General features: G+C 45.8%; 1 protein-coding gene across 1 annotated transcript; it reads left to right on the plus strand.

Annotated features, from left to right (window-relative positions):
• The first annotated feature begins 2,475 nt into the window (after positions 1-2,475).
• Positions 2,476-56,331, plus strand: GALNT15 (polypeptide N-acetylgalactosaminyltransferase 15). Its single transcript, XM_011933705.1, has 10 exons — positions 2,476-3,897; positions 22,245-22,411; positions 27,390-27,594; positions 35,421-35,588; positions 38,051-38,168; positions 39,509-39,703; positions 45,993-46,124; positions 46,514-46,618; positions 49,252-49,395; positions 53,956-56,331. Exons 1-10 carry the CDS (start codon positions 3,353-3,355, stop codon positions 54,100-54,102), a joined length of 1,926 nt encoding a protein of 641 aa, XP_011789095.1. The 5' UTR covers positions 2,476-3,352; the 3' UTR covers positions 54,103-56,331.
• The last annotated feature ends 15,758 nt before the right edge of the window (positions 56,332-72,089 follow it).

Genomic DNA, 72,089 nt, shown 5'->3' on the forward strand with positions numbered 1-72,089 from the left:
ACATGACGTTCTCTGTGTATGCCTGCCTCTGCCCAATTGTCCCCTTTTTGTAAGAACACCAGTCATATTAGACTAGGGTCCACCCTAACAACCTCCTTGTAACTTGATAATCTACAAAGATCCTATTTCCTGTTAAGGCCCCCTTCACAGGTTCCCCAGCAGAGGCAGGGCTTCAATTGTAATTTTGAAGGACACGATTCAACCCATGATGGGAGCAAGGGTGAGGAAGAGAGGAGGAGGGAGCAAGGTCTGGGCCTCATGTGCCAGGTGACAGGGAGGGATGGGAGGAACTGGCAGCAAAGCTGGCAGGGACAGCAGCAAAGTCCTGGGGAGTGGAACAGTGTGCTTTGCGTGCTCTGGAGAAACAGCCGTGAACAATCAGACAAAAGCCCTGCCCTTGTGGAGCTTACATTTTATGGGAGTGGGTGGAGAAACGGACAATAAACACCTTAGTATTTTAATTTGCCAGGTGTTGAGAAGAGCCACAGAGATTCTCAAGGAAAGCCCCGTGTGGAGGAAGGGCTTTCAATGTAGAATGGTGGGTCCAGGAAGGCTTCATTAAATAGATGACATTGGAGTGAACACAAAAATGAAGAAATGAGCCATATGGATGACTGTCTGGGGAAAGAGTGCTCAAGTGGCGGGCTGGCCAGGGTGACAGCTCTGGGGTGGGCTGTTCTTGGCAAGTTCAAGCACAATGTTGCTGGAGATGAGTGGAAGATGGTGACTGTGCACACTCAGTTTTCTGAAGGCCTCCGGGATTTGAAACCTTCTAATCCTTCATCCTCATTAACCTCAAAATGTCCCCAGAAATTCAGAACTACATCTCCCAGGGTGTCTGCCTCTTGAATTTGGAAATGACACAGTATCCCCACCTGGCAATACACCCTGATTTGAGATTTGGAAGACACAATTCAATCCAGAAATTGCTAAGTACTGTCCACTGGGGCATTACAATGGGATCCCAGAACAACCATATGTAACCCACTATTTCACCTCTGACTTCATGAAAACACATGTGTACACACGCTTGTGCATGTGTGTGTGCACAGACACACCACACACACTGGAAGAAACAACTGAGTCAAAAGGTAAGACTTTTTTTTATGAGATTTTCAAGCTGACATTCTAAGATCAAAGACAAAAACAATGAGAAGTTCATTGCAGGACTTCCCCAATGGCAGTTTTTCCCCCTCCACTCTTGGTTGCAGACAGCATGGCTGCTTTACAGTCATCAAAAGAAACACAGCTCATGGTGATGGCCAGCTATCCTTCAATGTGTTCAAGACAGAAGCCCGAAAACTGAGCATGCTGGATTCTCTTCTCCCTTCTACCTACCTCACTCCCTCAGTGATCTCAGGTCTCACAGCTTCAAACACTATCTGAGTGCTGCTGGAGTCCAGCTTTGTATGTGCAGGCCAGACCTCCCCCTGACCTTCAGCTATCCCACATCCTGCTGCCTCCACTTCACCTCCTCTTAGCTGTCTAAAGGACACCTCAAATGTCACATGTTCCAAACCAAGCCACTGGCATTCATCTCCTTCCACCTTCTCTCCTTCCCCATCTTGGTTAATGGCATCTCTATTCTTCCAACTACTCAGACCAAAAATTTGAACTCATCCTTGACTCTTCTCTTCCTCTCACATTAGTCATTAATTCATCAGCAAATCCTATATGTTTTTCCTTAAAGTATATCCACAAGCTGACCCCTGTCACCACTGATACCACTTAGTGCAAGCCAAGAACCTCTTGGTTGGTCTCCCTGCTCCTGCTCTTTGCCCCCCACTGATTAGTCTCAACCCAGCAGCCAGAATGATCCAGTTAAAAGCCAAGTCAGATTGTGTCTCTCCTCTAAGGGCTCCTCTGTCACTCAGAGGAAAAGCCAAAGTTCCTTCAATGCAACCAGGGGGTGTCTTGCATGGTCCTCCTGCCCCCCGCCCCCTTGCCTCTCTTATTCCACTTCCCATCAGGCTCCACCTTGCTCTCTTTGCTTCAGCCATGCTGATCTTTTGCTGTTCCTCAGACATGCCGGCATACTCTTGCCCTAGAACCTTCACATTTATCATTCTGTCTGCCTCGAACGCTCAACCTCAGATAGCTGTGCAGCCCTCTTCTTTACACAAATGATAACTCTTCCATGAAGCCTTTCTCCACCACTCAATGTCCATTTCCAAGCCCAGCCCATGCTCCCCAGCCCCATGCCTGCTCTGCTTTTTTGCCTTCATCCTCATCACCATCTGACCCAGTGGATAGTTTTAATTGTATCTCTCACTAGAATGCAAGCTCCATGAGACACACATTTTTGTCTGTGTTACTCATTGCTCTACTTCCAGTTCCCAGAACAGTTTTGGCACATAGCGTGTGTTCGTTAATTACGTGTTGGTTAAATGAAGGAAGCTTTATGATGGAAGGAGCAATTCACTCCTCTTCCAGTGTCCCCCTCAGTGCCCGGGGCAGAACAGGCCTTCAGCTGCTCTTGCGGGAGCAGGAGGGACTTGCAAAATCATCTCCCTTAGCTCCCTCATTTTCAGGAGGACAAGGACAGTGGTCCCCAGGAAGGGAAGGAGAGTCCAACGTAGTTTGGCTGATCCCCTGTGGGAGGCTGAGGTACAGACAGACAGCTGCAGCTCCTTGTATCTGTGCCACACACACAGCCTTTCTGAATCAGAGGGTATTATTCTTTCCTTCTGAACTCTTGGGATATTCCTGTTTTGATTTGGCTGTAGCAGTGACGACGCCGAGTTGTGCAAAGCCTGGGAACAGTGAGGGCATTAGGACCAGGAGTGAGGCGCACGCTTGGCTCTGGGTTGTGTCTGGCAGAGGGATCTCGGCTGAGTGGAGCTATGTGTGAAAGGAAACCAGGCACTGCCTGCCGGCTTTACATCTGTTGATCTGACCTGACTGGAAGCGTCCAAAGAGGGACGGCTGTCAGCCCTGCTTGACTGAGAACCCACCAGCTCATCCCAGACACCTCATAGCAACCTATTTATGCAAAGGGGGAAAGAAACACCTGAGCAGAATGGAATCATTATTTTTTTTCCAAGGAGAAAACCGGGGTAAAGGGAGGAAAGCAATTCAATTTGAAGTCCCTGTGAATGGGCTTTCAGAAGGCAATTAAGGAAATCCACTCAGAGAGGACTTGGGGTGAAACTTGGGTCCTGTGGTTTTCTGATTGTAAGTGGAAGCAGGTCTTACACATGCTGTTGGGAAATGTCAGGAGCAGGTTAAGTGACTGGCAGAAAAACTTCCAGGTGGAACGAGCAACCCAGGTTCTGCTGCAAGCTTGAAGGAGCCTGGAGTGGGAGAAAGCGAACTTGAACATGACCTGTTGCATTTGGCAAGTTCCAGCAACATGCTCCTAAGGAAGCGATACAGGCACAGACCACGCAGACTCCAATTCCTCCTGCTGCTCCTCATGCTGGGATGCGTCCTGATGATGGTGGCGATGTTGCACCCTCCCCCGCACACCCTGCACCAGACTGTCACAGTCCAAGCCAGCAAGCACAGCCCTGAAGCCAGGTACCGCCTGGACTTTGGGGAATCCCAGGATTGGGTACTGGAGGCTGAGGATGAGGGCGAAGAGTACAGCCCTCTGGAGGGCCTGCCACCCTTTATCTCACTGCGGGAGGATCAGCTGCTGGTGGCCGTGGCCTTACCCCGGGCCAGAAGGAACCAGAGCCAGGGCAGGAGAGGTGGTAGCTACCGCCTCATCAAGCAGCCGAGCAGGAGGCAGGGTGAGGAAGCCCCAAAGAGGGACTGGGGGGCCAAGGAGGAGGACGGGGAGGTGTCTGAAGAAGAGGAGCTGACCCTGTTCAGCCTGGACCCACATGGCCTCCAGGAGGCACTCAGTGCCCGCATCCCCCTCCAGAGGGCTCTGCCTGAGGTGCGGCACCCGCTGTAAGTAAGGCCCTTGTTTTCCCTTCCCTGATCCCAGGGCATGATCAGGTGGTAGCAAACTCGGGGACGCAAACTTTCCGTACCTTGCCTCTCCTGTCCTTAGAGCAAGTGCTTTTCAAGATGCAGTACCTGGGCCAGCAGCGTCAGCATTCCCCGGGCACTGGTGGGTTCTCAGAAATGCAGATTCTCAGACCCCATCCCAGACCTGCCAAACAAGAAACCCTGGGTGGGGTCCAGTGATCTCTATGAACAAGCCCTTCAGGTGAGAACCATGGTCCTAGAAAGCAGAAAGTGAGGACTCTTGCTTGTTCATTCTCTTCTCCGTCCTGGGTTCTAGTTCTTCTGTCTTTAGGTCAAATGGCTTGGTTTCTACAACACAGAAGGGAGGTTAGAGCAGATATTCCCCAGTTCTAACCCCCTGACTCCACTCCATTTTGATTTTAGGGCTATTGTTAGTGTTTGCTTTTAGTTTGGATCAAAATAACAATTGCAGTTTACATTTAGGGGGCTCTTCCCATGTGTCTGGATTTACTTTACAAGCTTTTAATGTATTAACTCATAAAGTCCTGGAAAGTCCTCGCAGCTCTGCAAGATGGGTGCTAGTAATATCATCATGCTTATTCTATAGGTATGAAAACAAGGCAAAGTGGCTTTCGCAGTCACGCTGCTAGTAGGTAACAAAGTCGGGATTTGAATGCAGGCATGCGAGCTCCAGTCCGCCTGACCCACCGCTCCATGCCACCCTCCTTGGGTCACTAGACTAAGGAAACAAGTCCAGTGCCTGAGAGCCAGAATACTGTGCTGACTGCAATTTACCCTGCCAGGGCGGCCCCGGCCCCAGGAGGTGAGCTGAGAAGTGTAGGTGATGTGCAGAGCTGTGCCCAGGGAGATGCTAGCCCATCCTCCACACCTCCTGCTCCCTTACTGTCACCATGGCTGGCCACTGAGGAGGGAACCTTGGTTACCAGCACCCAGGGAGCAAGGCAGCTGCTTAGTTTTAGTTTGGTGATTTAGGTCCCTTTTCCTACGGGCCATTGCTCCTCCCAGAGCCTGGAGAGTTTCCTGGAAAGCAAACATTTGTGCAGAGCAGCAGTTGGAGGTAGGGCCACACATTCCTCGGATCCCTGATCTAGTTCCCCTCAGCCTGGATGCTCAGTCACTCGCACTCAAGGGTGTGCAATTGCAGAGACAGCAGCGGGAGTGAACATCTCCTTAAATTGTGTGCCCTAGGTGCCTCACTCACCTCACCCTACTTCCATTTCAACCCCGCGACACTGTTTTTAAGCCTTACCTTTAAAAGCTGTTTTCAGGAAATTCCTACCCCATTCTAGTTTTGTGCCCTCCCTGCACCCTGGAGTTACTACAACTAAATCCAAATGATCATTGATGTATTTATCATTCAAATGCCTGCTTTCCCTGCCATGCTGTGAGCCCCTTAGAAAGTAAGGACTGAATTTGTATTGTACATCTCAAAGCCCAACATGCAGTAAAGAAGTGATTGCTGAATGAACAAATACATAGTTTTCAAATTTGTTGACACTATTTTTCATTGGCCTGGAGCAAGAATGAGCATCCTCTTTTTGCCAATGAGAAATACTGCCTGAAACAAGAGGATCCATGACTACCAAAGTGATACGTGTGTGTGACTCGTGTGTTTGCATAGTGCAAATGTGTGGTGAATATGCGTATTTGTAGGTCATGGTATATGTGTGTTCGTGCATGTGTGTTGTATATATTCTCTGTGTTGTGTGTGCACTGCATGATGTGTATTAAATGGATGTCGTGCATGTATGTGTGGTACATGCATGTACTGCATTGTGTGGTGCCTATACACTTGGTGCATGTGACTTTGTGTATGTGGTATGATATGCACAGGTATGCATTGTGCATTGTATTGTCTTGTGTGCATGTGTGTTAATGTGCATGTATTATGTGCATGGTTCATATATGTATATTGTATTGGGGTGATGTCACATGCATTGTTCATCTGGGTGTGTGTTGCGGTTTGCTATTTGTTTTGCATATGTTTATGTGGTGCATGTGTGCACAGGTATTGTGTCGTGACTGTTTCTTGTGTATAATGTGCCTCTGTGGTGCATTGTGTTATAAATGCATTGTGTGAATGCTATATGCATACATGTACAAGTGTGTTGTGTTTATTATGCATGTGGTATAAAGTGCATGGATATGTTGCATGTGGCACAAGTGCAGGTCCATTTTGTGGTGTGTGTGCTGTGCACGTAATTTGTATGTGCTGTGTGTGTAGTGTGCATGGGTGTAATTCGTGTGTATTGTGTATCTTGTGCCTGTGCTGTGATGTGCAGTACTGTGCATGTACTGTGCCTGTGTGTGGTGTAGTGTTTGTTTCACATGTTTTTGTGGTACGTGTGTGTATGTATTCTTTGTGTGTTATAAATGTGTGTGGTGTGAGTGATACGCGTGTATGTGTGCAAGCATGTTGTGTGTGTTATGCATGTAGTGTGATGTTCATGAGTGTGTGATGTGCACTGTGAGGTGCGTGGTGCAAGTCTGGGTACATTTTGTGCTGTGTGTGTTTGATGTGCACTTGTGTGTTTATGTGTGTGTGCAACACTTCAGTGGTTGCTTCTTCCAGCCAGAGTAACCAACTCGTCTTCACTTGCCGCCTGAGACTTCCCAGATTTTAGCACTGAAAGTCCCAGGCGGTCGGGAGGAAACTCCTCAACCCCTGCGAAGGGAGATGATTGGATTCTCCAATCCCCAGCTTGCCAGGGTTCTCACGGAACGGCCGCCAGCTCTGTGCGGAGGTGCTCAGCGCCCTCTGCTGGCCCCGACTGGGGCGTGCGGCCTGCGCAGCCCAGGCCTTGGCCGCAGACTCCCCTCTCCAGTCTGCGGTTCAAGCTCTGGCGCCTTCCCTTCCCTGGATTCCTCGCCTGCGTACACAAGACAGTTCCTGCAAAGCAAGGCAAACGATCTCCACCCTCCCCCCAGGGTGACAGGACTCTTCTCCTACCCGTTTAAATCTGGGCCACACTACAACACATAAGAGAAACAGCCATATGTTAAGCGCCTGCTGTATGCGGGCCCTGCACGCTGCTTTCCCACCAGGACCAGACAAGCCCCTCTGGCTCAGTTCCTACACCCGAAGGCCCAAACTAGCTCTGCCTGTTGTCCTTTCCCCCCTGCCCAGGCCACAGGCCTTTTTCTGAGTACCTCTAGGGTCACTTCTGGAGGTCAGTTTGAATAGGTGGCATTTAAGGATAATCACCAATGACGCAAGAGCAAAAAAGAAAAATATCAGTGGAAAAGAGGTCAAAAGACAGTCTCTGAAAAGAGAGGCAAAATTATAGCGAGCCTTTACTGAGCACTTACTATGTGCTAGAGGCTCTGCTAAGTGGTTTTTGTTTTCAACTCTTTGTAGAAAACCTATAAGGTAGGTTTCATTTCATGGATGAGGAAACTGAGGCACAGAAAGATGGAGGGACTGGTGCCAGGTTATCTGACCGGGTGAGTCTGACACCAAAGTCACCCTCTTAACCACCACGCTACACTTTGCAAGTCTGCCACTCTCCAGATCAGAGATTGGGCAAGTTACATGGGCTGGAAGTGTTTCAAATTTGTTCTTACAATGGGGAGAACTCACACGGCTCCATGGGGAGACGCTTGGGGAAATGCTTATCACAGCATCCTTGGTGGTGTGGAGGAGCTAGAAGCCACCTGGTTGTCACGTCACAGGGCAAGAGAAGTTGGGTGCACCCTATGAGATACTCAGCCTGAGTTAGAAGCAGCAGACTCTGGGTACATTCAACAATGAAGGGAGACCTTAAAAATCCCCTGCTGAGTGAAAAAGTAAGGCACAGAAGGCGGGCTACAGCACTCTATCATTAGGGGAAATGTAAATCCATGCACACTAACCAATCCATTCTTTACAGGAACAGATCAAACTCAAATGAAATGGTTGTGCTGTGGGAAAGGGAGGGCCCTCAGGGCAGAGGTGGGGATAAAACTGAATGAATACTCAGGCAAAATAGAGAGGAGCCCATGATATAACCACAAACAGAAACGGGATTAACTCAGCCCTTGAAAGCTGCTGTCAAAGAAGGGGCGGGAGGAAAAAGCCCTGCCCATTTAGCCTCCTGTAGCATGGATGGCTTTCAAAGTTCTTCCAGGCCCCAGCTCTCCTTTGATCATCCTGGCACCCAGTGCAGGGGCAATGGATTCCTAGGATCAAAGAGGCTGCTGAGTGAGCCAGTGCTTTATAATCTACATCTAGGGACGAACTTGAGCGTGCATCAGAACACCTAGAAGGCTTGTTAAAATACAGATTCCTGGCTTCCATTCCTGTAGTTTCTAATCCAGTGGGTGTGAGATTTAACATTTGCATTTCTGCAAACTCCTGGTACTGCTGCTGCTGCTGCTGCTGATCCAGAGACACTTTGAGAACCTCTGCTCTAAGGCACACTCTTTATGCCAAACAGACTGGCCACGGCAGTGCTCCTCAGACTTTAAGGTGCGTGTGAATCATCTAGGCATCCTGTTAAAATGCAGTCAAATTCAGCAGGTCAGGAGGGCAGCCTCAGATGCTCCATTTCCATCAAAGGCACTCCAAGGTGGCACCAGCACTGCTGGCCCGCAGAGCACATTTTTCAACAGCAAGGAGTTACACCACGACTTCCCAAACGTATGTGCACACCCAACCCCCTCACTTGTTAAAGACGTAATTGCTTGTTAAAGACACAGGGATGTTCAGACCCCCTCACTGGCCATGCTCCAGAGTTCTGAGTTGGAGCCCAGTAATCTGAATTTTTTTAAGCTGATGCTAGACAGTCTGGGGAACTAGAGGTGAAGAAAGCGAGTGGAGAGCTGGTAGAGTTTGGGAAGTTTCCACGTAGGAAGCAATGCTAGAGTCAGACAATAGAGAAGAGAGCAGAGAGGAACAGGCTCCCTCATGGCCCCAGGGGTTTGTCTCAAACAGAAATGTCAGCTCAGTGGTAGCTGGCTGTGTGCTATCTGCTTTTAACTTGCCTTTATGGTTCAGCCTGTGTTTCCCTGGTTTATGTACCCATAGCTGTGATTAAACAGTTGTGGACCTGGGGTTGAATCCTGGTACCACCTGTACTGTGTGACCTTGTACAAGTCACTCAACCTCTCTGAGCCTCAGTTCCTCAACTGTAAAATGGGATAATAATAACACCCTTGCCTAAGGTTGTAGAGAAAATGAGATACAACGTGTGATGATTTTCCTTGTGTATTAAGTCCAAACAGAAGTTGCCTTTATCATATTCTTGAGTAAATGGCACAGGAGTAAGTTGGAGAGATGGAGAAAAATGGAGCTGTCGATATCACATTGCTGTCCTTTCTCTGACTGAAAAGTTATTTTCTGGCCCTGGAGGCTGCTAAATCATCATAAATGTGCAAGTACAGAGGAATTATCCGGAAAGTCTTAAAAACTATTCATACTCATGCTCCACTTCCAAGGATTTCTATTTAGTTGGTCTGGGGTGAGGCCTGGGCATCAAGAGCTTAAAACTCCCCAGGTGGTTCTATCATGCAGCCGGGCTGAGAACCAGGGCTGCAAGGCCCTAGGTGGTCAATGGCTCTTCATAGCCAGTGGGGAGAGCTGAGAGAGGTATCTTCTCCTTTGTTCCCCACTTCCTGCCCCAGAGGCCGTAATGGGCATGGGGTCAGAGGGAAGGGCAGGAGCGGGAGAATCGCCTTGGCTGCAGCTTTGTTGTCAAGTAGAAGATGGTGTTGCAATCCACGCAGGGTCCACTCAGTTCCCTGCAAAGCCTCTGTCCTGCCAGGCCGTGATTCACCCCAGGATAACTCCCCACACCCCTTGTTGGCTCTGATAGCCTGACCTGCAAAAGAGGAAGGAGGCAGCTGACAGGGCATCAATAAATCCGAGAGGGTAGACATGCCCTTTGGGATGAGGGACAAGAACAGGAACAGGCTGGGCTTGAGACCTGGGGCTGGAGCTCAGCTCAATTCCCCCCACAAGAGAGGGAAGACAACCCAGTGTGGGCAGTGTGAGTGGTGCCTATGGGGCCTGCCTGTAAGTCATGAAGGGATGCCACAAACACCAAGCTTCCAGCCCTCCAGTCCACGGTGGCCGCAGCAGAGGCAGTACCTCCTCTAGACCTCCATTCTGGATCCATTACCCCTCAGTGGGGTTGCAGTGTAGACAATGCTGAGTACATATCACCCTTTTTTGGGTCAAATGCACTCACCGTAGCAAGTGTGGTAGGGTCTTGCTCTGCACTTTAGCACAAACCCAGCTGGCCTTGGGGGTTAGATTAGACGTGGCTAATCTGTACCTTGTCCTGGGGTGGGGGAAATTGATATTATTTACTCCAGTGCCACTCATAGTGTGGTCCTCAGACCTGCAGCCTCAGAAATGCAGACCCCTCAGACCCCACTTAAACCTACTAGATGAAATCTCTATTCTAACAGGATCCCTAGGTGATTTCCATTCGTGTTAAAGTTTGAGCGCCATTATGAGGCCAGTGGTTCACGGCCCCACTCACATTAGAACCAATGAATCGTCATGCCAAGTCTCCAACCCAGACCAAGTAAATGTGATTTATAGGAATTCACTCTCTAAGTGATTCTAATGTGTAGCCAGGCTAAGGACCACTGCTTAGGGCTCTTTAGGTGACTAAGAACAGAGATGCTTTAGTCACTTAAGGTGATGGAGTTACTGCAAGTGTACATAGGAAGTAAGTAAGAAACAGGGAACTGTCCAGACAAGGCTGAAGGAGGTGAACAGGAGGGAGACCCACGGTGCATAGTTCCTTTGGGGACTTGGTCTTCCTGACATCCTGCAGCAGCAGGGGACCCAGCACCTGGCCAAGTAGTCTGTATATCTGTCAGCTCACCTCCTATTGTCTTGTCACTAACAACCCCTGCCTTCTACTCTAGCTGTGGTCCAGGAACCAACAGCATCAGCATTACCTGGGAGCTCACCAGAAATGCAGAATCTCAGGCCCCACCCTAGACCTACTTGACCTAAGTCTGCATTTAATGAGGTCCTGGGTGGTTCAAGGGCATATGGACACCGGAGAGGCACTGAGCTACCTCTTGGCTTCTACCACCCCATCTTTGGATGACTGTCTGCTCTATGACCTGCTATCAATTGCTCACTTTTTGCATGTCTAAAGCTCATACTTCTCGAGATGGAGGATCTGGCAGGTTTCTCTGGCCACTAGCCCGGGGAGGCTGTCCCTGTATAGGTGGAACTGTGGCTCCAGGATGCTTCATAGGCCTCTGGTCAGTGTTCACACCAGTGACTCCCAGTCTGTGCCTTTCTCTGGTTCAGAGGTAGGGGCCAGGATCAGAGCAAGCCAAGGGTCCCCTGAATCCCCCGGAAGTAAGCTGTGGGACTTTGGAGAACCCGCCCAAAGAGAAGGGGATGGCATGTACCTTGTGACCATGGAGAATGACAGGCTGGCAGCATCAGCCTCCACTGCAGACTCCGGCCCTTTCCTCCCATCTCTCTTGTCTGCAAGCTTTTTCATCCATTCCTCCAACGGCTCAGCTCCAGACTGTGTCCCAGCCCAGCAGCCTCAGGCCTGGCCTAGACGTTGGTGTGGTGTTCCCAAGATAAGTGCCACCAATTACAGGCAAGCTGGGGTTTTCTTGTAATGTAGGAACTTGGCTCTGTGGGATTACTCCCCTGTTAATCTTGACAACCAGCTTGCACACTTCCTGAGAACAAGATCAGTGTCTTCCTTCCTTCAGTGAACAAATATTTATTTAACAACTATCAGAAGTAAGAAGGTAAGCAATATCCAGCCCCAACCCCAAGAAGCTTGGGGTGCAATGGGGGATGCAGACAAGCAAACAGGCTGATACATCAGTGGGATCAGGACTGAGATAGAGAAGCCTACCCGAGTGGGAGCCTCCACTGATTTGATAGGAACTGGGAGTCAGTATCCCCAAAACAGCTTTAGGAAACCTGGCAGAAATCTTTCTACTCTGGCCAGGCAAGGGGAGGGAGGGAAGAGCGTCAGTACTACAGCCAGGCCATCTGGTGCAATGCTGTGACTCATTCTCTTCAGAGCCATCATCCAAATCCATTTTTCCAAGTTCACAGGGGATCCTGGGGCTGCATGAAAAGAGGGTGTGCATCTGTGTGTAAACACAAGACACCAGACTCCTCTGATCTTGGAGTGTGAAAATAAAAAGCTAGCCTGCAGAACAGCTCTGCTAGGCTAAGATTATCCCTTTTAATCCAGGACACACCCCTGGGCTGGAGAAAGGTATCAACATCCCTGTGTTGGCTAATTAGGGATTAAACCCGGGTTGATTTGATTCCAAAGCCCTTGGTCGTTCCTGTCCCACTGCTCCCACTCAGAGGATGAACAAAGGAGATCAGGGGTGGGGTTTTGGACACTTGAGTGACACATACAAACCGAGATAGTAAAATATTCACCGGATATTTCCTTGAAGCACAGAGAAATTAGCCTCATTATTTAACAATAAAAACAAACATTTCTTCCTGGATCCTCTGCATAAGTCCCTAGTCGCTTGGGGCCTTGCTTTACGATGTTCAAGAGCCTTTGCCCTGCCCTGCCTCATTGGTTAGCTCAGCAATGCTATGAATGTCTTTCCTTCAGTTTCTGGAACATACCAGACCTTCCCACCTCTGGGCCTTATCAGAGGCTGTGACACCTGCCAGGCATGCCATTCCTCACCTGTACTCTCTCTCTGGGCTCGGTCCTACCCACCCTTCAGGTCTCAACTTTGATTTCATGTCCCTACCTCCAGAACGTCTCACTACAGCTGTTGAATAATGATTTGGTTATGTTTAACAGAATACAAACTCCATGCTATTAGGGGCTATCTTAGTTTAGATTTCCCCCAGAGAAGATCCTGAAAGAAGGCTTTATTTTGCAGGTTATCCCAGGAAGCACGGGTAGGGGCCCAGGAAAGTGAAGCAGAGACTAGAAGGCAGCCCCTGAGAGAGGCATGTGTTCAAGGCAGCTACCTCTGTGGGCAGCTGGAGCTCAACCCTTGGAGACAATGTGGAACATGCGCGCATCTCAGCGCTTCCCACCCTCTGCCCTTAGGGGTGAGGGTGCTGGGTGTTTAATAAACCAACTCTTTTCAATCACTGGCTGAGCACAGCTCACTGGAGTGGGGTAGGGGTTAATTTTCCAGCTCTTCAGGGATGCTCTGACTGGGGAAATCACACTGGTCAGTCAGAGAAAGCCCTAGGGCCATTAGAAGTTGAGCCATCCTGTATTATAATGAGATGGCCCAAGAGGATATGGGCAGGGGCACCATGGATTGTGCTTCAGGCATCATATCTATTTCAGTCATCTTTCCGTCCTAACACACAATAGGCTGTCAATAAATATCCGTTAAATGACTTGATAGAGAGATGGAAGGTGAAGATTAAAGAGAAAATCACAATGAAAATAGGTGGGCCTGTCTAGAGCCTCCTCAATGAATAAACATCCTATTTCCTTACTCTGAGCTTCTTGGCAGCCACACTGAAAAATAAAAAAAAGACGATATTCTTATGTGTATTCTTCATGAGGAGGAAGCACACCAGTTGCTCAGATGAAGGAAAGTATTTTGTGGCACTTATATCTGCAAGGACTTTTCTTCCAAAGCATCAGAGTGGGGATAAGAAGTGACAGGGGGACAACGTCCTCAATAGGTTCCCTCAGTAATGGAGAGCTGGTTTCCTAAAAGTGATTCTGGCATTGTCCCCTGATGAAAGCTGGGAGCGCGATGACAAGCATGACTCCCTGTAAGCACATTTGTAAGGCAGCCAAGACAGGGGGGTCAAGTAAGTTGCCTTTCGAAGACATGAAGGAATCAGCATAGACAGTGCAGAATGTGTGGAGGAACTAATGGATCGCATGTTTTTCAAATAACCTTCCATCATTGTCCCTTTATGACTCTGAATCAGAACATTCTGCTAGCGCTATATAGTCCAAGATGGTGATAGATAGATAGAAAGATGATAGATAGATAGATAGATAGATAGATAGATAGATAGATAGATAGCAGCATACTATCAGTTCTTTGCTGTGTAACTTTAAACAAGTCATTTAAGCTCTCTGGGCTGTAGCTTCCTCATCTTAAAAATGGGAAAGTGTGTCCATGATCTAGTGCTGTATTATGCACCTTATCAAAACTTAGTAGATTTTAAAAAAGAGATATTTTTAAAACTTTGGTGCTTCAAAGGATGTCATCAAGAAAGTGAAAAAGACCATCCAAGAGTAGAAGAAAATGTTTGTAAGTCCTATATTAGATAAGAGATTTGTATCCAAAATACAAAAAGAACGCTTACAACCCAACAATTAAACAACAAAACACTCCATTTTAAAACAGGCAAAGGATTTGAATAGACATTTCTTCAGAGAAGACTTAAAAATGGTCAATAGCACATGAAAAGATGCTCAAATCATTCGTCAGTAGGAAAATACAAATCAAAACCACAATGAGATGTCATTTTACTCCCACTAGGATGGCTGAAGTAAAAGACAGTGCAAGTGCTGACAAGGATGTGGGGAAATTGGAACACTCACACATTGCTGGTGGGACTATAAAATGGTGCAACTGCTTTAGAAAACAGTTTGGCAGTTCCCCAAAATGTTAAACATGGAGCTATCATATGACCAGTTATACCAGTCCTAGGTATATACTCAAGAAAATTAAAAACATGTTCACTCAAAAACTTATACATGAATATTCATAGTAGCATTAGTCATAATATAAGTCAAAATAGGAGCAACCCAAATGTCCATCAACTGATGAATGGACAAACAAAATATGGTATATTCAAACAAGGAAATATTGGGCAGTAAAAAGAAATGAAATACTGATATAGACCACAACATGATGAAGCTTGAAAACATTATGCTAAGTGAAAGAAATCAGTCACAAAAGGCCACATGTTATGTCATTTCATTCATATGAAGTGTTCAAAGTAGGCAAGTCTATAAAGACAGAAAGTAGGTTAGTGGTTGCCACGTGCTGCGGTAGTTGTGGTAGCAGTGGAAACTGACGGCCAGTGGGTAGTAGGTTTTTAGGGGTGGGGTGTTGCAAATGTTCTCGAATTAGATAGTGGTGATGGCTGCCCACCTTTATACTTGAATCCATGGAATTGTACACTTTATAAGGGTGGACATTATCGTATGTGAATTATATCTCAATAAAAATATTATTAAAACATTAGTGATTTCAGGCCGGGCGTGGTGGCTCACTCCTGTAATCCCAGCACTTTGGGAGGCCAAGGCGGGTGGATCACAATGTCACGAGTTCAAGACCAGCCTGACCAACATGGTGAAACCCCGTCTCTACAAAAAATACAAAAATTAGCCAGGCATGGTGGTGCACGTCTGTAATCCCGGCTACTCAGGAGGCTGAGGTGGGAGAATCGCTTGAACCTGAGAGGTGGAGGTTGCAGTGAGCTGAGATAATGCCACTGCACTCCAGCCTGGGCAGAACAAGACTCCGTCTCAAAAAAAAAAAAATTAGTGATTTCAAACAATAACCATTTCTATGTTATGGTTCTGTAATTTGGATCGGACTCAGCTAGGCAGTTCTTCTGCTGATCCCTCCTGGGTTCACCCGTGTACCGTCAGAGGGCTGCTGATTGCATTAAATACTAAGATGGCCTCGCTCTCAGACCTGGCAGCTGATGCTGGTCCTCAGCTGGGGCACTTTAGTTTTTCTTCAAGCAGCCTGTAATCCTCTATTAGGCTACATCGGTTTCATTACGTGGCATCTCATGACAGCAAGTGGAACGCCTTGAGGCTTCATCTTAGGAGTTCTCGAATGTCACTTCTAGTACATTCTATTGGTCTAAGGAAGGCACAAGGCCAGCCAGACTTAGGGGCTGAAGAAATAGATTCCATTTCTTGATGCAAAGAGTGGCTGACTCACATTATAAAGAAACACGGTGAACAGGTATGTTGTGACCATCTTTGCACACATGAAAATTCCTATTTCAAAGGGCATTTGGGAGGATTAAATGCAATGATTCATGTAATAATTCATGCTGCTAAAGCACAGCACCTGGTACATAGGAATCCTCATGAAGTGGTGGCTATGATAAATATTAATAAGACGCTCACATCACAGGTGCTACCCTGTTCCTCCGTTCTCCCTCAGTGAAAACAAATCGTAGACTCAAAGGTGGAAGGATCTTTGGATATTACACAGTGAACCCCTCAGTGTCAGACGTGGGAACTAGGTTTCAGAGGAGAGAAGTGACAGACTTGTCCCAGGCCCCTTATCTTCCTTCCCTTAAGGGGGATTCCGAGGTCTGAGCATGACCGAAGGTCTTCATCCAGGGCACATGGCACATCTCCTAGCACATCTAGCTTCATGCTCTTCCCCCCAGACCATTATCCTGGCTCAGGCTGTACACACTTGCAAGGGGGCGTCTCAGAGGAAAAGAATCACAAAAGGCGAAGTGTTGCCTGTGGGTGAAGGAAGAGGAGTCTTGCCCAGTGGTGGAAGGGAGAAGTTACAGGAACTCACTTGGCACAAAATGGCAGCTATAGGTCGTGTCCCATCACAGACATGTTTGGCCACACAGTTTTATTTTAAAATGTTGGATTAGTGGCCAACATTAAAAAATTAAGAGATTTCCCAGAAACAATTCAGGTTTCTGGCTTTTTCTGAAAATCAGGAAGATGTGGCAAAACTGTACCAAATTTCCTCCCAGTAACATCAGCTGTTCCTTTTAGGTGGGCCGTGTGGTCTCTGGCCCACTGCAGCACCCACAGGGCCAGAGTCACATCTCCCTGGTTGGCATTTGAGTTTATGCTCCCTTCAAACCTGAACAAAGGGCTTGGAGCACTAGGAGGGGATGGTGTAGATGCAGTTCAGGACCTTTCAAATATCTCTGTTAGCCAGCTTCCTAGGTTTCCAGTGGCTTCTCTGAATCGCCGCTCAAACCCTCTTCCTAGTTCTGGCTACCCACCCCTCATTCCTTACTGACTGACACTCTGTAAGGTTGGGCGGGAGCCGGGGAGGAAGAGTGGATAGATTGCAAAGCAGATGACAAGTCCTTAGCACCATTTCCCTCTCTGTCCTCACTTCCACCTCTCTCCTTGTGTCCTCTCTCTCCAAGGTCCTCATGGTGACATGAGGAGCCCAGGGTTCCCAAACATGGCTGAGTAGGGCCATACCATCTGGACCATTTCTTATTGTCTCCTCGGCATCTCCCAACACTTTACACACTCACATCAGCTAAGGAGTTGGATGCTTTCTATTACAAGCTTTATCCTCTTGAAGGGAAGTCATCCTGCATTTTAACAAAAAAAAAAAGGAGCCACCAAAGCCACTGGATGAGCAAGGAGATTGGAGAGCTTTGCTCCTGGTGGCAGCCTGAATCATAGGAAATATTTTGCTGTTAGGCCAGTGTTCTAGGGAGATTAGGTCCAGCAGGGAATCTAGCTGAACTCCAATCACCCACCTGGCCTCCTTTGCCTGTAATCCATGAGGTGAACAGCACCGCCATGTTGCATAACTTCAAGAGACACCAGTGCATGGTGATCTCTAGGCATGGCACACACTGGTGTTGGGCAATGCACCAGCCCCAGTGGTTGAGATGAGGAGTAAATGAGATAATGGATAGGAATATCCTACAAATATCAGTGATGGTTATTCCCAGAACACCAGCCCAGTTCCTCTGCTGTGTTGAAGGACATCCTCAGAGACATGTTCAGACAATACCAGAAGCCAGTCAGCACATTCCTACCTGAGAAATAGTAACAGCTTCAAGTTATTGAAAGCCTGCTGTGGACAAAGCACACAACATCTTACACAGCCCTTTAAAGTAACCCTACTTGTTGTCCTCATTTTATTGAGATGAAGAAATTGAAGCTAGAGAGATATCCAGGCACATGAGAGGTTTGCAAGAATCAATAATAGCTAGCATTTTTTGGGCTCTTACTATGAATAAGTACTTCAAATGTATTAGCTCATTTGATCCTTCCAACAACCCCATTTTACAGATAGATGAGCAACATGAGTTTAAATAAATTGTATGTTCAAAATGGATTAATGGAGTCAAAAGGATTGTGAGAAATGAGAATTAATGACTGAAGTATAATTGAGTCTGTTGATCTGGAGACTGCTGAAAGCAAGGATAGTTCTCAGAGAGCTTATGGTACTTGCCCAGGTCACATAAGGACAGACTGGGATGTGAATCCAATGCCAAAACTTGGCCTTTTATCCACTTGATATAACATCAGCTGAACTAACACATTTTTGAGCAAGTTTATCAAGCTAAATGGAGTTGCAGTTTGGCTGCTCTCAGGGACTCTATTTGCTTGTCATACCCTCCTACTTGGTTCTGTGCTGCCACCTGGAACTACGGTCACAGAGAGGACTCATCTCATTTGCCCATCGCTGCATGACTGTGCTGCCCACAGGCTGATGAAGCCCATCCTGGGATGAGGACCATGGACAGCCTTAAACTACATGTACATGTAGTTGGTATCCCTCCCTTCCACTGGTGTCTGGGAGCTACACAGTCTGCACAATCCTCAGGCTCCCCCTCCAGCCCACTGGAAACAAAATAATCCCTGGCTCCTCTTAAAAGCATCTAACAGGCCCCGAGACACAAGACTTTGTCAAATTTGGGGTTATAATATTTAGTTCCACACTCCAAGCCATGTTGTGGGTGCTGGGCCTTCTCACAAACCTCAGACTGGGTCCACTCAGAGCCCGCGCTTGTCCTCTCCTGAAACACCAGATTATTTCTATGGTGATTTTTAGCTCTGGTCTCCAGGCAGTTCTGCAGTTGCAGAACAAACCACAGCTGTCGGTTTATGTCTTGAAGGCTGTGTGAGCTTCTTTCCCTGAGAGAGGGGAAGGATTCTTTCTGAGCTGATGCCAGAAGACAGACCTCCACAGCTTGCAGGGGGCATCCCCCATAGCCTTGTAATGGCTTTCAAGAACCCATTTGGCCTTTAACATCTCTTAGCAGCCTGTTAAGTTTATCCCACTCATACTCCTTGCGCATCCATCAGTTCACCATCTTCTCGCTCTCTCAGAAGTTATATATGTTCATAAAACCCAGAAATTCCTGGAGCAAGGGGAGTCTATGAAATTCTCTTTTAAATGCTTGCTCTCCTGAGTTTTCTACCTCCTTCTTCCTCCTCCTGCAGGAATGAGCCCCCAAAGAATCAAGAACACACACTTTCAAGGCTGGACGAGCCTGAGAGGCTCTTGTAGTAATGGGACATCTGTTAATAATGGCAGCAAACACATGGTGCTCACTCTGTGCCACCCACTGTTCTTGCTGTTTTATAAAGATCATTTCATCTCCACAGCAGCAAACCCCAAAAAGTGGGCCCTACTGCTACCATTCTGAGGAAACCAAGGTACTCAGAAGCTAAGCAACTTTCCCAGGGTCATCTACGCAGCTAGGAAGTCATGGAGCCTCAGTGTCCACAGCCTGAGTTACCAGGAGAGACTGCCACCCTGCAGAGAATGTTCTGTGAGATCAAAGAGAGGAACTTGAGTGCCCTAGTCACCATCTAACTAGCAGAGATGGAAGTTCTCACATCTCCTTACTTTGAGTAATATGCAAGGAGTGTGATCTTAAAGAGCTAGAGGTTAAATACCAATTTCTTTCATTGAAGGAGACCCTGCTCCATGCCAGGCACTGTGCTAAGCCCTTTATCAAACTTATTTCTCCCAAAAGCTCTGAAGTGGAAACTGTTGGGAAACCCAAACTCAAACCCAAACTTGTTCAGTAGATGTCTCATACTATACTGTAGAATAGTTGTTTAAAGATAGCTATAATTTGCAAAGATGATCATAAATATAACATTCATACTAATTACATTTGTGTCTTTTTGGAAGATGGCTATAAAACAGTCACTGTCTATTGGGTGCCTATTATTATTCTTTGATTCTCTCAATGGGCCTAAAGGGTAATTATGGTTACCCTTACCTTCCAAATGAGGAAACTGATACCTATAAATATTGAGTGAATTACCCAAGGAAACTTAGGAAGCGACAGAGTGAACATTCAAATCTAAATATGTCTGATTCCGAAGTCTAAGTTCTTTTGACCATCTTACTGCAAGGATGCACACACACACACGCGCATGTGCCCATGTGTGTGCATATCACACACTTGTGTTGTATCCAATTCTCATAGTCTATGAACTGAGACAGAGAAAAGAGCCAGGCATGGCTGGCTGGCATAGCTGTGCTCTGTTCTTGGAGCAGACAGGACTGATTTTGGTAAACTATTAAACTACCCCCACAGGAATTCCAAACCCAGGCCTCTCTGTCCCCAGACTCCTTTCCTATCTCAGTTGGCAAATAGCCAGTCTCCCGGCCATAAACCCAAGCAATAGTTTGGGTTGTTTTGGTTCCATTTTGGACATGTTATTTGAACAGCCCTGAATTCAAACTATAAAAGTTCATATAAAGTTCATTATTTTATTTGTTTTAAGGATGGTTCTTAGAATGCTGCCATGCATTTAGGGACTTCTTTCTAAAGTTCATAGGAATTTCTCTTTCAAATAAGTGTTAGATGGGTGTTAAATCTTCTCTTCAAAATTTAATTTAACAGTATTGAATCATGTCGGATTCCTGGTTTTGCTCACTGTGGATGTTTATGTAAGATATTTTCACGATGGGGAGCTGGGTAAAGGGAACACAGGGACTCTCTGTACTATTTTGGCAATTTCTTGTCAGTCTTAAACTACTTCAAAATAAAAAGTGGTAAAGTGGTAATTGAAAGAAAAAAATTACTAGAAAGGGTTTTGCTTTCCCCACCTTGTATGTAACTTCTCTAATGGTGATAATTCTGTTGCGGAATAAACATTTTACTTTGGCTACCAGGAATCTCAGAGTCAAATTTAAATTCATTCTAGAAATACCTAGGCCCTTATAACCTATATATTTATGTTCTTTCTCCAAATGCCGACTTTCTACATTTACTTATATTCCTCAGCTCCTGACTTTTCCTCCTTATTTTTATTTTACCATCATTTTAAGTATTTGCATTGTGTGTATTTTTTTGTGAGGGGCTTCAAATCATTTATGGAAATAAATAGCTTATAAATTTATAAACCAACAAAATAGCTAATTTATGAGATGTTTATGTGTTTTTAAAAATTATTTAGGAATTCTGTTTACCATTACCTAGACTCAATTCTCCCTCTCTACACAGGATTTTGCCCTGAGAGTCACACACAAGTTTCCTGTACATTGAGAGTTTTCTGCCCTTCTTAGGCTGGTACCAGGCTAGCCAGCAGCGTGAGTTGACACCTCTTGGAAGGTGTTTCCCTCAGACAGGGCCAGCCTCAGCCTGGTTGTCATTCTGCCTGCAGTTCCACCTCACAGATGCCGTTAGGTGTCCGAAGTTTGGGGTCCTTGAGATGGCTCCTATTGACATGTCCCTCTGAAGAGGAACATGGTTTGAGCAGCAGCTGCAACCCAGAAAGAGGTGCTTCAGAAACTTAAGAAAGTGCCTTTTGGGCGGGGCACAGTGGCTCACGCCTGTAATCCCAGCACTTTGGGAGACCAAGGCCGGTGGATCGCGAGGTCAGCAGATTGAGATGATCCTGACTAACATGGTGAAACCCAGTCTCTACTGAAAATACAAAAAATTAGCTGGGTGTGGTGGCGGGCGCCTGTAGTCCCAGCTACTCGGGAGGCTCGGGAGTTACTCGGGGATGGCCTGAACCCGGGAGGCGGAGCTTGCAGTGAGCCGAGATCCTGCCACTGCACTCCAGCCTGGGCGACAGAGCGAGACTCCGTCTCAAAAAAGAAGAAAAAAAAAGCCTTTTGTAAGCAAACCACTATGGCACATGTATTTGCCTATGTAACAAACCGGCAAGTCCTGCACATCTATACTGGAACTTAAAGTTAAATTTTTAAAAATAGTAAGTGCTAACATTTAAAAATTGTGTGCCAGGTGCTGTGCTAGATTGTAGGAACATAAAAATAAAGAAAGTGGTGTCCCTGCCCTTGAATGGATGACAGTTAGAGATTACTGGACACTTAACTATGTGCATCATCCTATCTAAGCCTCGCCACAGCTCTGTGAGGTTGATAATATTGTCATTCATTCCCATTTTACAGATGAGGACAGTCATCTGCTGAGAACCATGGCAATGCTTCTCAATTGCAGTGAGAGGGACTTTGGATTAAATGATAAAGGAGCTCTTGAGATCTGAGAATTGGGAGATAGTAGACAGCACCACTATGGGGCGTAACAGGTTCTCTTTAAATGGGAATTTTAAGAGATCCCACAGGAAAGCCATATAATGGGAGCAGCCCCAACCAGGGCAAGGGAAATGAATCAGAGGCTGTGGAATGTTTCTTGTGGGCTTCTCTTCCCCATGGCTCTCTGGCTGTCTTCCCTGCAGGTGTCTGCAGCAGCACCCTCAGGACAGCCTGCCCACAGCCAGTGTCATCCTCTGTTTCCATGACGAGGCCTGGTCCACTCTCCTGAGGACTGTACACAGCATCCTTGACACAGTGCCCAGGGCCTTCCTGAAGGAGATCATCCTCGTGGACGACCTCAGCCAGCAAGGTAGCCAAGGCTTTCCTCCAGGCTTGCCTGGGTGAGCCTTACCCCCTGGGGTGTGGAGTTCCCAAGCAAAAGATTGAAGTTTGGAACTATTTTAGGCAAGATTCCCCAAGTACAGACCTCCAGATGATGATTCACGGGCAAGTAACTTACAAATGAAGAGCCACCAGGGGAAACCAGTAAGGCAGTGGGGGCCGCAAGACAGAGAAGCCCTGGGGAGGGTCTTGAAGAGCCTCACCTGGGGAGGTCTTGAGGCGCATCACCTCGGCCTGGTCCCGTGGAGATCTCTCTCCCAGGCCCCACCCAGTCCAACAATCCTCTCCCCAAGACACTGAAGAATCACACGAGGCAGCCCTGTTGTGAGTGCTGACTGCCTCCGAGACCTCAGTGCAGCACTTTACACATACATGCGTGTGTGTCGGTCCTTAACTCATCATGGCCTAGACAGACCCACTCACATTGTAGGGGAGGAAACTGGGGCCCAGAGAAGAGAGCAGACTGGAGCAGAGTCAGCCAAATGCAGCAGAGTCAGACCCAGAGGCCAGACTTGCAGAAGCTGCCTGTATGCTTCCTCTCACAGGAACCTCGCTACTAGGGACAGCCCTAAAGGAAGATGGAGACAGAGAAGCCCCCACCTGACTCCTAGGTCAGTGGCTCTCACACTTGAGTGTGCATCAGAATCACCTGGTGGGACTTTTTTTTTTGAGATGGGGTCTCGCTCTGTCACCCAGGCTGGAGTGCTGTGGCCGGATCTCAGCTCATTGCAAGCTCTGCCTCCCGGGTTTACACCATTCTCCTGCCTCAGCCTCCCGGGTAGCTGGGATTACAGGCGCCGCCACCTCGCCCGGCTAGTTTTTTGTAGTTTTTAGTAGAGACGGGGTTTCACCATGTTAGCCAGGATGGTCTCAATCTCCTGACCTCGTGATCTGCCCGTCTCGGCCTCCCAAAGTGCTGGGATTACAGGCTTGAGCCACCGCGCCCGGCCCCTGGTGGGATTTTTAAAATACTGACTGCAGGGTGCACTCCCAGAGTTTCTGGAGACGGAGTGGGGCCAAAGAGTTTGCATTTCTAACAAGCTCCCAGGTGATGCTGATGCTGCTGTTTTCTGTGGACCACACTTTGAGAACCTCTGCTCTAGTCTTTGGCTTGGGCCTGAGGCCTATATTTCTGGCGCAAATAAATGACCTAGGGACACCCCTCCTGGCCTTCTGGGAAGATCAGAACGCTCCGAGGGGAGCTGAGCATTTGCATTTTTCTAAGGGGAATGATGGAGAAGGGCTAGGATAGCCAGGTGCCTCTGTTAGTTCTTTCTACGGTCCTCACTCCAGGGATGGGCCGAGCCTGGCCATAGCAGTGAGTCAGATTAGCCAGAGGCTCTGGGAACACCTGGGGTTCCTGGGTGCAGCTGGCTGCATATTAGGCAGAACTAATGAACAGGTGCGGGACAGGGCTGCGTCGGCTGGAAAAGTGCCCCGAGACTCTCTGAACCCTTAAGTGGGGCAGGGTCCGCCTAAGAGCATACCTGTGGTCCGGCCCCCACCATCTGATGAGCTGTGTTACGTCTGTGACCCTCGGGAGTATGGTAAGTGGAGGATCTGGGCCCCAGAGAAATGGGCTACCCCAGAGCTGGCAGCCCCACCAGAGGGGATCTGGATCCCTTGCCAAGCAATTAGGCTGCCCTCTCCTGGCCAACGCCCCTTCTGCCCCTCACCCCTGGGCTGGCTCTCCATCCAGTGGCCCCGTATTTCCTGTTGACACTGGGGTGCAAGGCCTTTTCCACAACCAAGGCCAGCACTGGTTCCATTTCTGCAGGTCCCTCTCCTTTGTGTGCTTGCCAAGACCCAGATTCCAGACAAGCAGCACCTTGCACACTGTTTTCATTTAATCATCTTGGCCACCCAGAGAGGCAGGGCTTATCAACCCTACTCTACCTCTGAGGAAAACTGTGACAGAAAAAGGTGCTGCGGGTTGCCCTGAGCCACCCTGATGGGCTTCCAAGCGGATGGTCATGACGGCATAGTGTGATAGAATCAGCTAGATGGGCTTCAGGTTACTCGTCTGCGGTGGTAATGCCCACACCGAATCATTAAATCAGAAAATGCTTGTGATGACCACCCCGTGACGACCCTTTACAAGTGGAAGTCAGTATTTCTGCTGTTTTCTGGAAGGAAGGAGTTGAGGATCATCCCAGCTTTTGCCGAGTGCTATACCACTCAGACATGGGTGCTCTTACCCACTTCAAAACCCGCTGAGAACGCCAAACAACCATTGCAGTCTGGAAGTTCTTTCTTAGTCTATTCTGAAGCTCTCTTGCTAGAAGTCTGTCCTACATAATACTAACAAGGGTTAGAGGTATAGCTAAAGAGACCAGCAGTCAGCCCAAAGAGAGCTTCATAAATTAATATTTGGTGGGAATATCAGTATTTGGCTGTCATAGAACAGAAACCTGCTGCAGTGACTTAACCAATGAATAGAGATTTGTTTTTCCTTATAGTATAGCAAGCTTGTAGGGCGGCAATGCAGGATTGGCGTGACAGCTCCACGATGCCATTGGATACCCACCTTCATCTGCTTTCCACTTCAACATGCTTAGAGGGTAGTTTTGACCTCATAATCACAACAGGGCTTCTCTACCTCTGGACATCACATACATATTTCAAATGGAAAAAGGTGAAGAAGAGATAGGCAGAGGCCAGTCCAGTTTGTCCTCTTTGGAAAAAAAAAAAAGTAAAATAATAGTTTTCCCAGAATCCTCTCATTGAGTTTATTTCTACCAGAGCTGCTGCCAGCAGTGAGAGGAAGTCTTGGGAGATATGTGTTTTTAGCTTCCCCAAGAAACATCAAAATTCTGTCAGTACAACGGAAGGGGAGAATGAATGGTGAGGAATATGTTACATTTAGCAATGTTAAAGCCAATGACGTCATTGAGGGACTGCCTTTCAGACAAGCAAGTTCAGAAATGTTAGTAGCTTGACTAACAGATTCCTCTCTAGGGAGTGGACCAGGGCTGACAATCTTACCAGAAAAATAATCACAAAGTAACAAATCAGCGAAGCATTTTACCAGTGAGAATTGCAACAGCCCAGTGACTGGGACTCCTTTCCTCTACTGCTCAGGACATTGTTCCCCCTGCGGAAAATCTGTGGTGCTTAGAAGACAGATTCCTAGGGAAGGAGTGTACAAAGTCTGCTGGGGGCTCTCGGGCAGGTCTGCCTTAACCTTCTCCAGCCTCCCCAGAGATCCAGCTACCAAAGCAGCTAGGCTACTTGCATCCACAGTTAAGGCCACCTCTGGGCTGGGGAACTGGGGGGAAATTCTTGCTTTTTGGCTCAGTTCTGCTCAATGCACACGTACTGAGTGCCTACTGTGGGCCAGGCCCTGCACTAAGGGTTGGAGCAGAAGAGATGCATTAGGTACAACCCCTGTCTGTGGGGAGATCTTAGTCCACTGGGCTGGGGGGACTCCCCGTTTCCAGGACTTCATGGAGACCACTGCTTCTCTGTGAACACATTGTTCCTTCCATCTCCACTGGCTTGTTCCTCTTGGCATGTGTATACACCGACATGCGCGCGCGCGCACACACACACACACACAATCAAGTTAGTCTTATCTTAAACACAAAACCTAACAAGTTTCTCTCATCCTTTTCATCACCTTCTTCTTAGGCCTCTTTCTCTCCTTTCCGCTATAGAATCAACCTTCCTAAAACACTGTCTGGACTCTTGGTCTCAGTTTTGCATCTCCTGTTTTCTCTCCTGGACCCATTGTGTTGCAGTCTCCCCTATCAACTGCGATGAGACCTCTTTGACCAGCACCACTAATCTCCTACCAGCTGCCAAACTTAATGGACCCGTTTGCCTTTGGCTTCCTTGACCACTGTTTTAGGTCAGGTTTCCTGAAAGCAGGGCCTGAGATGGAGATTCATGTGCATGTGATTTTTTTGAGGGTGTACTCTCAGGGGAAACCTGTAGGGGTGTGGGTGATGCAGAAGAGACAGAGGGAAGAGCTGAACAAAGATGTGGTTTCAGATGAAGTCCAGCCACAGCCTGGTCCCATGGGGAACTCTGAAGCACAGGCTACACTGCGGGGTCTGTCTTGCTTTTTACCCTGCAATGGTCAGTCATTGACCATGACTGGGGCCAGGGCCAGCATCCTGCATCACTGTCTGGCACCTGCAGCAGAGACCATTTTAATACCCCAAGGTAAGTCTCCAGAGAAGGGTTCAGATTTCAGTTAGCATGCACAGCAGCTGGGGACATGCAAACCAAACCAAAACTGTTAAGGGGAGCTCAGGGAATCTGATTAGGACACTATATTAGTCTGTTCTCACACTGCTATAAAGAACTGCCTGAGAGTAGGTAATTTATAAAGAAAAGAGGTTTCATTGACCCACAGTTTTGCATGGCTGGGGAGGTCTCAGGAAACTTACAATCATGGTAAAAGGGGAAGCATGTCCTACATGGCAGCAAGTGAGAGAGAGAGAGAGAGAGAGGAGGAAGAACTGTCAAACACTTATATAATCACCAGATCTCATGAGAACTCACTATCACAAGGACAGCATGGGGGAAACTGCCCTCATGATCCAATCACCTCCCACCAAGTCCCTCCCTCGACACACGGGGATTGTGGGTATTACCACTCAAGATGAGATTTGGGTGGGGACACAGAGCCAAACCACACCAGACACTAACAGTATCTGCCGCATTCCTGCTGCTGCATTTGGAGAATGTTAGCAAGTTCTCCCCTTTCCTGGTTTTCTGAAGGCATCCCTCTAGTTTTTCCTGGAGAGAATCATGGCCCACCCCAACCTAAGGAAGCATCTTACATCTCAGCAACAACCACACTGTAATCACGTTTTTGGTTCTTAGGACCCATGTGCTCACCACAGCTTCCAAGAGAGAGTTGCTGACAATTATCTTAGTCACAGTCTCATTGGTTGTGGCATTTGTCATTCCATTGACCACAACCCTGTTGATTCCAGGACAACTCAAGTCTGCTCTCAGCGAATATGTGGCCAGGCTGGAGGGGGTGAAGTTACTCAGGAGCAACAAGAGGCTGGGTGCCATCAGGGCCCGGATGCTGGGGGCCACCAGGGCCACCGGGGATGTGCTGGTCTTCATGGATGCCCACTGCGAGTGCCACCCAGGTTGGCTGGAGCCCCTCCTCAGCAGAATAGCTGGTGACAGGTAACTTATTCCCTGGGCTTGCAAAGCAAGACATGGGACTGGAAGAAACAGTCTACAGCATCAGCCACTCACAGAACAACCCACCTATTAATTCCTGAGTCTCTGTTAGAGAGTGATCTATTCCCTTTGGGTTTTCAGATGTTTAGGTCTTTTAAGAATATGGAGTTAGAGTTGGAAAGGAGGTTAGAGGTCTTCCAGTCCATCTACCTTGTTTTATAGATAAAGAAACTGAGACTTGGAGAACAGCTTCTATGAGGTTGTGAATACTTAAAATTGTACTAAATTGCATGATAAGGGTAACACCTTACTATGGCTATCATTGCCTTTGGTGAAAATTCGGCAATTTTAATCAAGCTTATAACATAACCTGGGGGAAAAGTCTCTGAACTACACTAGGCCGTAGATTACTCACCCGTAAAAAGAAAGCATTAGGTTATGTGATCACTCAACGGCATTCTTTGTTTCCCCAGTTTATATAAGGGGTCCCTAATTTCCTACCTAAGTCCTTGGAAATGTGAAGTTGGAGAGGATTGCATTACATTACCCTGTAGACAAGCATCTTAGCATTTTTTCTTGATCATTTCTCTGCTCTCCTTCCCCATCTGACTGTCAATCTCTTTCCTACTTCCTTGCTCAAGACAAACAGTTCCTAAACATGTCTAGTCAACCATTACCTCAGTCTGAATATCCCACCCAGGAAAACTGAAACCTGGTGGCTGGCCCACCTCAAACCACCTCAGGCATACCCCTTGGAGCTCAAGTAGGCATGTAGCAGAGTGTAATCATGATCAATAATTGTTTGATGCTGCCCAGCAAGATAGGATCAATGCTAGAACCAAGCCTTATAACTTCTATCCTTCACGCCTACCCATGGTGAATGTTTATTATCTCACTTGAAGTTCGGGATGATCAATCAAATATAAGAAAAAATTTCTGGACCACGTCGGAATGAATCCTGGAGACATAGGAATTACCATCCTGCCAAATGGAGACGGTTTCAAATGACATAAAGTAAATTGTTAATAGTTCAGCATTCCATTTTAACAAAGAAGAACAATCAGAACTCAAGTGAGATCAAGACAGATTAATGTTGCCCAGTTTCATGAGACAGATTGCATCTTGACTCACATCTCATAAGAAAAGAAGACACACATAAATTCAGCACTAGGACAAGAACTAGGACACAAAAATGCACAAGCTGGCCAGGTGCGGTGGCTCATGCCTGTAATCCCAGCACTTTGGGAGGCCGAGGCAGGCGGATCATCTGAGGTCAGGAGTTCGAGACCAGCCTGGCCAACATGGCGAAACCCCGTCTCTACTAAAATACAAAAATTAGCTGGGCATGGTGGTGGGCACCTGTAATTCCAGCTACTCAGGAGGCTGAGGTGGGAGAATCACTTGAACCTGGCAGGTAGAAGTTGCAGTGAGCCAAGATCATGCCACTGCACTCTAGCCTGGGCAACAGAGCGAGACTCCATCCTGAAAAGAAAAGAAAAGAAAAGAAAAGAAAATGCACAAGCCCTCTGAAGCTGCCAGTTTTGATTGTGTTCCATGCAAAGGACCATCTTGAAATCACAGCGATGTCTATCACTGGAGTCAGAATCTAAAGTTGATCTTGCCCATTTCTCCTCTAATTCCCATCTGTTATCACAGACAGGTGGCTCTCAGAGGGACCATGAAGATCTTCTTGTCCTACCTCATGATTTCACTGTCGAGAACCCTGAGTTCCAGGAAAGTAAAAAACACCCCTGAGGGTCACACAGCCGCTTGACAGCCGGGCTGTTTTCTACGCTTCTTTTATGCAGACATTTAGAAATGCAGTAATTAATATCACTAAACTTTATGTATGTGTAACCCTCACAGACTTATTTCGTATGCTTTCTTTAATGACCCCCATGAGATGCCTCAGGCAGATATTTTAGCTTCTGTTTTATAGGGGGAGAAATTGAGGCTCAGAGAGGTGACATGATGTATAAGGGCAGATAATTCGTAGCTGAGTCAGGTCTTCTGACTCTGAGTCCAGTGCTCTTTTTATTGTATACACTTTCTCTTTAAGAGTTGGAGAAGGCCGGGCGCGGTGGCTCAAGCCTGTAATCCCAGAACTTTGGGAGGCCGAGACGGGCGGATCACAAGGTCAGGAGATCGAGACCATCCTGGCTAACACAGTGAAACCCCGTCTCTACTAAAATACAAAAAACTAGCCGGGCGAGATGGCGGGCGCCTGTAGTCCCAGCTACTCGGGAGGCTGAGGCAGGAGAATGGCGTGAACCCGGGAGATGGAGCTTGCAGTGAGCTGAGATCTGGCCACTGCACTCCAGCCTGGGCGACAGAGCGAGACTCCGTCTCAGAAAAAAAAAAAAAAAAAAAAAGAGTTGGAGAAGTTGGTCAGGGAGAAATATTAGTCACCCCTAACCCCACTCCAATTGTGAGACATGTATTACCTGCTGTTGTGAGTCCCTCGTATCTGCTTCTCACATCAGGGCCCATTTCACAGAGCTAGGTGAAGGGAGAAAGACATGGCGGTACCTCAGTGTCCTAGGCTACAAAGAAAATGGGGCTCTCTGGGAAGCCCTTTGTGATTAAGAGATATTCTAGTTTCCTGTGCCCTTCCCCTCTCCTCTTTTCCCCTCCTGTCTGTCTCTGTCTGTCTGCCTCTCTACTTCTCTCATGGTCTTCGTCTGTCTGTCTCTTGGTCTCTCATTCTCTCTCTCTCTCTCACACATACACACACACGCACACACACACACACCCACACACACACACACATACACACACACACACACACACACACCCACACACACACCCACATACACACACACACATCCCCACACACACACCCCCACACACACTCACTGGGCCTCTGATCCTGGTGTGTTACTGGCTTGCCTTCCTCTTTGGGTTCCATCTCTTCTGCATGATGTGACCACATTTTCATCATCTCCACACTTCATTCATGGCTTCTTGTCCACTCTGTTTTCTCTGGGCCCCAGTGTCCAGCTTGTAGGCCTTGGCAGGTGAGGATCTGGAAGAAAAGCCACCTCTGGTATCTGAGTCCTACTCTCTCCACTCCACATGGCGGTGCTCTGTGAGCTGTAGCAGGGAGAGCAGCCTCATTCAGCATGTGCTTTTCTCCCCCAGGGACGTTGCCCACATGCCTCATGCAAAGCCAAGCTGCAGAAGCCATTTGGTGCAGCTCCTCATATGGAAAGGAAAGGGGCCCCAGCTGTCTGCAAGGCTTGTGTCAGGAGACATTCTGTCACCAGATGAGGACACAGTGCCCAAAAGACAAAAAAGGGTCTTTAAGAGCTCTTATTTAAAAAAAAGGTGGGGTAGGAGTGGTGAGTGAACAGTGCAATAAGCCACAAATCAGCTATTTCAAAGAGTCGTAGTCTCCTCCATACCCTGGCCAAGGAATTCAGAGCCTGCTGACCAGCCTTTGTTCCCTGTCCCTGCCTAGCAGGTTCCTACTAGCCATGTGACAACTTTATTTGAATTGGTAGAAATCCTTTCCCTATGACCATTCCTCCTGACTCCCATTCCTCAGAAAATTGGTCATAACACTGATTTTATTAGAATAAGACATCTTAATGCCAACTGTCCGTAAATTGTCAAAATAAAAATGCAAATTTATGGTAACGATGATATTAGAGGTGTTCTCTTGGGTTGCACAGTGCACAACTCCTGTAACTGTTCATAGCAACCCTACATAGAGTCTCCCTATGAGCAAGTGATTTTAGGGCAGCCCTGGGAGGTGCTGATTGATGGCCAGTTTCTACACAAAGTAACAAGGAAGGGAATCAAGACTAGCTGTTGTATCCAGCTCCCAGCTGCCTTGTGTTGACTGCCAGCTCTCATATCCAAGCCAACCAGTGGAAGCCATACCCCCGGAAGGATGAAGGTTTCTAAGGGGAAAGGGACAGTCTTGAAAGGGGCTGAAAGATGATATCATCTCAAGAAGCTGACCAAGTTATCTCTTACTTGAAGATGGGTCTTGAAGATGGGTTTGGTCCCTATCTGCGAGACATCTAGTCCTTCAGGATCAGCCAGGGCTACTGTGGGGAGAAGCAATGTGGGGCAGGGAGCAGAACACCTCCCACTCTGCCCTTTGAGGGATTAAATGATGGAAAGCAGTGTAAGAACCCCTTGTGTTTGTGCATGTGAGTCAGTGTATGTGTGTAAGCATGTGAGAGTCTGAGTGTGGGGGGGAGCGAGCATATGTGTGTGTGTGTGTGTGCATGTGTGCGAGCGTCAAGGAGCAGCAGGAGGTCAGGATGCCTCCTGGCCCCTCAGAGGGAGCAGCCTTCTTTGGCTCAGATGCCCCAAGGAAACTCTCCAGCCACCATCGTACTTCATACCCCTCAGCGTGACACGTCCTCATATCTGCCGCTGCAAGAGCTGGTGCCAGTCCTGCGGTCACACCTGAGCAGCAAGAGCTCTGGGAAGGGAGAATCAATTCAGAGCCTTCTGCTTCTGGTATAAGAGACTTTCCACAAACACCAAGAATACGCATGAACTTTCAAAATGGCTCATGTATCATGGACCTCCAGGAACATCCAGGCTCAGGAGAATTAATAAGGAATGAGATAAACGAGGGCTTATTCTTTATCATGGTAAAAGGTTATGGGAAGCTTGAAACTACAGTTAGCTCTTGAATATCTGGACAGTAATGTATTCGTTGATCTCACATATTTCAGTGAGCCAGTCTTTGTTGGCAGCTTGACACTTTCTGTTTGCCTTTTAAAATACAAGCACTTGATCTCCTAGAACTTAGAAAGGCTTAACATAGGATCAACCTTGTACCTGCCTGAGGGTTAAAACTCAATTCACAGGTGAGGGAGTGATGAAGTAAGCAGACACTTCCAGCTGCTTCCAAGTCAAACGAGGTAGTCTCGCTATTTTGCTTTACATGAATTCCGAGAACACCAGACACATCGGTAGGTACAAAACCACAAAGCTAAATAGAAGACTGTGGGTTTTTTATTTTAATTATTCACCCTTTTTGAGTCAGTAATTTAGCCCTGCTTAGGCAGCCACTATGGTCCATAAGAATAAACACCAAAATAGAAAGCACTCCTCACTTCATTCATTGACATTTATTCTTTATCTCTATCCAAAATGTACTCAGGGAGGCTCATGATTAACCACTGTTGTACACAGTTAAAATAGAGGAAAAAGAAGATTTCAGAAAGGAAAAGAGGGTATTGGGAGTCAGGGGTAATACAGTTATTAGAAGTAAGTTTTACATGTGACTCTGAGCTTCCAGAAAGACAAAACAAAAAGAGAAACATAATGAATGTTTCTCTTTTGTTGTACTCCTTTGTTAAGAAGTAAACAGCACAGGCTAAGTACAGTGGCTCATACCTGTAATCCCAGCACTTAGGGAGGCCAAGGCTGGCAGATCACTCCGAGTTCAGGAGTTCGAGACCAGCCTCAACAACATGGCAAAATCCCGTTTCTCAGCACACACACACACACACACACACACACACACACACACACACACACACACAAGCCAAGTATGGTGGCTCATGCCTGTAGTCCCAGCTACTCGGGGGCTGAGGCTGAAGAATCACTTGGGCCTGAGAAGTGGAGGTTACGGTGAGCCCAGATTGTGCCACTGCACTCCAGTCTGGGCAACAGAGTGAGACCCTTTTTTTAAAAAAAGAGGCTGGACGCAGGGGTTCATGCCTGTAATCCCAGCACTTTGGGAGGCCGAGGCAGGTGGATCACCTGAGGTCAGGAGTTCGAGACCAGCCTCAACAACATGGCAAAATCCCGTTTCTCAGCACACACACACACACACACACACACACACACACACACACACACACACACAAGCCAAGTATGGTGGCTCATGCCTGTAGTCCCAGCTACTCGGGGGCTGAGGCTGAAGAATCACTTGGGCCTGAGAAGTGGAGGTTACGGTGAGCCCAGATTGTGCCACTGCACTCCAGTCTGGGCAACAGAGTGAGACCCTTTTTTTAAAAAAAAAAAAAAAAAAGAAAAGAAAAGAAAACAGAAAAAAAGAAATAAATACACAGCACAGAGGTTTAGGATGAATTGATCGTGGGAATGCTTGAATGTAAGTCCCTTTCTTGTCCTTTTATGATTGCTGAAGATGGCGCAAATTTCATGCATTTCTTCCTAATTCAGTCACACAATTCCTAGCTCTTGCTTCCAAAATTCCACAAGATGCTTTGCCAATAGCCAAATTTATCCATCTGCCTGATTCATTACACAGTAAGTGGAGACTCTGGAACGGGCTCTGGGTGCCTTCATTTCCTCCCCGGTCTAGGTTCTCAGTTTTCTTAGGTCAATGCAGGGTACCCCTAAAATAGGGGAGACCCACAGGGATTATGTTCCCCTTGCCTTCCAGCAGAAACAATGTGAAAGAGGCAGGAAAAGCATATTCAGATCCCTGCTCTAAATATAGACCCCACAGCTCCTTACACTTATATCAGTTACCTAAAGCCATAGATTAAAGCAGATAATGAAATCGTGGGACCACCCTGGCTCTCTCCAAGATGATGAAACAGAGATGGAATTTGATGGTAGTGTAAACACAATGTGGCTGGTATCTCCCCTCCTAGGAATCTCACTTCTCTTAGAGTGATACCTTCTAGCCACCCTGAAGTTCAGGCCTGATTCATTCCGTGGCACAGATTTAAGACATAATTATCATGACAGGCCAGGGGGAGAAAATGTGATTGAAATATTGGCTAGTTGGATAGCAGCTCCTGGTACACCCACTTAGTTAAAAAGTATATGACCCATGTCAATTTCCCACATCACTCTGCAGTCATATCTCCAGCCTATGCAAAAAATAAAAAATAAAAATAAAATTGGGCTAAAAATCACCAACAGTAGCAGGAAATGAGGAAGTAAACCAAGATTCAGGACTTTGGTTATAGATACCACATGTTCATATAGGCATGCATTGACAGTAGGGACACTTCCAGGGCTTGGAAATCCTGATTTCTCAAGCCAATCAAGTTTTATGCTACAAGGAGGAAGAAGAACTAGACCTGAGAGTAGGGGTCCGTAAACTCTCTGACATCATGCACAGTATTTTTTACATGGACATATAAGTTTTCACTCAGGAGTGGCCCATAGTTTTCCCCTGAATCTCAAAGGGATCATGGACCCCAAAAGAAGTTAAGAGCCACAGTCCTAGAGCATTGCAGCTGAGAAAGGCCATTGTGGGAAGTAGTTCAACCTCCCATTCTACAAATGAGGAAACTGAGGCCCACAGAGGTATAATAGGTATCTCAAGACTACATACTTCATTAGTAGCAGAGCTGAGCCTAGAACCCCTCTCTGTATCTCTCAGTGCTGTCAAGAAAGGTTTTTGAAGACAGAAAAGTACTGGCAGGCTCTTTAAAGCAATGGACCCCAATTCCTTATGGAAAAACATTTTCTAGAACTCTGCTATACAATATAAATACAACACATGTATATAAATACAACAATATAAATATAACACATAACAATATGTAATTTAAAAATTTCTAATAGTCACATTACAAAATAAAAAGAAACATGAAGTTAATTTTAATAATATATTTTAGTAAACCCAATAGATCCAAAATATTACCATTTCAACCTGTAACCAATGTAAAAATTATTGAGATGTTTGCATCCTTTTTTCCATACTAAAGTATTCTCAATCCAGGGTCTATTTTACTCCACACCTGATTTGGATAAACCCCATTTTAGGTATGGGTGTCTGGTAGCTGCCATACTGGGCAGCCCATGTACAAACTATGTTTCCAGCCTCAGCAAGTAAATGCTTTATGTCCCTTGTTTGATTCCACAATTCTTTCCAGGAGCCGGGTGGTATCTCCGGTGATAGATGTGATTGACTGGAAGACTTTCCAGTATTACCCCTCGAAGGACCTGCAGCGTGGGGTGTTGGACTGGAAGCTGGATTTCCATTGGGAACCTTTGCCGGACCATATGAGGAAGGCCCTCCAGTCCCCAATAAGCCCCATCAGGTGAGGCCCCATTTCACACCTGCTTTGCCGTTGCCTCCTCAAGATGGACTCCGCAGCCTGCCTGCCTGGGGTCTAATCCTGCCTCCACAGTTTCCTAGTAAATTACTTAATGTATGCCACAGTTTCCTTATCAGTAAATTGAGAGCAATTATAGTATTTATTTATAGGGTTGTTGTGAAGATTGAATGAGCTAATCTGTGAAAAGCACTTAGAGAGTGCCAGGCACCCAGATGTAGGTGTTACCACCATTATATCGCTGTATTCATACAGTTCTGCCAGGCTCTTCCAGATAGCTTCAGTCAATGCCCCAGTGTGGCAACCTGAGACGGAATCTTGGACCAGCTCTTTCATCAGGTACGGTGTGAATTCCTCTGGTCCCGTCTTAGCAAACAGGAAGAATTCAAGCAGGTCAATGCTAAGAACCGTAGGTCTCAAATATATCCTATTGTATGGGTGACTTCTCACATGTATGGTTTTTGGATGACTCTTCTATTTAAGTAGATACACTAGATATCTCATGCATAACAAACCACCTCAAACTTGGTGGAAAACACAGCCATTTTATTAAGCTCATGAATTCTGTGGGTCAGGAATTCTGAAACGACACAGTGGGGTTGGTTGTCTGCCTCCATGGTTTCTGGGGTACATAAGGATTTTAAAAGTTTCCCAACACTATAAAGCCAATGAGAGGTGAATCCAGAATTTAAACCCAGACAGCCAGGCCCTTGAGAACACCAGCTTCACTGCTATGCTATATTTTAAATACAAGGCCACAGTTCATTTTTCACAATTGCAAAATCCAAAAAGCTCTAAAAACCAAGCATTTGTTTAATAATTCATTAGGCAGCAGGCCAGGTGCAGTGACTCATGCCTGTAATCCTAGCACTTTGGGAGGCCGAGGTGGGCGGATCACTTGAGGCCAGAAGTTCGAGACCAGCCTGGCCATCATGGTGAAACCCCATGTCTACTAAAAATACAAAAAAAAAAAAAAAATTAACTGGGCATGGTGGCACACTCCTGTAGTCCCTCCAAGTCAGCTACTTAGGAGGCTGAGGCACGAGAATCACTGGAACCCAGCAGGCGGAGGTTGCAATGAGCTGAGACAACACTATTGCATTCTAGCCTGGGTGACAGAGCAAGATTCTGTCTCAAAAACAAAAAACAAAAACAAAAACAAAATCATTAGACGGCAAAAGCTGCCCTGAACTGACATGGGTGTCTGGATTGACCTTATTTATCCCACTTACTGCTTACTGTGAAAATATGTGTATGTTTCACTAAGGAAATATTAGCATATTTGACTAAAGAGTGCCAGCCCAGACCCCACTAGGACTGATGTGTAGTATATGGTGTATGTCCCTTTTGAAAGTCCAAAAATTTCTGCATTAAAAAACACACTGGCCCCACAGGTGTCAGAAAAGGAATGCTGAACTTGTAACATCAAAATCCAGTGAGCATTTAAAATGTAGTATGCACAGAGTTACATATTTTACATGGCTTACCTTTTTCGTCCCCTCAAAACCCAGTTATGAAACTCTATTTTATCCCCAATTAGAGGTGAGGAAGCTGAGCTCAAAGACACATAGCTCACCTAAGATCTTACAAATTGGGAGTGGCAGAATTGAAAATTAGACTGAATAATCATTACAACATCGGTTTTTAGTATTCTGGTATAATGTAGAATTTTTATAACCTAGCGGCCAGTACCTTTGCTAATGCATTGCTTTTTCTTTAGTAATTAAGAAAAATCTGAACTCTTAGTCATTTATACTTTGACAAATTCCCAGAGTGTGGCTGCATTAAAATTTGTTTCTCCTAGATGAAGAGACCCTTTTTAAAAAACCTTCTGACTACAACTTTCTCTGTTTAAAATCTCTCTGAAGAATATTACGATCTTAATTCCCTTATTAAAGGTTTCTAGCTTCCTGTGTTTATAAATCATTTATTTTTCCCCTAGAGCAGTGGGGACTTATCAGCTTCCAGGGTCCCTGGTGGGTTCATCATAGAATTGGGAAGAGGGTGGATGATCATTAGGAAAACAAAAGAGGGTGAGAAAGAGAAAGGAGGAATGAGCCTGACCATGTCGCTGTGTCAGGCCTGGTGCTACCTCTCTCAGGGTACCTTATTTTAACCAAGGCCTTCTTCCCAAACATCTTTCCAGAGGGACTCAAGCCAGAGGGCAGGGGAGCCTCAGGTGTGGTCCCTGGGCCCTCTCTAGGAGCAGTACCTGAGAACAGAGTATAAAAGGCCTAAGCAATAATAGCTCTCTTTTCATCAAATACTGGGATTTCTGACATCATGGCTCTGCTCCGGTCTTGCAATTAAAAACATTGCCTTCTACCTGAGCCCAAAGCCTGTTCTTTCAGTCACTGGAGCTCCCACCTGGGAAACCCCAGCCCCCAGCTTTGCCTGCTATGCTCTGGGTTCTGACCTACAATGTCTTGCCCGTCTTCTGTGTCCAGGAGCCCTGTGGTACCTGGAGAGGTGGTAGCCATGGACAGACATTACTTCCAAAACACTGGAGCGTATGACCCTCTTATGTCGCTGCGGGGTGGTGAAAACCTCGAACTGTCTTTCAAGGTATGTCCTGGACCAAGGGAGGACACAGGTCGGATCTCTGGAGTGGTGTGTATGGTCACATCTTGAAGGCAGGCATTAGAAATGTCACTGGGAAGGAATGAGGCTGTGGGAAAATTATGAAGTCATTCCTGTATTGTGTGTCAACCCTTCCATTTCTCACAGTTTCCCATCTCTCTTGTGCTGTAGCTTGGTTTCACTCTCAGTGCCTTCATGGAATTGACCCTCAAAACCTGCTTCCAGGAATGGGCATACTCTCAGTTATTTTAACTTCTGTGCAGAGATTCCAGAGGCTCTCACATATTCTCTATTCTTAGCACTCTTAGCACCTTAGTACTTTTTTCGCAGCACCCATAGTCCAAAGCAAATACCCAAAAATCTGTGTATTGAGTAGTTTGGTCCAAACACTTTAATACTTGTCATAAAAACTTAGCACCTTTTGGGCACCGCACAACTTCTCAAACCTTGGAGTCACCCTCATTTCCTGTTCCACATTGCTTTCTGGCATGATACTTGCTTTTTCATCAGAGTACCCTCTGAAAACCCAACCCCAGAAAAATATTCGTCATCAAAAGTGCAGAGATCTAAAGCTGAAAGTGTGAATTACCTGAAGCTTATATTCTGCGTAAAGTCCAAAAGATGTCACCATGTTTCTCTCAGAAATTTAACACCAGACCCTATGAGTTTGCTGTGGCACCCTGGGGTACCTTGGCACACAGTTTAGGAACCCCAGTTTTGGTGTTTCCATTCATATGCTGCTTATCCTAGGACCGCTACTCCTTTAACCTTTATCCCCAAATGTGGAATGAAAGGCTTCCTGCCAAGTGACCTCCAGCCATTTGGGAGTGGGAGAGCAGAGGGAAATTTCTTGAAATAGTAAAGACTATGTCTCAGGGAAGCTTGCTTCTGTCTCTACCACAAACAGCCCCTGGTGCCTTTGTAGCACACTTCGCAAGCTTTGAGATATTCCCGGATCACTGGGGACATCTTTCTCCCTGAGGAAGTGTCCTTTGGGGAGTAGGGGTGCTAATTCACAGGCTACATCTCTCTAAGTGCTGGATCTGCATGTGTTTGAAGGGCCGCATATTCAGGTAGTTGCATGGGGATGGTCCCCTTGTCCCCATTTTGTGACAACTGCCTCTATTCTCTCCACCCTGTCACTCCCATGCCCAGAACTTCCAAATCTGGAAACTCTACTGCACACTGAGGACTATAATCATCTTCACCATTGAGTGCTCATGGTTTCCTGTGTGTTTTGCCAGCCCCTCATAGATAGCGCTCCTTACTTCCCACCGTTCTTAAAGGCGGAATGCCAAGGTATTTATCTTCTCCCTTCGTGGCAGGCCTGGCTCTGCGGTGGCTCCATTGAAATCCTTCCCTGCTCTCGGGTAGGGCACATCTACCGAAATCAGGATGCCCCCTCCCCCGTTGACCAGGAGGCCACCTTGAGGAACAAGGTTCGCATTGCTGAGACCTGGCTGGGGTCATTCAAGGAAACCTTCTACAGGCATAGCCCAGAGGCCTTCTCCTTGAGCAAGGTAAGGAGAGAGCCAGGTGGGGCTTCTGTGTCCAGCACAGGGCCACCAGCAGGAGGTGGGCCAGGGAGGGCTCCTTTCTTTTGCCTGGAGGGGAAAACAGAAGATTCTGGCTTGAGCTTCCCTCAAGCTGCCCTGTCTCAAGTGGCTCCTCTACCTGGTGAGGCTGTCCTTTGTCTCTCCGGCTTCTCCATGGGACATCACAGCTGGCCTTGGCCTGAAGCTCCCTAATATTTATGGGATGACATCTATGGGATGGGATCCCTCACCTGGGGCCAGGGGAGGGGTTGGCACAGAGAAGCGATGAGTTAGGTCTCCAAGGCCAGGTCTCCTTTCATCCTGAGCAAAGGGCTCACGGCTGTGAAATTATCCAAGACATGAAACACATATTAGATATAAAAGTAGAGTCCAAAAAAAGCCATAGAAAAATAAAAATTTTAAATATTTAACTGAACATCCACAAACAGCGCATTATCAGTTGGTCAGCGGCTTTTTAGCTCAGTCCTTCCAGAGTGACCCGTAAATGCCGTTCAGTGTGGGAAGTGGGTTCACAGCTTGCTGTGCTGTAAGTGGGGACTCTGCAGCAGCTCCTACAAGCCCCTCAGCAGCCCACGCTGCTGGGGTGTGAGTTAGATGTGAGTCTGCATGCCACAGATGAAGCCTAGCCACTTTAAATGGAAGGACATGCCTGAGTGCAGGGCCAGCCTGACAGAGAAGCCCTGCAGAACAGCCCAATGCCTCCCCTTCCACCTGGTCCTCAGGGCTTTGCCTCCTCCCTATTCTAGACCCAACCCCTTCCCTAGGTGGGAATAGCTTCCAGAGCCTGGAATGTGTCAGGGCTCCTTGAACTTCAAGGATCTTTGTTTCTCTAGCTGGGGAAAGTGTTAACAGTACACAGAATCCCAGGGCTCAACAGTAATTCCTAAGGTAGATCTAGGCAGACTAGAGTCTCCTCTTGGACCCCGTCAGTTAGCCACACTATTACACAGAGTGGCATTGGCTCCTTTCCTGGTACAGGAGAAATGCTACTAACAGCAGCCTCCTTTGCTCCTCCAGGAAGGCATTGCGATTGAAAGGAAAACTCTCACAAGGACCCAGCTGATTTACTAGCTAGCATCTTTGTTCTTCTTTAGTCTCCTTCTCCATCTCTATCTGTGGGAAGTGGAAGCATGTGTCCAACTCTAGACACCGATCTAGAAGCTGTGTAGTCTGATGGTTAAGCTCATGGACTCCAAGAACAAGATGGTCTGGGTTTAAGTATTGGTTATATGATCCGAAAGTTACTTAAACACCCAGTGTTTCTGCTTCCTCATTTGTTAAGCTTTCCTTCCATTGTTAGGATGAATAAATATGTTAATAAACCCAAAACATGTTAGACGAGTGCCTGGCACTGAGTAAGCCCTGCTTGTGTGTTTACTATTAATACCATCATTATTGCCATGGCTACTAATGGTCAACAAAGGTCAACCAAGCACCTGCTCTGTGCCAGGCCCTGGGTGGGTCCTACAGGGGACAGAGAACCATACCCGATGCTTATCAGGTTCCTGGTGGGGCAGGAGCTCCTCTGGAAGAGATAATGTTAACAAAGGTGGGAGTGATTCATCCTAGACAGGCTCATGACAGACATCTTTTCAGGGGAGGTCACATCTGAAGAATGGCTGAATGGGTTCAACTCAGACATCCAGAGGAGTTGGGGGAAGACTCTGGAGCCCCTGAGGGTCAGGGGCTTTTTAGCTCAGTCCTTTATTCAATTAGCAATGGGGAGCAAGTGGCCTTCTACAGAGTTCTGTAGAGGTCCACAGAGTTTCTGTGGTTTTTAATCTCTTGGGTTTCTTTTGGCCAAAGCAGCTATTTTTCTCCCTTGGGATGTCAATTTAGTATCAGCTCTTTGCTTTCAGAGGACATTTTCTTAACATTGGCACAGACTGCATTTATAAAGAATTCTTAAAGAAGTGTTAAATATTGCCTAATTTTTGATGCGCCAGACTAACTTTCCACCAGACAGGCTCATTAGGACATGGCATGTTGGCTGTGGCCAGCCTAATGCAACAGTATGCAAATTATTTACAGAACTTCAACCTTCTTCCCACATTGGTTGGTGCAATTAGAAGTACCTGTGAATATATACTTTGTTCTAGACAATTACAGAAATTGGGGACTGACATGACTTTTTAGAGCATGATTGGTCTGCTTTTGGGAAAATCCAGTTTGCTTGTACAGACGGTGATTGCAGGATTTTTTAAGTGCTTGTTTGTATTCACCCAAGTCCTTTATTCTATAAAATAGAAAATTGAGGCCCCATGAGATGGTGAGTTGCTAAATAAAAGTGGGGAGAGAACCAGAAGTAGAACTAGAACGAGTCCGGCCTTTTAGTATTTTTTGTCTCTTAGCTCTCTAACATCGAAACAGTAATCCTCAAATGTAGACACCATACTTTTCCAGAAATAGTTGGAGGTCCATAAAGAAGCTATCCTCTGTAGTTCTGTCTGAATTTGGGGGAAGGCAGGGATGTATTTGGTATATAGAAGGTGCTCAGCTGAGCGCAGTGGCTCATGCCTGTAATCCCAGCACTTTGGGAGGCCAAGGCGGGCAGATCATGAGGTCAAGATATCAAGACCACCATGGTGAAACCCCATCTCTACTAAAAATACAAAAATTAGTTGGGCATGATGGCACGTGCCTATAGTCCCAGGTACTCAGGAGACTGAGGCAGGAGAATTGCTTGAACCCAGAAGGTGGAGGTTGTAGTAAGCTGAGATCATGCAACTGCACTCCAGCCTGGTGACAGAGCGAGACACTGAAAGAAGAAGAAAGAAGAAAGAAGAAAGAAGAAAGAAGAAAGAAGAAGAAGAAGAAGAAGAAGGCGCTCAACAAATGTTCCACAAACTTACAAGCTCAAAAAGGGCAGGAAGAGTATTCTGCTGACCTTGAAATCTCCAATGCCTAGTTAAATTCCATGCACATAGTAGGTGCTCCATAAACATTTATTGGTGGAATGGATGGATGGCAAAAAGATTTATAAACCTGAGATCAACCTTTGGCTTTTGTTATCAGTGGTGAATCTATATAGGTCTGCAGCAACCTCAATTCTTGCCTTCTCAGAAGAAAGAATTCAACTGAGGGGCGTAAGGCAGAGTGAGAGACCAAAGCAAGTTTTAAAGCAGGAGTGAAAGTTTATTAAAAAGTTTACCAGGAGCTCAAGATCAGCCTGGGCAACATGGTGAAACCTTGTGTCTACAAAAAAACTGCAAAAATTAGCTGGGCGTGGTGGTGTACACCTGTAGTACCAGCTACTCGGGAGGCTGAGGTGGAAGGATGGCTTGAGCTAGGGAGGTGGAGTTTGCAGTGAGCTGGTATCGCCCCATTGCACTTTAGCCTGGAAGCCAGAGCAAGACCCTGTCTCGGGGGGGGGGGAAAAAAAAAAAAGGAAAGTTTAGGGCAGGAACGAAAGGAAGTAAAGTACGTTTGGAACAGGGCCAAGTGGGCAACTTCATAGATCAAGTGTGCAGTTTGATCTTTGACTTGGGGTCTTATACAATGGCATGCTTCTGGGGGCGTGTGTGCCTTCTTCCCTGATTCTTCCCCTGGAGGGCTGTCCACATGTGCAGTGGCCTGTTAGCACTTGGGAGGGGAGCATGCGCAGTGTGTTTACTGAAATTGTTAGCATGCGCCCTTGCGGCGTTACCAGTTGCGCACTCCTGGAGGAAGGTCATATACCAGTAAAACGCCACCATTTTGCCTCTTAGTGCACATGCTTGAGCCCACTTGCCCAACTCCTGAGATCGTATGGGGAAGCTGATCACCAATTTCAGGTTTCTCTGTCTGTGGAGAGACTGCCGTTCTCTGGTGCCAGCTGCAACTAATTATTGGTTTAGAAAGACAGCAGCTGCCTGACCAACACCTGGTGGCGGCCTGACATCCCTGGAGGTTGGGGGCTTGGGGAAAATCCTCCCCTGCCCTGCTTTTGTCTGACTAGCTACCTGATATAACACTCTGACCTGTTAGAAGCCATTGACCCTGGGAAAGTCATTTAACCTGTAAGAACTCACTAACTGTTGTGAGTATACTATAAAATGAAATGTGAAAGAGTGCTTTGGAGAATAAATGCTAGGCTTACTTTCATAAAGTCTGCAGGTGAGGTACCTTTTTCTTCTTATATCCATTTGGGTGTCCATTCTCTGATTCACAGATGTCCATTTTGTTCATTTGATGACTTCTGCAAGGAGAATGGCATCCTTACTGGTCAGTGAGAAGATTAGCAGAGGGCTCCTTTTATTTCTCTCTCTTTTGAACATTTCCATGAATTCATGCTTTGGAAATGTCCTATCACTTACTTTGATTTCAAAGTTTCGGTGACATTCTTGCCTCCCTGAAGGTATTCGATAGCATGCATTTACTTTAAATTTAAATAACCAAAAGTTAATTTTGCCCTAAAGATTTCTATTTCTCCATCCACCCCAAAATCCCCACAAGGATTTTGAGATACAGAAATCCTGGGCACCCAAAAGACAAGGCCAGACTTTTGCTGCTCGGGGCATGAACATTTCCTTGTTTTCTCTTCTGTTAGATGTAATTCTACAGAAGGGAAAGTTTGTTGTCAGCCTGCCCCTCATTCAAGGTCAAACAAAGATTGGGTAGATTTATCAGTTTATCTCTTTATCAAGAAAAGTAAAGGTGATAGAACTCACATGAGGAAATGTTTCTGTTTTGGTAGCAAAGTCCAACTCTGGGAAAGATGTAGGGAGGTTTCAAATAAACACAAAAAATGCCAAGAAGCCATCAAGAAACATACTAATTTACTTAGAGGAAAAAGTAATGGATCCCCTTGGTTTCATGGTGGGTAAATACACCGAGTAAACAAGAAATTCCTGACTTAGAGAAGTTTTTCTCAAACTTTGTGTGAAAAAGACTCACCAGGAGAAATTATTAAAATGCAGATTCCAGGGCCTCCACCCCAAATAACTGTATCGTCTCTGGGGCAGGGCCCAGGAATCTACATTTTTAACAAGCTCCGTGGGCATTCTTCAGGCAGATGCTCAGGGAACCACACTTTGAGAAGTGTCTAGAGAGAATTTCAGTACAACAGACTTACCACATTTCCAGCTGAGGTCTAAAAGAGAGAGAAAACAGAACCAAACCAAGCGCACTTCACACAGCCTGGTGGACCGTGTCTTACTGTCAGATTAGAGGCCATCAAATGGGAACTCTGACATGGCCAGCTTGCTTCCTCTCCCCATGCCAGGAAAGGGTTCTCTCTTTTTTTGTCTGTGGTCATTCCAACCCATCCTTGTCACCTCTCTCTTCCCTAAAAGTATCCCTGATTTGGTACTAAACTTTTGGGTATAGTTCTTTGTATCATCAATACAGTCAAAAACATTAATTTGTACTAGTGTTAACGATTTGCCTTGATCTCCATCCTAGGACAATTGTATCATAAAGGAGAATCTCAAAAAGAGGGAATAGTGTAGCCCAGTGATTCATTAATGGTACCCAGAGGTGAAGAAAGATACACTTGCCTTGCCCGAACCCTAGCCCATGATTTCCCAGCTAACTTCATCTCAGTTGCCTATGGGTCAGTACCTGACTCCATGAGGCCCATCGTGGTTTCTCCTTACACCAACCTAGGTGCAAAGTTCCACAATTTTGCCAATTTCTGCAGAAAAATCATTAAAGCACAGATATCATAGTCTCTCTCTCTCTCTCTCTCTTTTTTTTTTTTTTGAGAAGGAGTCTTGCTCTGTCGCCCAGGCTGGAGTGCAGTGGCACGATCTTGGCTCACTGTAGCCTCTGCCTCCTGGATTCAAGTGTTTTCTCCTGTTTCAGCCTCCCGAGTAGCTGGGATTACAGGCATATGCCACCACCCCCGGCTAATTTTTTGTATTTTTAGTAGAGATAGGGTTTCACCATGTTGGCCAGGCTGGTCTTGAACCCCTGACCTCAAGTGATCCACCAGCCTCGGCCTCCCAAATTGCTGGAGGAGTGAGCCACCACTCCTGGCTTATCATAGTCTTTATAGACTGGAGATTTGAGGGAGTGTGGGAAGGGGCTGATATCACTTACAGTCTTGCTGGTTCCACAGCTCTCTGTAGGGAAGATCTGTGCTATTCTGTCCCTTCCAGACCTTCTTCTCCCAACACATGACCCTCCCCACTGCAGCCCTGGAGAACTGTGGTCTTGGCCCCTTCCTTCTGTCCTGATCCTTCAGCTTCTTCCCAGCCACTCCATCCCCAACCATGTGAATTCTGGGCAAGACAAGCTTTCATCATCCTGCTTGTGTCTTTCTCCTCCCCAGGTTGAGAAGCCAGACTGTATGGAACGCTTGCAGCTGCAAAGGAGACTGAGTTGTCGGACATTCCACTGGTTTCTGGCTAATGTCTACCCTGAGCTGTACCCGTCTGAACCCAGGCCCAGGTTCTCTGGAAAGGCAAGGCATGACCCAGGGAAGATGGGGAGGGAGAGGGAAGCTTCCCAAGACAACAACTAGATGTTCAGCTGTTCCATGTCCCTGGTCAACCATTCACGGTTTAGCAGGGCCTCAGAGGCCTTGGGTCCATCCTGTGCCTCCATGCCAGTCTGAAGAAGGTGGCTGGTTTTGCTCCATTACCCACTCCAAAGCAACTCCTTCAAGAGGTCTGTCCCTTAGGGTCAGTGGCTTCAGCTTGACCACACCCATTGTTGTGGCCTGAACAATGTACTTTGGGCTACACTCCAGAGAATACAGCAAAGGAATGGTGCCTGACCAAGGGTGCCTGACCGAGGGTGGAATTTGGAATTCACTCCTGTGTGGAGTGAATCCCACGTGTCCACTTTCAGCTCCACAACACTGGACTTGGGCTCTGTGCAGACTGCCAAGCAGAAGGGAACCTCCTGGACTGTCCCATGGTGTTGGCTCCTTGCAGTGACAGCCGGCAGCAACAGGTGGGTAGTCAGACTTCTCAGGATGAATCATAGCCCAAGAAGACTTGAAAGTGGGTGACATTTTTCTGGGATGCCCCCTACTTCCCTTTGAGATATCTTCTTTCTGTGGTCCCATGTCCCTGGACTGCCATGGTCCCTCACTGTAATGAGGGCTCTCCTCACCTCACCTCCATCTGTAAGCACAGACATAGGCCATTGTTAGAAAATAAAAGCATCTTAGTTAAAGGGAAATGGAGAGGCTGTTTGGCCAAACTTTTCATTTGACAGATGAGAAAACTGAGGCTTAGGGTCTAGTGACTGACCTAAGAAAGATCAGAAAACTGAGCCCAGGGATTGCAAACTCAGAAGCCTTCAAGGTTCAGGCAGGGTTCAATTGTCCAAGGACTGAAGAAGGTAATCATATCAAGATAAGGATCTAGAGGCAGCAGGGTCATTCCAGTCTCCAGCACCATTTGGTCATTAGGAAGGTCTCCTTATATCTTAGGAGTAATACTTCTCTTCAACATTTTCATCATGGAGTAACTGCCCAAAGTGGTAGAAATCCTCCACCCACGGTAGCTGTGGGCTGGTAGGTCCACTTCTTTTCACAACTGGATGACAACCTAGAAAGCCTAGCTTGTCCCCAAGTCTCTCTCTTTTCAGGCTGTGATAGGGACTTTTAAGTTATCACACCCCAAAGGCCCCTAATAAAAACAAACATCAAAGTATAATTTCCTGGAGATAGTCACTGGATGAGAATCAAACATCCTGGGGGCAAAAGACAGCATCTCTCTGAGGGTCTGTGGTCCAGCCCTGCACGGAAGGCTGGCTGAGGCTGGGCTTGGCAGCATAGGCCCCGGGTTCCTGGGGGCAGGCTGTGGGCCTATAGAACATGTGGGAGGGAGATGCTCAGGATCCATCTGGCCTCCTTTGGCTCTGCCCTTTACCAGTCTTCTAGGACATACTGGTAGGCATTCACACCTGGCACAAGGGATGCAGACATAAACATCAAGTGCTGAGTGAGGAAGCCACATTGTAGGGTGAAATTTGTTCTAGCTTTGCAGTCAGGCATAGCTTGGTTTGAATCTGAGCTCCCTCATTTTCTAGCTGTGTGATCCTGGCAGGCTTCTTTAAATCTTGGTTTCCTCACCTGCAGTTAAGAATAATGCAGCCTCTACAGAGATTATTTTGGGTTTGAAAAAGAAGAATAAAAAAAATAAAGAAACAAAAGAATAATACAGCCTCCTTCATGCAAAAGGAATATTAGCTCTTTCTTGTTCTTTCTTTTTTTTTTTTTTTAATAGTAAGGACTTTACGATCCTGCAATATTGTAAACTAGATAAGATGAAAGCCCTTCCCTATAAACACCTAGATAAGATATGCTGGATAAAAAAATATGAAACACCCCTTTTCATGAATAAATGAGTTTGCAAGAAAGAAAGGGAAACCGCTAGGGGTCAAAAAACAAGAGGCAACTGAAAGTAGAGGAATTGGACATGGGCGAAGCTGTCCTACCAAGTGTGAGGGGATGGTTATTGCCAGCCTCAGGAATCTACAGCTGTTGGCTCCATGCAAGGCAAAAGTGATGAGAGCCCACCTTAGCCCATAAGAGATGAGAAGTCAGAAATGAAACTCCCATAGCAAGCCAGCTTTGACCTTCAAAGGGTAACCTGTTCTTGAAAAGTTTGACTAGAAATATACACCCCCTGCCACAGGAAAATGGCAAGAAACTTGTCCCTACAGGGGCTTTGAGTAGGAAACAAATTACTCTCCCCTGAGAATTTTTAACCACAAGCTTGCATCTAATATGGGCTTAGGTTCACATGTGTACTAATTGTGTAGTTTGGGAATCCTCAAGCAGGACAGGCTATCTAATTGCAGGGCCCAGTGCAAGATGACAATGTAGTCTTTAATTTGACAGTTATTAAGAATTTCAAGACAGTGACAGCAGAGCATTAAATCAGCTTTATTAAGCCAAGAGTATTAAACCCATCTAAGCATGAGGCCCCATGTGACTGCACAGGTCACATGCCCATGAAGCTGATCCTGTCTGTAAGCCACAAAATTAATGTAAAAATAAGTTCAAGCTGCATCTGACAGAAATGAACAGAAAATAGTCTTTCTAGGACATGCCTTCCAATTAATGTTCACAAGATCCTCACAGTTAAAGCCCCTCTCAAAGTTGTGCACAATCCAACACTACAAAACACTGGAGGAAACAATAACCATGAGTGAGAGCCAGCAGATACAATAAACTGCAGGAAAATTAGTTTCAGGAGCAGGTCAGGGCTCTCCAGAAAGACATCAACCTGGGCTTCAGAGAGGTTCCTCATCTGTGCTTTCAACAGTATACTAACCAAACACACAGCACTTTTTATGGCCTCACCTATGATACAGTAAACAAAGTAACAGAGAAACATGCCAGAATGTGTAAATATGAATGTGACAGCAGCTGGAATATGGGGACTTCAGAGGCTACGACTAGTCTAGCAGCATGTTTTTGGACTTGACCATGAGATGTGATCTTGCTGACCCCAATAGAATCTGAAGATTGCCCCTAGACCTCAGCTGTATAGTGGGTTCTTCTTACCTCCTCTACAGCTTTGGAGAGGATCTCTTTCTAGCTGCGCTAACAACCATTGCTTCTGTCACAGTACCTGCAGCACACCAGCAGGAAGGAGATTCACTTTGGCAGGCCACAGCACCTGTGCTTCGCTGTCAGGGAGGAGCAGGTGATTCTTCAGAACTGCACGGAGGAAGGCTTGGCCATCCACCAGCAGCACTGGGACCTCCAGGAGGTGAGTGATCTGTTCAGAAAGAGCCTGGTAGTGCTGCTGGTCAGAAGGAACTGCTGGTTGGCACTGCATCCTCGGCTGTTCCAAGAGGTCAGGTATTATAGACCTTTGCCTCTGCTTTTGAACTTAGTGGCTGGGCAGTAAAGCCTTAGCGGGAGGAAAAGGCAACCCAGCAGCAAAGTTGGGCCACTGGCATCTTCATGTGTAGTGATTTGCCAGGTCTCTGTGTAGCTCCGATGCTGGTCATTGCAGAGAGAGGGATCCGCCTCTTTTTGAAGTGTATTGGCTCAGTTCACAAGTAGGATGGTGAGGCATGTTACAAGGAGCATTCAGCCACCTTGGTGGTGTGGTTTTAGGAGCAATTCAAAGTCCCTCCACCCACTAAGAAACTTTAGATATAATGTAGATGTAAATATATAGATACCACTTTCTTCCTTTTAATGCAAATTCCACTGTAAGTATTTCATCATTTTCATAAAATTTTGACCCCTATTATCCTGGGGGAAAGAAACTATAGATCCTTTCCAGAAGTTAGGGAGGAAATAGGAGGAATGTCAGTACTTAGGGAGAGTGGGCAGGTCCCATATACAGAGTCAGGATCGGAAGATGACAATATCAACACGGTGTCCATACACAGCTTTTTCTCCACTTCCAATTCTTCCTGAAATGAGTTGGGGTATTAACATACAAACAAATAAATACACATCTTTTAAAATTTTCTTTTCTTCAACTTCTGCTGGGGAATAAAAAGGATAAAATGACTAAGCAGAATCCTGTGCATTGATACTCTTAAAGCAGACTGTGAAAGAAGAAAATCGTATGATAGAAAACTTAAGCTAAATTCACAATAAGCACTTGAGAACAAAGCACTTGGGGCTTTGGTGACCAACTGAAGGCAGGACTCAATGGGCCCACACATGCTCAAAGAAGTCTTTTTTTTTTTTTTTTTTGAGACAGAGTCTCACTCTGTTACCCAAGCTGGAGTGCAGTGGTGCGATCCTGGCTCCCTGCAGCCTCTGCCTCCCGGGTTCAAGTGATTCTTGTGCCTCCGCCTCCTGAATAGCTGGGACTGAGGTGTGAGCCACTGCGCCTGGCTACTTTTTGTATTTTTAGTAGAGACAGCGTTTTGTCATGTTGTACAGGTTGGTCTCGAACTCCTGACATCAGGTGATCTGCCCGCCTTGGCCTCACAAAGTGGTGGGATTACAGGTGTGAGCCACTGTGCCTGGCCTCAGAGAAGTTTTATAAGGCAAGTTAAGGTCCTTTCTAAATGATCATAAAGGATTTTTCTAAGCAAGTCCTATGAATAAGATACACTTTAGAAACAGCATTTAAAAATAACAAGTAAAAGATTAGGGAGTAAGATACACCCAGCATATTTCAGACATTAATAAATAATACTTTTAAAAGTCATTATCATTCAGCCAGCAAAAGGAGTGAGGTACTATTCATGCTGGCACTGCTTACAGTAGCCAAGAAGTGAAAGCAACCCAGGTGTCCATCATGGATGAAGAGAGAACAAAATGTGGCATACACATATTATTCAACCTTAAAAAGGAAGAAAATCCCATCACCTGCTACAACATGGGCATATCTTGAGGACATTATGCTGGTGAAATAAACCCGTCACAAAAGAACCAAAACTACGATTCCACTTATATGAGATATCTAAAGTAGTCAAATTAATAGAAACAGAAAGTAAAATAGTGGTTACCAGGGGCAGGTAGAGGAGGAGAAAAAGGGAATTTGTTTATTAATGGTTATAGAGTTCCAGTTTTACAAGATGAAAAAGTTCTGGATATATGTTTCACAACAATATGAATATATTTAACACTACTGTATTAGGCCATTCTTTTTTTTCCTTTTTAAGATGGAGTTTCGCTCTTGTTGCCCAGGCTAGAGTGCAATGGCAGGATCTCGGCTCACTGCAACCTCCGCCTCCCAGGTTCAAGCGATTCTCCTGCCTCAGCCTCCCACGTAGCTGCGATTAGAGGTGCCTGCCACTACACCCAGCTAATTTTGTATTTTTAGTAGAGACAAGGTTTCATCATGTTGGCCAGGCTGGTGTCGAACTCCTGACATCGGGTGATCTGCCCGCCTTGGCCTCCCAGAGTGCTGGGATTACAAGTGTGAGCCACTGCACCAGGCCCATCAGGTCATTCTTGCATTGCTATAAAGAAATACTAGAGACTGGGTAATTTATAAGAAAAGAGGTTTAATTGGCTCATGGTTCTGCAGGCTGTATAGGAAGCATAGTGGCATCTGCTTCTGGGGAGGCCTCAGAGAGCTTTTACTCATGGCAGAAGATGAAGTGGGAGCAGGCATATCACATGGTGAAAGCAGGAACAAGAGAAAGAGAGTGGGGGAGGGGGTGCCACACACTTTTAAATGACCAGATCCTCAAGAACTCACTATCATGAAGACAGCACCAAGCCATGAGGGATCTGTCCCTGTGATCCAAACATCCCCCACCAAGCCCCACCTCCAGCGCTGGGAATTACAATTCAACATGAGAGTTAGGTGGGGACCAACATCCAAACTACATCAACTACTAAACTTTACACTTCAAAATGCCTCAGATGGTAAAAGTTTTGCTATGTGTTTTTATCACAATTTTTTTTAAACAAGAGGCCAGGCGCAATGGCTCACACCTGTAATCCCAGCACTTTGGGAGGCTGAGGCAGGCAGATCACGAGGTCAGGAGTTGAAGACCAGCCTGGCCAATACGGTGAAACCCCGTTTGTACTAAAAATACGAAAACTAGCCAGGTGTTGTGGTGCGCACCTGTAGTCCCAGCTACTCGGGAGGATGAGGCAGGAGAATCACTTGAACCCAGGAGGCAGAGGTTGCAGTAAGCCAAGATCATGCCACTGCACTCCAGCCTGGGTGACAGAGAGAGACTCTGTCTCAAAGTAAATAAATAAATAAAATAAAAATAAAGAAAGAAAAAGTTTTGTGGTACTTTTGGTACATATTTTTATGGATATACCTTAAAAATATTACACACAGTGCCAAACACTTTGGGATGCCAAGGTAGGCAGATCACTTGAGGTCAGGAGTTTGAGACCAGCCTGGCCAATATAGTGAAAACCCATCTCTACTAAAAATACAAAACATTAGTCAGGCGTGATGGCACGTGCCTGTAATCCCAGCTAAACGGGAGGCTGCGGTAGGAGAATCGCTTGAACCTGGGAGATGGAGGTTGCAATGAGCCGAGATCACGCCTCTGTACTCCCGCCTGGGTAACAGAGCAAGACTCCATCTTGGAAAAAAAAATTACACAAAGTGAAAGAAGCCAGTTACAAAAGGCCACATTTATATAGTACCATTTATATAAAATGTCCAGAATAGGAAAATCCATAAATATAGAAAGTGGATTAATGATTAGTTGCTGGGAGGAGAGAGGAGTGGGGAGTGACTGCTGATGGGTAGTGGGTTTCTTTTTACAGTGATGAAAATATTCTGGAATTAGATAGGAATGAAGGTTGCACAACTTTGTGAATATACTAAAACCCACCAACTTGTGTACTTTAAAGGGGTAGTGTTATGATCTCTATACTAGTCTGTTCTCACACTGCTATAAAGACATACCTGAGACTGGGTAATTTATGAAGAAAAGTGGCGTAATTGACTCACAGTTCTAAAGGCTGTACAGGAAGCATGGCTGAGGAGGCCTCAGGAAACTTACAATCGTGGCAGAAGGCTAAGAGGAAGCAAGCCCCGTCCTCAAATGGCAGAGCAGGAGAGAGAGAGAGCGAAGGAGGAGGTGCTACACACTTCCAAACAACCAGATCGTGTGAGAACTCTATCAAGAGAACAGCAAGGGGGAAGTCTGCCCCCATGATTCAATCACCTCCCACCAGGCCCCTCTTCCAACACTGGGAATTACAATTCAGCGTGAGATTTGGGTGGGCACATAGAACCAAACCATATCAATCTCAAAAATGAATAAATGAAGGATGAATACATAAATAGGCATTTTCAGCATTGCTGGTTAAGGTTGTTTAACTTTTCATAAGGAAATTAAAATTTTCTTGAAAAGGAGAAGGTTGGATTCAATATTAAATCTGGTGATTTTAAGCAGGGCATAGCCATGGTCTTCTGAACGTGGCTGGTTTAGGCCTTCAGTATATCCTAGAGGTCTTACTACTACAGCCTGGTAACAAGTGCCTAACTGCAGGATTAACAGATGGTAAAGTGGATTAAATCGTTTTGAAAGCAGAAATTTACAACTACGGTGATAACAATGAATGTCACGAATATAACATAAAGACTGAACATGCTCTGGGAATTGTACTAACCAGAACTTTCTAAGAAATGATGCAATTACACAACCACAATAAAGATAATTGGATTAGTTACCCCTAAGGTTTTGAGTGACATCCAAATTTTAGGGCTACCTAATTTATATTTTATGTTAATCAAAATACCACAATTCCTTTCCAGGCCAGTTCTCACCATCTGTTATTCTCTTAATGATTAGCGCAAATCTTGAAAATATTCTCTTTTGCTGACTGATTGTGGGGGACTGGTTTTCTTTTCTTTTTTCTTTTCTCCTTTTAGAATGGGATGATTGTCCACATTCTTTCTGGGAAATGCATGGAAGCTGTGGTGCAAGAAAGCAATAAAGATTTGTACCTGCGTCCGTGTGATGGAAAAGCCCGCCAGCAGTGGCGATTTGACGAGGTCAGTGCTGTGGATGAACGATGAATGTCAGTGTCAGAGGAAAAGAGAATTTTGGCCATCACAGTTCAGCTCCAAGTGAACTTAAAGAGCTTATATATTTCATGAAGCTGATCCTTTTGTGTTTGTGCTCCTGGTGTTAGGAGAGAAAAAAGCTCCGTGAAAGAATATAGGAAGTTTCTCCTTTTCACACCTTATTTCATTGTCTGCTGGATACTTTTTAAAAAAAAAAAAAAAAGTTGATCCATTATACTGTTGTCTTCATCACTGGGAAATGATTATTACATAGTACAGAAGATTCTTTGTTTTTCTCTGCTGAGCACTTAACAATTGCTTTCTCTCTGGCCTGGACATTCTCTGGCAGCACCTCCAGGATGCATAAATCCAATGGATCAATTTATTTGTCTTCAAATGGCCTTAACTTGGATTGTCTGTTTGGCCAACCATAGAGATTAAAGAGTGAAGCAGATGTATTGGCCTGATATTCCAAAAACTCTGAATTGGGTTTATTAGCACAAATGTTGTGTTCATTTGTTGAGCCATATCTCAGAGGAAGGAAAGGAAGCTGCAGAGAGGAGGTTTAGGATTGGAGAGAAGATGGGAGAGCACTTTGTCCCAATTCTCCAGCTCAACCCAGCAGCTGAAAGGCATCAAGAGACCTGGGAAAAGACATTTTCATGTTAATGAGAATTTCCCCCATTATGGAGAATTTCCTTCCTACTGAGAATCTACTTCTATTCCCCCTGCCCTAGCTCTTCTCTAACTTGGTTAACCATAACCATAACCATAACCAGATTCCCTTGCAATCAATTTCTCTTTAGTTGTTGGTGTTGGAAGTATCAGCACAATTTGAGCATTCCCGTTAACAAAGGTGTTCACAGTTGAGAAACTCTCCTGCCGGGCGCGGTGGCGCATGCCTGTAATCCCAGCACTTTGGGAGGCTGAGGTGGGCGGATCACCTGATGTCAGGGGTGCGAGACCAACCTGGTCAACATGGCAAACCTTGTCTTTACTAAAAATACAAAAATTAGCGGGCATGGTGGTGCATGCCTGTAATCCCAGCTACTTGGGAGGCTGAGGCAGGAGAATCACTTGAACCCAGGAGGCAGAAGTTGCAGTGAGCTGAGATCGTGCCACTGCACTCCAACCTGGGTGACAGAGTGAGACTCCATCTCAAAAAAGGAAAAGAGAAACTCTCCTGATGCCCTGTTACAGGGTTTGCACTGACTGGAGCAGAAACAGCAACCTTTCTAAAAAAGCAAACCTCCCTGGGAGGAAAATGCCAGAGCCTGAGCCAAAATTCTTATGACAGGTAACATTTGGGTGTTAATGTCCAGAGCAGACAGGGCCATCTCTGAGCCTATATAACTGTCTGGAACCCCCAAATGTGTCCACAGGTTGAATGTCCATGAGTATGGGAAGAACACGGCTCATCTGGAGCACAGCTGAGACTAGTAAGAGCTAAATGACTTTCCTTGCTATGACTTGGCTTACCTAGTTCAGCCATAAGAGTTGCTGAATGGGATGGGTTCTGCTATTTAATAAACACCATTCATATTCATTTTTCTCCAGATGGACTTACCTACCTTTCCACATGGTCAGCTTAGAAATCTTCCCCTAAAGATGCTAATCTTCTTTGGGCTATCTTAGAACACAGTATCCTTCAAATAAGAAAAACTAGGCAGGAAGAGCAGTGTTTCCAAACAATACCTATCATAATTGCGTATTCATTGTCTACCTGCTTAGTCAAGGATTCACTGCATTTCTCCTTCCTCAGAACACACTCTGGACCTGTGCTGTCTAATATGGTAGCCACTAACCAAATGTGGCCATTTTAATGTAAATCCATTAAAATCAAAGAAAATTTAAAACTCAGTTCCTCAACTGGACTGGCCACATTTCAAATGCTCACTACCCACCTGTGGCTAGGGTCTACTGTATTGACGAGCACGGATATAGAACATTTCATCATCACAAACAGTTCTAGGTAGATTCATTATCTCATCTAGAGAAGAGACTTTAGCCACTGTCTTCTTACTTCAGACTCATCTATATTTAAAACAAATTTCCCTAAATCCTGAGACTGAGACGGAGCTAAAAGTTCTCAGATGGCAACCGTGTAAAGGGTATTAGTGATTGAAGCAAAAAAATTTTTAAAGACTTCTGTTTTTTAAATGAACTTTATTATTGGCATTGTGGATCTTTGAAGTTGCTGGGATAAATTAATATAATTAAATAAAAGGCTGAATTCAATTGTGTAAGTTGTATTTGGTGGTAATTAACAAAAGGACCCAGATGGCTTATTGCCTAATTAGTTGAACAAAGCAAGAATGTGGTGTTTCTTGCTTCCTTAACCAGCTCCATGATTTATTACTTTATTATAGAAGTGGCTGTCAACTCAGTCCCTGGCTGGTACTTACAGACCCTTAATTTAAATAAAACAGATGCCTCCATTTAGTTCTAAAAGGACCTTCTCCTTTAGTGTAACCAAGTGTTCAAATTCTCTTCTTCTCTATGAACTCAGCATTCATTTTATCCATAATGGTCAATTTAAAAGTAGAGAAACTTGTCAGTGGAGAGATCTGATTCCCAAGAGATTGGTTTCACTTGTCTACCTGAATTTTGTGATTGGATTTTGTTGTTTGTTTTTCAAGATTGAATTTTGTTACCACCCCCACCAAGTTCATCATCATTATTAACTATCCCACTGGGGAGAACAGAGAGAAGTGTCCAGCCAGCAGTCTAGAGTCCCACACTCTTTATGCTGTATTACAACAGTAAGAGCAGATATCCTCCCTGGAGGCGGCCTGACCTGTTTCCTCTTTGGTCTCAATGCCATAGATCCCACTGGAAAATTCAGAATTCCAAATAACATAGACACGGTGATTGAAAAGTCCTCAGTGACAATAATGATGGCACCACTGCAGCAGAACTTGACATTTTAGAGGTCAGGTTATTGTGCTTATTGTGAGGGGGTTCTATTTTTCTACTGAAAGGCTGTGAAAAAGCCAGCTGGACACCAAGTGATCTGTGACCAGTCACCAAATTTGGACAAACAAAATGCAAACAAGTTGCATTTTTAAAAAGCATTAAAAAAAAACCAACAAGGATAGTGTACATAATATGTAGATTTGTGCAAACATTGTGCAAAACATTGATACGGGCTGCCTTGCTGGGCACAACTCTACTTATTATGTAAACTATTTATGTTGCTCTTTAGAAGTTCTTAAAGTGCAAATTGTCTGTGATCACTTTTGGGCAAAGCCCAAAGCACCCACAAGTCCTGCCCCGATTATTCAAATACCTTGATTTGGGCATATTTCAAATGATATATCAAGCACAATAACCAAGGAGGTGCTATTTCTAGGATTCTAGACCCCTCTATCATTCCTGTACTAATAATAGTCCCTCCATTGGATAAAGAAAATGTGGCACATATACACCATGGAATACTATGCAGCCATAAAAAAGAATGAGTTCATGTCTTTGCAGGGACATGGATGAAGCTGGAAACCATCATTCTCAGCAAACTAACACGAACAGAAAACCAAACATCACATGTTCTCACTCATAAGTGGGAATTGGACAATGAGAACACATGGACATAGGGAGGGGAACATCACACCGGGGACTGTCGAGGGGTGGGGGGCAAGGGAAGGGAGAGCATTAGGACAAATACCTAAGGCATGCGGGGCTTAAAACCTAGATAACAGGTTGATGCGTTGATAGGTGCAGCAAACGACCATGGCACATGTATTCCTATGTAACAAACTTGCATGTTCTGCACATGTATTCCAGAACTTAAAGTAAAATAAATAATAATAATAATAATAGTCCCTCCAATCTCAAATCTTCTTTCCAGTTTCAACTCCTTCTTACATGAAATGTGCCCTTTGGATATGGCAGTGTGTCCTAAGCATTGTTTTAATATTATGAGGATCTTTGCTGGAGTAGTAGTTCTTTCCATGGGTATGGGATGTTTATTTTTTTTTTATCACTGAAGGCTCTACATAATACCAATACACTAAGTTACCACCACACATAAACAGCTTGCCTGACCTCAGGTGATCCACCCACTCAACCTCCCAAAGCGCTAGGATTACAGGCGTGAGCCACTATGCCCAGCCAGGATAATGTATCTTGTTCAATGTGATAACAACCATTGTTAATTCATTTTCCTCTTTTCCCTCAGCATTCTTCCTCTTTCCCATTCTGTCCGCTGGTTCTGCTTTTTTGACCAGGGAAGTTTTTTAACCTTTTTTTGTTGTTCTTGCTATTTGTGGGCATGTTTTCCCTTCCTCACTTTCTTTATCTTGCCCCAACTTCCCTCTGCTTCTCATCTTTGAGCAAACCTGCTTTTCCAGCACCAGGTTCTTGTGGTAATTTTTATTTCATTCTTAACTTTTCCTCTATCTGGGCCTCCACGCCCTTTCACCACCAGTTTCAACTGACCAATCTTGATGGAGCGAACAGCATCAGTTTCTCCAAAGGATTTTTAGAACACTGAGCAAATAAATTAATAGGTCAGATTTTCAGCTCTTCTCAGTGGCAGCTCTCCTCCTCAGGGAATCCATAGTGTGGGGGTACAGAAATGCCATTTAATATGGATTTGGAACAATAGGGATACTGGGAGTGCTGCCAATACTGATGGGAATATGGCCCTCATCTTGAGGAGGCAGCTGGGGCTCTGGCAGGCAGATCACCCTATACAGTGGATTTTCATAGAGGCAACTATAGGGGACTCCCTGGAGATGGACCAGGACTTGTGGCCTCTGAAAATAGCCACATCTAATAGCCAAACGTGAAATTAGGTGACTGGAAAACAAATCCTGCCAAAGCCCAAGATTTGATTGTCTTAATCCTTAAGTCCTGCAGTAAAGTTAAAGCATGCATAACTAAGAAAGAGATACCAAAATTTATCCTCCAACACCAGAGGCTATAGTAGTGACATTGAGTGTTCTGGCCCCACCCACATCCCTCTGGTCTTACAGCTTCAGCTTTCTTGGAAAACGGTTCCAACTGTCAGTTATCTGTATTTCTTCACCTGGTTTTTTTGTTTTTTTGTTTGTTTGTTTTTTCTTTTGTTTTGTTTTGTTTTCCCCAAAGCCAAAGAAGACTGCTTTATGATGTGGGGAAGGCCAGAAAAGCCTTGGAAGTCACATTCCCCAAAAGCAGTCCTCAACTGATGACTGACAGGAGTTGGTGTATAAATACCTCAGCTCCCTCACCTCTCCCATAGGATAGCTCTGAGGTGCACATTCTACACCATTCCCCAGAGTTTACCATGGGATTAAGCTCTAGTCACCCACAGTGGTAGCTGGCTTGATAATGCATCTTTAACTGGCTACATTCCCTTCTCCACTTCCTTACTAGTGTTTCCTGGGCTCATCTTCCAAGTAAACCACTTGCACACAAATCCTTGTCTCAATGTCTCCTAGTGGGGAAACCCACCCAAACATACATGACTTGTCCCACCAAAAGCTTGCATCTGTAAGAATTATCTTTCTTATCACAGTTTACTCTTTGTTTCATCAGTCATCTCAACGCATGCACAAGATAACCCCATTCCCCTGAGTTGAACCTATCCTACAAACTGCAAGGCCAGATTATGGGCTTCTGAAAGGCAGCTGTGTCCAAGAGAAAGAGTCTGAGGGAGGGGCAACACACTTGGTCCTTATCCCCAATCTTTTTTTTTTTTTTTTGAGATGGAGTCTCTCTCTGTCACCCAGGCTGGAGTGCACTGGCGCTATCTCAGCTCACTGCAAGCTCCATCTCCTGGGTTCATGCCATTCTCCTGACTCAGCCTCCCAAGTAGCTGGGACTACAGGCATCCGCCACCATGCCTGGCTAATTTTTTTGTATTTTTAGTAGAGACGGGGTTTCACCATGTTAGCCAGATGGTCTTGATCTCCTGACCTCATGATCTGTCTGCCTTGGCCTCCCAAAGTGCTGGGATTACCGGAGTGAGCCACCGCGCCTGGCCGGTCCTTATCCCAATCTTATTATAACATTAGACATCCTTTTTCCCTGGGGAAAAGTGAATATGGAATGGAGAGAGGCCATGAGTGTTCCACTAATTGATGCCCCTTCTTGAAGAAACCCAAAGCCTGATGAAGCAAGGTTCCTCCAGCCTCACAAAAAATGTTCCACCTCATATATTTCAGTTATTTTCCTACAACTGATACATACCAGTGTTAGAGGATATAGAAGTACACCATAGAAGTTAGGAGTGAAGTGCATGATTGCTCTCCATGATAAAGCGAGGGAGATTCAGATATGAGTATTGAGGAAGAGATGGGTTCAAACAATATGATAAAGACATAAAGAGTGAGATGATCAAGAAGGTATCTCTAATGAGGGCAGGAGTGACTTGCCAGAGGAATTTTAGGATTAGGTGTCTAGTCCTCAATATAAAGTTATTTGCCTTATTTCCATCACCCCAGACTTTTAGCTAAGACTTCCATAATGACTTGCATAGTATGTTGGGGATGAAAATCAAGGAATAGGAATGAATTCCCTGGACAGGACAGAGAGGAAAAGAGCAGCCTTGCTGGGTGGGATAGATACCAGTAAGACTAGGCATTCAGGTCAGGTGTGGTGGCTCATGCCTGTAATCCCAGCACTTTGGGAGGCCGAGGCAGGCAGATCACTTGAGGTCAGGAGTTCGAGACCAGACTGGCCAAAATGGTAAAACCCCATCTCTACCAAAAATACAAAAATTAGCTGGGCATGGTGATGGGTGCCTGTAATCCCATCTATTCGGGAGGCTGAGGCAGAAGAGTCACTTGAACCCGGGAGGCGGAGGTTGGAGTGAGCTGAGATTGCGCCATTGCACTCCAGCCTGGGCAACAGAACAAGAGTCTGTCTGAAAAAAAAAGGACTGGGCATTCAGTGGAATTAGAACTCAAAGGCCAGAGTGACAGTGGTATGGAGAAGAATTAATACAGATTGTTGCCACATACCACCAAAGAGTGCTAGTTGGGATATTTCAAAATTATGTTAGACTATGAACTAGAGTAGGGGTTAGCAAACTTTTTCTGTAGAGGGCTAGATAGGAAATATTTTTAACTTTGCAGACTCTGTTAACTTTGTTAACTACTTGACTCTGTCATTGTAGTACAAAAGGAGTCATGGACAATAATCAACAAATGACCATGGCTGTATTCTGATAAAACTTTATTTACAAAAACACATTGTTGGCCAGATTTGGCCAACAGTCATAGTTTGCCACCCCCTGGACTACAGTATTTGACTCAACTGTAGGAGATAAATTACAGATTCTTTAAAAGTAAACAGAGAAATATTACCAAAGAAATAGTGAATGAGCTTTAAAAATATAAAAGTGTTTCTCTGTTATAAATAACAGAAGAGCAAAAAATAACAAAAAAAGAGGGAAACAGTGTATAGCATATATACTCATTATGAGCAGACTCCAGTCCTTTTAAGAAAAAAGTAGGAATAAGCAAATTATTTTTAAAAATCAAATAATAAAACATTGACACTGTAGCCCACAGTCTTCTTTCTTTGGGGGACATAAAGATTCCAGGGGCCTTCACTGTTAACAGAGGTTGAGCAAACGAGCTTTCTTAATGAGTCCACGGCTGCAATAAGAATACAAACATGGAAGGGAGGGTTGCTCAGAAGCACAGAATAACTCTCAGTATCTTAGCCAAGCCAAAGAGATTAAACTGTGCCAAGAGATACAGTTTAACACTCTAGTTTTTATCTTACTGTGGTGAAGACATTCACAAAGGGCGAAGCACACACTCCCCCTAACGCACAAATCTTTTGTGTTTGGGATGTAAGGACAATCAGACACAAGCTCTGATTGTCCAAAAGCAATAACCTCTGGTTATTTATATGAACTCTGATCTCTGGCATTCAATTTAGCCAGACTTCAAAACACAAATGGTAGAAGTCAAACCAAGGAAAGGGACTTCCAAAAGCAAGCCTTGAGGCCAGGGCTATACCAGGCCAACAAACCTCACTCCTTGTGCTCCGAAGCCAATACAAACTCGTAAAACCTGTTTAACAGCCAAGTCCAGGGTGCCTCCTGCCTGTTACTATCTATGCTTGGGGCAGTCCAGCTCATCATGCCCCTTCACATGTCAGTGTTGGCATATCCAAGGCTGGTTCCGATAAAACAAACGGCCTGAGGCACCTCCCCTTCCTCAAACTCATGGACAGTTCCAAGCTCTCCAGCCCTATGTCTACTTTGCATTCTGTTGCTCTACTGGTCATGCTGCTGACCCCAGCTATTATCGTCTAGTGAGCCTTCACCATACACAAGGGACAGGCAGCTGTACAGATCTGAGTACACAGGTGGAAGCCACAATTGAGGCCTATTGACTTTTATCTTGGAGATAAAGTCCTGTTCCCCCACCACTCCCTGATGTGGGTCACATGAAAAGGAATGTAACTCTTTGAGAATCTCCAGTCAACTCTTTGAGCATATCCTTGACCACTCTGCATGGGAGGCTCTGGCACATGACTCTAGGTAGTGGGTTGGTTTGTCTGATGATGGAGCCACCACTGTCTCCTTGACGTTCTTGCTCCACGCCCCTGGCTATAATATCCCCTCGCAGACTGGTTTAGGCAATGCCCCCACCGCCCAGCTTGTCAGGTATTCAGGACCCTCCACCTACCTATCTGCCACCTCCTCACCTAATCTCTCTCTCTCTCTTTTTTTTTTTTTTTTGAGACGGAGTCTCGCTCTGTCGCCCGGGCTGGAGTGCAGTGGCCGGATCTCAGCTCTCTGCAAGCTCCGCCTCCCAGGTTTATGCCATTCTCCTGCCTCAGCCTCCTGAGTAGCTGGGACTACAGGCGCTAGCCACCTCGCCCAGGTACAATCTCTCTATCCAGATGACACTAGCCTTGCAGGTGGGATCCAGATGGACACGTGATATGTGTTGCTTTAAGATGGCTCTTTTCCCCACACTTTATTCAGTACGGTTCTGCAGAATTATCTTCCAGACTAAGTTATAGGCTTCTTTTAGCAAAGAGCCATGGTCCACACTTCCTTAGTTTCCTCTTAGCAGTTACCATGGAGTTGGATGCTTGACTTCATGGGTTCCACTATGGAGGAGAAAAAACCAGGAGTTAGGATGTAGAAAAATGACATTTCAAGAGTTGGGAGAAAAATCAACTAGAGAAAAACGTGGACATCATTAGACAGTAATATCTCCGTGAGCAAACATATGCATTCACTGCCAGAAATCATAGTAATAACAACCATCGTAAGCGCTAATGCTGAGCTAGCTTACTAGCACATACTATTACTATGATAATAGCGATAACAACATTACTATTGTTAGTACTATGTACTATCACTATTGCAATGTTGTTACAATATTAACATTAATATTAATATTGTTGTTCATATTGTAACAACATTGTAATAGTTGTTGTACCCACATTATTTTTTCTTATAATCACAATAGGTCAATGATGTAAGTACTACTATTATCTCCATTTTATATTATCTCATTTTATAGTTGAAGGGTGAGATTTTCACAGGCAGAGTAATTTTCCTAAGGCTATGCAACTTTCCAAATATTGGACCTCGATCACAAACCCAGGTTCATTTGGTTCCAAGGCCTTCACATTTAACTTCCACAGTTGATTGCCTCCCAGTATTTGTGAGTAAAGAAAATAAAACAGTGACTGTCCAAATGGGAATGGGTAAAAATAAGGGTGAGGTTGTTTTAGGACCTGCCAAAATTAGGTGCATTGGTTTGGATGAGTTCAGGTACAAGGAGCAGAATAACCAACTTCCAGGGATTCAAGAAATAAAGAACTTCCGTCATCTCACATGCCTAGTTGAGGACAGGCGGTTCCGTGCCTGGTATAATGGCTTACAGGCATCTGTGATCCAGGCTCTTTTTAAACTTCCACTCACCATTCCTGTTGGCTTTTGATCCTGGTTTCTATCTCTTTATCGGCACAAGATGGTCACCACAACACCAAACATTACATCCTGGCCCCAGAATCCCAAACAGGATGGAGAGGGCGACAGAAGCAAGTTCTCCTCATTAATAACGTCTTTCTCTTTACTGAGAAAGATCTTGCCCAGAAGCCCCCCAGCAGACCTCCCCATCTGTGTCGCTGGCTAGAGTCCTAGCAGCAAGCGTGGCGGGGACAGTGGCTAGGAAAGTACCTCAGCAAAGGCTGGGCACATTGCCACCCAGATCCTCACAAAGGTTCTGCGAGCCAGGAAGTGGGAGGTTGGCGGATGGATGGCCAAGGACAGTGCCTGCATTTTGAGATGCCTCCTCTCTCAGGCAAGATTGGGCTCAGCTTCATTTTTTATTGTCGTGGGATGAAAATTGCAGGACACTGAGACAGAGACCTATAAAATCCTGTGCTCACAATTCCTGGATATTATCCATTCAGCTCCTGCCCTCTGCCCAAGTAGGAACCTTCAATGCCCCAGAACCAGCTCCGTGTACTCAGTTTGGGATATGAGGAAAGTGCCTGCCATCTGGAACTCAGTCACTGCTGTCATAATTGGTCAAACACTCTGGGAAGCGATGGTGTTCTGATCTCTTTTATTGCACAGCTTCCAACAAAGTTTGTGGCCTACTTGCTTTCTAAAAGAAACATAAAAGGCAAGTAAGCATAGCATGTAAAAGTGAAGGGGGTGGGCTTCCCATGGGATATATGATGATTTTCTTACTTTGTTGCAAACATATGATATAGGAAGTTGCGTGAGAATCTTGCTTAAAACAATAGTGACAACCCTTTAACCCTATCTGCTTCCCATTAATGGGAAAAGCCATTACATGGTAGTGTCAAGAGGCCTCTGGATTTTCTCAAGGCTTTACCATAAGGCAGATGCTTAAGACGATTTTGTCATCCTCCAACCCTTTGGTTCTAATCCTCTCCTTCTTAGTCCATTCAGAAAGCACAAAAGGTAACAGCATCTGGCCGATACTCACGAGGGCTGGGTTGGTAAAGCGAAAACATTTGTGTGCTGTGACAAATGTCACTGGCTGTGCTTTAGGTGGTTTGCAAAGCACAAAGTTAAGTTTCTGGATGATATGTTCACAATTAACAAACCAGATCATTATGCCTTTTCCAGAGTGAATTCTAGTTCTTGGGATTACTTTGCAGATTTAAAAACAATAAATATTTATTAAATATCCATTATTTACCAAGGTCACACCTCTAGGGCCTTGTCCCAAGTGTTTTCTGAACCACTGGCTTGGATGACTTGATGAGTCACTCATGAATCAGAAAATTGCAAAATATCATCTTCACTGAATTTTACGTCAGCACAGACTCAGATAGAGTTGAATATGTACTCCCTGGTTTCTGGGAAGGCAGAGATATTTCAAAAATAATTCCAGGAAGGCAATCGAGTGCTCCTTTTGATGCATTTGCCAAGTGGGACACAAAATAGACCTATATTTGTAAATAACAATCTTTTTCAAACATTGCCATGGGGATATGCCCAGCATATAGTGATCCTTAAAATATGTATTGTGAAGTAATAATCCACCTATGTTCCGGTAATTTCTTCAGCCTTGACTCTACCCATGAACCTCAGATTCACACACTCAAGCACCTTTGATCTACACTAGAGCCCGAGTGATCAACCTAAAGCACTCTCCTTCTGTAATCTCTTCCGTGACTCCCCATTACCTTCAGAGTAATGCCCCGCCTCCCCAGCACAGCCTGACTACAAGTTCCTCCCTGACCCTGCCTCACCCTCTGGACTCACCTGCCGCTATTTGCCCCGTCTCTGAACACCAAAGTTTCTGTAGTTCTCAATACAACACCCTTTTGCTTGTCTCTGCTCTAGCCATGCTCTGTTCCCTTTGCACAGAATGCCCTTTCCTCCTTTTACCAGCTTCTTACCTATCACGTATGACTCAGTTTATGCATCATGTCTCTGGAGGGTCTTCCTCAAACCCCCGGGGTGAGTTAATTACCCCTCTTCTGGGGCACTGCATATGTAGCTCTGTCTTAACATGGACCACTTTGTGTTAAAATTATCAAAAACATGTTTCCTCCACTAGAGTTTAAACAAATTTTGCTTAGCTGTTTGCCCAGAGTCCCTAGCATAGTATCTGACTCTTGATAGGCACATAATACATGCTTGTTGAACTTCAACTAAAGTGATCACAACATCTTTCTTTTGTGCCTAGAAACAAGCATAATTAAAGTGGAAACGAAAAAATCACAGAGCTAAAATTTAGACATTTCAGAGGTCTTACTTGAGGTCAAATTTAAGAGGACTTTGTCCTGATCACTTTTTGGATGGCTTTAGACTCTCTGCATGTGGCTGTAACAATTCCAGACTGCCACTACACTGTTCCAGTTATCTTTTGCTGCATAACAAACTACCCCTAAACTTAGTGGCTTAAAACAGCAACTTTTTTCTTTTTGAGATGGAGTCTCGTTCTGTTGCCCAGGCTGGAGTGCAATGGTGCAATCTCGGCTTACTGCAACCTCTGCCTCCTGGGTTCAAGCGATTCTGCTGACTCAGCCTCCCAAGTAGCTAGGATTACAAGCACCTGCCACCATGCCTGGCTAATTTTTGCATTTTTGTAGAGATGAGGTTTCACCATGTTGGCCAGGCTGGTCTTGAACTCCTGACCTCAGGTGAGCCACCCACCTCGGCCTCTCAAAGTGCTGGGATTACAGCTGTGAGCCACCGTGCTCATGGCTGTTCTTTTCTGGAGGGTACAAAAGAGCTTCTCACACAGCAGGGGCGGCTGGCGGGCTGGACTCAGCTGGGCCCTCCCTTCTCCATATAATCTCAAGACTTCTCTCTGTCATCTGTGTGGCAGCTATCTTACACAGTGGTTGAACATCTCCAGCGACCAACAGGGAACCCGCCCCTCTTCTTAAAGGCCAGACCCAGGACTGACATGACATCTCCTTCAGCATACTCCTTTGCTCAAAGCAATCACAGGCCAGCCCAGGCTGAGGGAGGAGGGGAAGCAGACTCCACCTATCAAAGGGACAAGTAGCAAAACTGTGCAGCTCTCCTTAAGCCACCGTATGCCCACAGGCCCGTGACTGAGCCTAAGTCTATGCCCCAGAATCCCCAGCAAAGCTCTACTGTTTACTCGGACTGAACTGACTTACAGAATGTGCCTGCCCCTGAACTAATCTCTGTGGCCAGGAGCTTGGGAAATCTTATTAGAGCTGGAGGTGGAAACAATTCTGCCCAATATTAGGGTTAAGAAATTCTGTAGGGGCTGAGCAGGGTAGCTCACGCCTGTAATCCCAGCACTTTACGAGGCCAAGGCAGGCAGATCTCTTGAGCCCAGGAATTCGAGATCAGCCTGGGCAACATGGCAAAACCCAGTCTCTACAAAAAATAAAAATAAAATACCTAGGCATTGTAGCACATGCCTATAGTCCCAGCTACTTAGGAGGCCGAGGCAAGAAGATCACTTGAGGCTGGGAGGTTGTGGCTGCAGTGAACCGTGATTGTGCCACTGCACTCCAGCTTGGGTGACGGAGAGAGACGCTGTCGCAAAAAAGAAAAGAAAATTCTGTAAGAAGGAGGTGGTGGTAGGGATGGCTGGGGAGGTGTCTTAGTTTAGGGTAATGTAACTGCAGAACCTGAGCAAGGCCTTGGATGCAGGTGATTTATTTGGGAGGTAATCCCAGGAAGCAGGAGTGAGAGAGAGGGAAGAGTAAGATAGGGAGGGAAGAAAAGTCAATGTGAGGGTGCTATGAGGAAGGGGGTTTGATTCTTTCTACTCTGAGATGCCCACAGAACATGTTCCAGAGCTATTTACCTAAAGAACCGCAGACTGAGACATTTTCCCACCAGCTCTCATCCCTTACTGGTTGAAAGTTATACCCGAGGCCATTCACTCCCTGCAGTACACTTCGCAGGCTGCAGTTACAAGAGCAGAACAAGCTCCCAAGGCGTTAGAGAAGGCCCCAAGGCAGAAATGTGGAGAGGATGGGGCCTGACCTGGAAGTCGTGCAAGATGAATCTGAGTCCCCACGGAAGTTCCACCACAGCTGGGGCTGATTTACAAAGAGGCCCAAGGATGCGACACTGGACACCAAAACATCTGCAATAAGAGCCAACCAACAAAGGTTCCCTCAGGTCACAGCCCAGCTCGCCTTGCCAAATGGCTCCCAGGGATCACTTCCGCAGCTGATGCGGTGGGCGCCCAGGAAGCACCTCCTTCCTGTGCAGAGGACTGGCACTGGCCAGCTTCCCTTGGGGCTATGCTCACCCGCCAGCACCACCAGGAACATACCTCTGGGTGATCAAAGTTAGGTTTATTGGAAGTTGTTGCAACAAGGAAGACCACCCACACGAGGAACCATGGGTGTCTCAGTAGGACGGTGTCCAGAGGAGCTTCTCAGGAGGTCAGGACTTGGGTTAGGTGATGTGGGGAAGATTGGGAAACATGGTCTTGCTCGGGAGCTGTCAGAAAGTGGGATAATTTTATAATTGGGCAGCCTAACAATTTGTATCTAGGAGGTTGTGGGAAGAACAGAGCAGGCTGGAGCTGTACTTGATAAACACTCCTCATATTTGCCAGGAGAAGGAGCTATTTGGTCATTTTCATAGTTTGCTGGGTGTTCTTGTTTCAGTGTGGTGGTGTTGTCTCACTCTGCCACTGCCACAGAATGACCTTGTCTGATATTGGTGTTCTGTGAAATTGTGTATGTTAAGTAAGGAGGGGACTCCAGCCAGACCTGGGGGTTGGTGACTTTTTCTTTCTCAAGTCTCATAAGACAGGCTCTGCACCCTCAGGAGAGTGGCAGGCACCCATGGTAACACAGCTGCATGGCTCAAAGCAACAATCAAGACAGAAGAACAGGCACCAATCGATAAGGCACTTCTATCTCCTAAAGCTCTTTTGAAGTCTGGCAGAGACATTTGAGTGGCTTCTCTCCACCTCCTCAGCGACTCACAGTGTGATGCTCATGGTTGAACCTGAGTGATGCCAGCAGCAAGGAAACTGACAGGTCTCGCCGATCCATTTCCTGTCGTTCACTTGAGGGTGACAAAGCATGATGGTGACAGCTCAGATAACATTCCTGGCCACAAAATTCTTAAACTAAATGGAGCCTGGCTGCCAGGAAGGAGAGGAACGAGCATTCCAGATGCAGACTCTGCTACTGTGTGCAGCCACACAGGAGAGCTTTAAACAGGACTCTGAGCCTGGAGAGCAGCAGGATTTGTGCATCACTGCTACACTGATCAATGCCAATAGTTGGCCCAGGCTGGAGGATGGGCCAGGCATCCTAACACCATTGGGCAAATCAAAGGTTTAAGGAAGTCAGCACAGTTGGGGTACACAGTAGAGAAAGCTACATGTTTTGAAGAATATGCATACTTCTTGAGTCCCCCCAAATCAGCCTCACCATCGGCACTTAGACAGTGCAAAGTTGAATGAGAACCTCATTAGAACTTCTGGAAGCTCATCTCTTTCTTACCAGACCCATGCTTAAGACTGGAGTCCTGGCAGAGGCTAATATTCCACATATGAGCCAGAGACAACCTCATCTATGCCAGGGGCATGTCACCCAAACTGAGGTCACATAATTTAAAACATAACTCCAAAGTTCAGTAAGGTATGGCGGAGACACCTCTGGTGCCTATATCACATGTCCTTAGGCCTCCTCTGCTTTCCAGCACAGCTGCTGAACAGTTCTGTGCAGCCTCAGATTCCCTGAGCCCTGTGCTAAGCATCTTCTGCATTCTGCACCAGGGTTTTCTCTGAAGACAGAGTTACTCAAACATCCAGGGAGCAAGCACCCTGGCTTGCTAGGACAGTTAACACTCCCAGGACAACTGCCAGTCACTGAGGGGACAGGAGCCAGTAGATGGATGCCTGGCCTTTGTCTTTCAGGTGGATAATTGTAGAAATCATCCTGTGAATTTGTTAAGACGGTTAACAGAATCAAGGGGCAACTTTAACGTGTCCGTATATTGGCCCCACCTTCTGCCCCATCTCACGTCCTCACTCCCACACTCCTGTTTCCCATGAACCACCTGCATCCAGTCCTTGTCTCATGCTCTGCTTTCAGGGAAACCCGAACTAAACCATACATAGGCACAGTCTTCTTTTATAACACAGGCTTTCTAGACTAACATGGTTGATGCACATTCAGTCTCCAACTTAGGCCCTAGAACGGAAACAGGGCCCAGCCATTCAGACATCTGTGGGAATCCTACCACAGGGCCCTTGGCTCCACTCTAGGGCTGGTCCTGCGTCCTGACATAATCAAGAAATTCCTTCCAGTTTTCTTGGCTGGGTCCTTTCTAGCAGGAACATTTTGATGGCATGTGACAGAAGCTGAAATTGAACCGGTTTAGTCCTGTAGAAGCAGGGGAGATTACTGGAAAAATACTGAAGCATCACATGAAATTGAAGGAAGCGTTCCCCAATCCATGGGGAGGGTAGGGATGCAGCTGGGCCTCAGGGGAAAAGCCATATTCCCGGCTTCTTCCACATGGAGGCCTGTGCCCCCAAACAGCTCAAGAGGCCCATATGAAAGAAGACATACGCATATGCAAATATCATAATGAGAGAGTGTTTCTGCAAGCTCCAGGGAGGAAGAAGCTTTGTCACTATTTTTTCTGTGATTAACTGGAGTGTCTAAAACAGTATCTGCAATATGGTATATGGGTAACAGACATTTGTTGAATGAATGAACAGTAGAGGGAGGAGGAGGGAAAGAGAGGAGGTGGGATGGGAAGAAGGTTTGGGGTGTGACTGAGGATAAAGCTATCTAGCTTCCAGCTTTGGATGGACCTTGCTTTTCCCAGGGATCATGGCTGGGGACATTATCCCACCTTCCTCAGCTCAGAAGCTTGCTGTGGCTCCCAGTTTCCTGTGGACAAAACCTGACCTCCTTAGTGTTACATGCAAATCCCTCGCAAGTTGGCCCCTACCACCTCCTCTTCACACACCCTCCACTTAGGGCACACTGGCCCACAGCCCAGGGCCATCCTGAGGGAACTGTCCTAAGGGTCACTGTGCCCTCCTCTGGGACAGACATATATGTTTTGAAATAGTTTTTTTTTTTGTTATTTGTTTATTTTTGAGAGGGAGTCTCGCTCTGTTGGCCAGGCTGGAGTGCAGTGGTGTGGTCTTGGCTCACTGCAAACCTCCGCCTCCTGGGTTCACACCATTCTCCTGCCTCAGCCTCCTGAGTAGCTGGGACTACAGGCACCTGCCACCACATGCAGCTAATTTTTGTATTTTTAGTAGAGACAGGGTTTCACCGTGTTGGCCTTGATCTCTTGACCTCATGATCCGCCTTCCTTGACTTCCCAAAGTGCTGGGATTACAGGCGTGAGCCACCGTGCCCAGCCTGAAAGGGATTTTAAATTGCTTTTATGAGGGAAACATGTTATCTTGTTCATGGAATACTCTATAGCAGAACCCAGCAGGGAATAATGGATTCTGCATAGATAGTAATACTCTTCTAACTCTGGAAAGAAAAGCATAATATTATATAGATAAAAAGAAAAGTATTTATAGCAATAATAATTGAAATGAAAGTATTACAGGAATAAAATATTTTAAATAAAAATTAGGTGGGAAAATTGACGTTGTACTTGATGAGTTGTGAGGCCAATGGCTTGCAATTTTTCTGAGAAAGAGAAGCATGAAATGAGTATTTTCAGTGTTTGCTGTTGTTGTTGCTATATATCCACCATTGTGTTTCCTCTTCAGAATGTGGCTTTTCATACATAAATACATTTGCACAGAGTAAATTTTGGATAAATTTAAACCAGGGAGTGGAAGATATGTCTTATATTCCAGCAAAGACTGTAGCGTGTGTGTGTGTGTGTGTGTGTGTGTGTAAGACATTCTGCTAAATTGTAGGATGCTTGTGGACAAAGTCCTTATCAGTCATGACACAGAAATATGGATCAATAAGTGTGTATTGAATGGATGAACAAGGAAAGAGAAAAGCAGCCATTTAGACTGTGTGCCTAACACTGTGCAAGATGCTTAGCACACGTCATCTCATTTAATCTTCACAACCACCCCGCAAGGTGATTTTCATCCTGT

The sequence above is a fragment of the Colobus angolensis genome, unplaced genomic scaffold, assembly GCF_000951035.1.
Source record: "Colobus angolensis palliatus isolate OR3802 unplaced genomic scaffold, Cang.pa_1.0 Scaffold129, whole genome shotgun sequence".
Taxonomy (NCBI): Eukaryota; Metazoa; Chordata; class Mammalia; order Primates; family Cercopithecidae; genus Colobus; species Colobus angolensis.

What these genes read in the sequence shown, in the direction of transcription:
- GALNT15 (XM_011933705.1), top strand. Translation starts at nt 3,353, where the DNA reads ATGCTCCTAAGGAAGCGATACAGGCACAGACCACGCAGACTCCAATTC. An exon ending in ACCTCGAACTGTCTTTCAAG is followed by an intron (nt 38,169 to 39,508) that starts GTATGTCCTGGA and finishes CCTTCGTGGCAG; the next exon opens with GCCTGGCTCTGCGGTGGCTC. An exon ending in AGCACTGGGACCTCCAGGAG is followed by an intron (nt 49,396 to 53,955) that starts GTGAGTGATCTG and finishes TTCTCCTTTTAG; the next exon opens with AATGGGATGATTGTCCACAT.